The sequence below is a fragment of the Ranitomeya imitator genome, chromosome 7 (genome assembly GCF_032444005.1).
Source record: "Ranitomeya imitator isolate aRanImi1 chromosome 7, aRanImi1.pri, whole genome shotgun sequence".
In the NCBI taxonomy this organism is placed as follows: domain Eukaryota; kingdom Metazoa; phylum Chordata; class Amphibia; order Anura; family Dendrobatidae; genus Ranitomeya; species Ranitomeya imitator.
The window spans coordinates 156,418,903-156,486,053 of record NC_091288.1 but is presented as its reverse complement, the minus strand read 5'-3'; the positions used below and the strand labels follow the sequence as shown (position 1 = coordinate 156,486,053).

The window sequence follows — 67,151 nt, the reverse complement described above, 5'->3', positions numbered from 1 at the left end:
CTGACGCTTTGCCGTTACGGACTGTGGAGTTTTTTCGAGCCTTAGGTCAAGTGTATGATGATCCTGACTACGTCTCCCTCGCTGAGTCCACAATACGCCACCTTATACAGGGAGACCGGCCAGTAGAGGAGTACTGCTCTGAGTTTCGGAGATGGGCTACTGACACAAAGTGGAATGACCCTGCACTCCACAGTAAATTTTATCAAGGACTATCTGATAAGATAAAAGATGCCATTGCCCTACAGGAGACACCAACCACACTGGAGGCAGCTATGTCTCTTGCGATCCGTGTGGACCGCCGCCTGCGCCAGAGACTTTATGAATCGCCACTAATCAAGGGTAACTCAGATTTGGACTCACCAGAACCTGAGTCTCTAGGGGAACCTATGCAGTTAGGTGGCGCTTCTCGTTCTAAAGGGGCTGCAGTAGTACGGTGTAAGGGAGGTGCATGTTTTTTTTTGTGGCAGAAGGGGTCATGTTGTGAATGTGTGTCCTTCTAGAAGACAACCGCTGGAAAACTATTGAGCCCGGGTTGCGGGGAGGTTGGCAACTCGGGTGTACTAGTTTCCTCCATAGGTAAACCACAATTTTTCTTATCAGCCGAGATTCGTTTTGGTGAAAGTAGGCTCAATATCTCTGCCTTCCAGGACTCTAGGGCAGGGTTTAATTTAATTGATGCTGGGTTTGTTCAGGCACAGGGGTTTAAAACTCAAGAGTTGTCTAGACCCATACCTATAATTGCTATTGATTCTGCACCTTTGAGCCAGGGGACTTTCACTCAGATCGTCCGTGGGGTGAGCCTACAAATAGGGGCGTTGCACTCCGAGTCAATAGATTGTTATGTGTTGGGGGGTTTGCCATCACCTGTAGTTCTCGGTTTACCATGGCTCACGTTACACAACCCGGTGTTAGACTGGCAGACTCGGGAGGTTACTAGATGGAGTGAGTTTTGTCAGGATCATTGCCTGGGCACTCAGCTGGCCGGGTTGAGTTCTCAGGTTCTGCCAGAGTTCATCTCAGATTTTGAGGATGCATTCTCTGAGTAGGGGAGTCAAGAGCTACCTCCACACCGTCCTTATGATTGCGCCATACGTCTCATTCCTGGTGCTAAACTGCCTAAGAGTAGGCTATACAACATCTCTGCCCCGGAGAGACAGGCCATGAAGGACTATATCACGGAGAGTCTGGCCAAGGGTCATATCAGACCCTCGTCATCACCCATTGCTGCTGGGTTCTTCTTTGTAAAGAAGAAGGACGGGGGTTTACGCCCATGCTTAGACTTCCGTGAATTAAACCAAATTACGGTCCGGGATTCTTTCCCGCTCCCTCTTATTCCGGACCTCTTTAATCAAATTGTGGGGGCTAAGTGGTTCTCCAAATTAGATCTCAGGCGGGCATATAAACTCATTCGGATGAAGGAGGGGGATGAATGGAAGACGGCGTTTAATACTCCAGAGGGACATTACGAGAACATGGTTATGCCTTTTGGGTTATGCAATGCTCCTGCTGTGTTTCAACACTTTGTCAATGATTTACTTAGTCACCTGATAGGTAGGTTTGTGGTGGTATATCTCGATGACATCTTAATTTATTCCCCTGACCTCGAGTCCCATCAGGTTCACGTACGGCAGGTCCTTCAGATACTCAGGGACAATAAACTATTTGCCAAACTTGAGAAATGCATGTTCGTGGTCAAAGAGATTCCGTTTTTGGGTTATTTCTTATCCACCACAGGATTTCGTATGGGTCCGGCTAAGGTCAAGGCGGTCTTGGAGTGGGAGCGTCCTGAGGACCTTAAGGCCTTACAGAGGTTTTTAGGTTTTGCAAACTACTATCGCAAATTTATTAAAGACTTTTCAGTAGTAGCCAAACCTTTAATAGACATGACCAAGAGAGGCACGGACTTCTCTGTCTGGTCCAGTACGCCCTGCCAGGCTTTCAAGACTTTGAAGAAGTGTTTTTCCACTGCACCCATACTAATACAGCCTGACATCACGCAGCCATTTGTGGTAGAGGTGGATGCCTCTGAGGTTGGGGTGGGAGCTGTATTGTCACAGGGGATTTCTCCGAGTAAGTGGCGTCCATGTGCTTTTTTCTCTAAAAAAATTATCTCCTGCTGAGAGGAATTATGATATTGGTAACAGGGAGCTGTTGGTAATTAAATGGGTATTTTTTGGAGGGAGCACTTCACCCAGTCATGGTGATCACAGATCACAAAAATCTGTTGTATTTAGAATCTGCGAAGCGTCTCACACCTAGGCAAGCTAGGTGGTCTCTGTTCTTCACCAGGTTCAATTTCTACATTACTTATAGGCCAGGAAGCAAAAATGTCAAGGCTGATGCGTTATCCCGTTGTTTTCCAGGGGGTGGGGATAATTGTGAGCCAGGTCCTATACTTCAGAATGGTGTAATTGTCACCGCAATTAATTCGGATCTTAAGCGAGAGGTGCTAGAGGCGCAGAGGGACGCCCCAGCAGCCTGTCCTTTAGGTAAACTTTATGTTCCTGCTAATCTTCGTCTTAGGGTCATTAATGAACATCATGATTCGGTTCTGGCCGGACAACCTGGAAGTAAAGTTACCACGGACCTTCTCACTCGGCGTTTTTGGTGGTCTGGGGTAAATCATGATGTACAGGAATATGTCGCTGCCTGCTGTGTGTGTGCACGTTCCAAGACCCCTCATACTCGCCCGTCTGGGTCTCTCCAACCTCTGGAGATTCCCAATAGACCTTGGACCCATTTGTCAATAGAGTTCATCACCGACTTACCGGTTTCTGAGGGTAATACAGTTATTTTAGTCGTAGTTGACAGATTTAGCAAGATGTCACATTTTATTGCCCTTTCCGTGTTACCTAATGCCAAGACTCTGGCACAGATCTTTTTCAGGCTGCCGTCACACTAGCCGTATTTGGTCAGTATTTTACATCAGTATTTGTAAGCCAAAACCAGGAGAGGGTGATATTTGCAGAAGTGGTGCATATGTTTCTATTATACTTTTGCTCTAATTGTTTCACTCCTGGTTTTGGCTAACAAATACTGATGTAAAATACTGACCAAATACTGCTAGTGTGACGGCAGCCTCAAGGAGGTTGTGAGATTACATGGTGTTCCTTCAGATATTGTGTCAGACCGTGGGGTGCAGTTTATTTCTAAGTTTTGGAGGGCTTTTTGCAGCCGGCTGGGGATTCATTTGTCGTTTTCTTCAGCTTTTCATCCTCAATCCAATGGTCAAACAGAACGTGTAAATCAAAATCTTGAAACTTATCTCAGGTGTTTCATTCAGAGAATCAGGAGGACTGGGTTAAGTACTTACCGTTGGCAGAGTTTGCAATAAACAACCGTACTCATGAGTCCACTGGTAAGTCCCCGATTTTTGGGGCATATGGTTTTCATCCTCAATTCAGTTCATTTAATAGGAAGGATTCCTCGGGGGTGCCTGAAGAGGAGAGGTTTTCTTCGTCCATCACGTCCGTATGGCAAGGGGTTCTTGATAAGTTAAAGAGGATGAGTTGCAGATACAGTTATATGAAAAAGTTTGGGCACCTCTATTAATCTTAAGCTTAATGTTTTATAAAAATTGTTTTTTTTGCAACAGCTATTTCAGTTTCATATATCTAATAACTGTTGGACACAGTAATGTTTCTGCCTTGAAATGAGGTTTATTGTACTAACAGAAAATGTGCAACCTGCATTCAAACAAAATTTGACAGGTGCACAAGTATGGGCACCCTTATCATTTTCTTGTTTTAAATACTCCTACCTACTTTTTACTGACTTACTAAAGCACTTTTTTGGGTTTTCTAACCTCATTGAGCTTTGAACTTCATAGCCAGGTGTATGCAATCATGAGAAAAGCTACTTAAAGTGGCCACTTGCAAGTTGTTCTCCTGTTTGAATCTCCTCTCAAGAGCGGCATCATGGGCTCCTCAAAACAACTGTCTAATGATCTTAAAACAAAGATTATTCAACATAGTTGTTCAGGGGAAGGATACAAAAAGCAGTCTCAGGAATTTAACCTGTCAATTTCCACTGTGAGGAACATAGTAAGGAAATGGAAGAACACAGGTACAGTTCTTGTTAAGGCCAGAAGTAGCAGGCCAAGAAAAACATCAGAAAGGCAGAGAAGAAGAATGGTGAGATCAGTCAAGGACAATCTTCAGACCACCTCCAGAGAGCTGCAGCATCAACTTGCTGCAGATGGTGTCACTGTGCATCGGTCAACTATACAACGCACTTTGCACAAGGAGAAGCTGTATGGGAGAGTGATGCGAAAGAAGCCGTTTCTGCAAGCACGCCACAAACCTCAGTCGGCTGAGGTATGCAAAAGCACATTTGGAGAAGCCAATTTCTTTTTGGAAGAAGGTCCTGTGGACTGATGAAACCAAGATTGAGTTGTTTGGTCATACAAAAAGGCGTTATGCATGGCGGCCAAAAAACACAGCATTCCAAGAAAAACACTTGCTACCCACAGTAAAATTTGGTGGAGGTTCCATCATGCTTTGGGGCTGTGTGGCCAATGTCGGCACCGGGAATCTTGTTAAAGTTGAGGGATGCATGGATTCCTCTCAGTATCAGCAGATTCTTGTCAATAATGTTCATGAATCAGTGACAAAGTTGAAGTTACGCAGGGGGATGGATCTTTCAGCAAGACAATGATCCAAAATACCGCTCCAAATCTACTCAGGCATTCATGCAGAGGAACAATTACACTGTTCTGGAATGGCCATCCCAGTCCCCAGACCTGAATATCATTGAACATCTGTGGGATCATTTGAAGAGGGCTGTCCATGCTTGGCGACCATCAAACTAAACTGAACTGGAATTGTTTTGTAAAGAGGAATGGTCAAAAATACCTTCATCCAGGATCCAGGAACTCATTAAAAGCTACAGGAAGCGACTAGAGGCTGTTATTTTTGCAAAAGGAGGATCTACTAAATATTAATGTCACTTTTCTGGTGGGGTGCTCATACTTATGCACCTGTCAAATTTTGTTTGAATGCAGATTGCACATTTTCTGTTAGTACAATAAACCTCATTTCAAGGCAGACACATTACTGTGTCCAACAGTTATTAGATATATGAAACTGAAATAGCTGTTGCAAAAAAACAATTTTTATAAAACATTAAGCTTAATATTAATAGGGGTGCCCAAACTTTTTCATATAACTGTATAAGAATGCGGCTGATTGGAGACGTATGAAAGGTCCGGACCTATGTGTGGGTGATTGGGTTTGGTTGTCCTCAAAGAATATTAAACTGAGAGTTCCCTTGTGGAAATTGGGCCCTAGGTTTATTTGCCCTTATAGGATTGTGGCTCTCGTCAATCCTGTTGCATTTCAGCTGGCTTTACCTCAGTCATTTAGGATCCATAATGTTTTTCATCGCTCCTTACTCAAGAGGTTTGTGGCGTCACCTAATCCATCACCTTTACCTCCCTCTCCGGTCCTTGTTGATGGAAATCTCGAGTTCCAGATAGCCAGGGTCATGGATTCTTGATTTGTTCGCCGATCTCTACCGTATCTAATACATTGGAAAGGGTACAGTCCTGAGGAGAGGATGTGGGTACCTGCAGCCGATGTCCATGCGGTTAAGTTAGTCCGGGCATTTCATACAGCTCATCCTGAGAAACCTGGTCCTGAGCTTCCGGAGGTCCCTCGTAGAAGGGGGGGTACTGTCACGGAGCTACCGCGACAGAGAGGTCCCAGAGAACCGCAGCGCTCTGGGCCTCGTTCACACACGATGAACAGAAGCTCTTCTCCTGAATTCTGACCTGGCTGTCTTGTGCCAGCAGGGCAGGAGTTAAACCTTGTTACTGAGAGCTTGGTCTCTCAGCTGGTTTGGTTTTTGTAATCTCCGCTCCTATATAGACTCAGCTTTGACTACAACTGTGTTGTCAGTGATCAGTTCTGCTGCCTGGCTTGAAGTGGGAAGGAGCAGAGGTATTTGGAGCTTGGAGGTTTATCTACAGAGATTGTTGTCTGCAGTTTTGGTTGCATGTTAAACCTGTTTTCCTTCCTTGTTTTTTTCCTTCTCTTCCCTTCTCTGTGGTTGTGTGAGCATTTGGTGAGTTTGAGATTTTAGTTACCTTGTCTGCATGCCTTGTTTAATTGTCATATTTATACACTGGGGCAGTCCACCTCCCTTGGGGGGGGGGGGAGAGGGGACCACTGATAGGGCCTGCACAGGAGACATGGATACGCTGGTGGCTCAGGCCTCCTAACCATTATAGGTACCCCTGAGATAAGGGAAAGTCATGGCCCCATTATAGTGGCAGGGACAGGTGCGGGTTCCAGTATGCCGTCCTGCCCCTTTATCATCATGACACTCACATTAACAGAGCAGCTCTTTAACTTCCGGTCTGCTCTGTCAACAGGAGAATCACTGCTGACATCACCCTGATTGGCAGCCGACTCCCCAGGTTAGGCTGACATCTCTGGAAGCAGGAGAATCGCTGTCAAAGCAGTCCGAGAGTGCTCAGAGCCAGCAGAGATAGTCGCAGGGCAGAACAGTTAGCAACTATCTACCTGTAAGCTCTAAACCTCAAAAGGGAAAAAATAGCAAAGTCCCAGACAATTCCTTTAAGCAGTCACATAGGATGTGAAAACCAACTTGACATGTTACATACCACGATGAAGCAAACCATCCTATGTTTTTTTTTTTTTTTTGCACTAAGTATGAATTTATTGCTAGCTACATTTTCATGATATTAATATTGCCTTTACCACAAAGAGTGGTCCTAGTAATGATAGCTGAAGGGTCTTTGCAGCACCTTCTTATTCTACGAGATCTAACCAAACACTGCATATTTACTAATTGTTCCAGCAATAGAAGAAGGTGCTAACGAAGTCTAAAGCTGTAGCTTCTCCTAGTGATCTAGTATTGAACAAAAATGATAAAAGCTGATGCTTTTCCATAAAGCCTAGCTGTGGCCAACCAAAATAAATGATAAGATTTCTGAATTTTATTATACAAGACAGTAATTAATAAAAGATTAGAATAAATAGTCCGATCTGCCAGCAGACATCAGCGGGGTCCATGCTGTGTCATTTATCACGGAATACTTCCACACATGATCGACTCTGTAAAAATAAAGACAGAAGACAATAAGAACCCCCCCCATACAACACGAATATCTCCACCTACAGAAATAAAATGTTTTTTTGGCTCCATTGCAGGTAACATAGAAAACCATATCTGTCTTTTAATATTTTTTTAGTATACATTGTTCATATATAAAAATGACAAATGAAGAATGGATGATTGTATATATCCTCATGTAAACCAGGCTATATACAAATTGTGCTTAATTAGACATTTATTCAAAGATCATGACAGGAATAAGCATACCAGGCGGATCATAGCTGCCTAGAACAAGCATTCAATTTACATACATAGGCATGTTCATGACATCGGCTATAGTCAATGTCCAGGTAGAGACACTGTCCAGTCCGTTTATTCAGTGGCAGGTCTGCAGAGCACTTGCTTCTCTTTGGCTACAAGTAGTGTTGAGCATTCCGATACCGCAAGTATCGGGTATCGGCCGATACTTGCGGTATCGGAATTCCGATACCGAGATCCGATACTTTTGTGATATCGGGTATCGGTATCGGATCAATAGGGATGTGTAAAATAAAGAATTAAAATAAAAAATATTGATATGCTCACCTCTCCGGCGGCCCCTGGACATCACGCTGCAAACCGGGAGGCTTCTTTGTTTAAAATGCGCGCCTTTAGGACCTGCAAATGACGTCCCGGCTTCTGATTGGTCGCGTGCCGCCCATGTGACCGGCACGCGACCAATCAGAAGCCGCGACGTCATTCTCATTCACAAAAACTCCTAATTCTAGGAATTAAGGACCTGCGAATGACGTCGCGGCTTCTGATTGGTCGCGTGCCGGTCACTTGGGCGGCACGCGACCAATCAGAAGCCGGGACGTCATTCGCAGGTCCTAAAGGCGCGCATTTTAAACAAAGAAGCCTCCCGGTTAGCAGCGTGATGTCCAGGGGCCGCCGGAGAGGTGAACATATCAATATTTTTTATTTTAATTCTTTATTTTACACATCCCTATGGATCCCAGGGTCTGAAGGAGAGTTTCCTCTCCTTCAGACCCTGGGAACCATGAGAATACCTTCCGATACTTGATGTCCCATTGACTTGTATTGGTATCGGATATCGGTATCGGCGATATCCGATATTTTTCGGGTATCGGCCGATACTATCCGATACCGATACTTTCAAGTATCGGACGGTATCGCTCAACACTAGCTACAAGTAGTTTCCAGTGACGCAACTGAAGGCTGAAGTCACACTGGCGTATCACATCCGATGTGAGATGCTTATGACCCCCGGCTCCAGCTCTGCTGTGAGCGTGATCCGAGTGTCACTGCTTTGATCTTATTGAATCAGAGCACAGGTGCGGAGGAGATGGAGAAAGTAGTTTTTCCATCACCTCCATGGCCTGACTCCGTGTGTAGCAGACTGTACTCAGATGACATCAGAATGCAGTCCAAGATTTCACACGCACCCATAGTCCTGTATCGGTGCAAGTGATCCAATTCTCGGATGCACCCACTGCATGCTGCCATTGTTCTGTCATGCCAAATAAGCATGAGAAAATAAACGCTGATGTGATCTGCCCCAGAATAACACTGGACCGAGTGCTATGCCACGTTTTATCACATAGCACTCAGCCGTGTTATACCCCAGTGTGACCCCAACCTAAGCTCAGCGAGTCCTGTCGAATCTGTTCCTCGTCTCCATAGGGTTTTCCTATATCTCCTGCAGGCGTTACCACCGGGAAAAAGGCTACCGAAACTGTAATTTACAGATATATCTACTTAATGAAAATCATTCACAAGGGAACTAGACATAATGTCACTGACCCAATCACTACTTCTTTTTCAGTTTCTTAATAAAAACCACTTCGTCCCGATTTTTTATCCCGTACCTAAAAGACATTAAATACTTCAGTTTAACAAAGCCTCATTTCAGTAACGCACCAAACCTCAACAACTGGACATTTAGGGCCCGATTCATCATTCGTGAGATGGTTCTAAAGTCACTTTTTTTGTCTTATAGCATTTGTTGATATTTCTTGTGCCTAATTTTTCAAAAGGACGTCCGTGGTTCATTAAGTCTGTGCCAAATCATAAATGCTTTTTATTTTTGTCTTTAACCTTTTTTTGCAACTAAAAAGTCACTTGTTCCGCTAAAGTTTTGTGAAAATAATCCAAGGGAAAACTGCAGTACATTTACATAATATTGTGACTTTTATGAATTGATGAATCAGATGAAAATATCCAGATACCCCAAACCCCGCTCATAGTGGTGAACATTAAAAACAGGAAAACATAAAATAGATGTAAAAAACAAAAAATATTTGAGCAAAGCAAAAACATGATAAACACACTCAAAACTATCCAAAAAATGGGTGCAAATGTAATAATGAATCAGACCCTTAGTGTCTATCACTCACACACCACGTCTCTGTCTCGGATCTCTGTGGCCCTCAAGACTCTGCCCTGGGGCTCTTAATTTTCCCTAGTCTTACTATTGGCAGAGGACAGATCTCAGAATTGCATGCATTGCCTCTTATACTCCAAATTTACCTTTTAGCCCAAGATCTCACCCCTCTGCTTTGGAAATAAAATTCTTTATTCCTCCCTCCATCCAGATCTATCATTTGTAACAATGACTCCACACACCCTCCAGTCCACCTCTCCCCTTGTGGCTCCTCTGCCCTAAGCGCCTCAGTCCCAACTTACAAACATCCCACTTACATAGGACCTCTAGATAGGAAAGTCAGATGTTGAAAATACCCCACTAACATACTTGCATCGCTGCAGACCTCTCTGGCCGCCGTCAAATCTTCTTTTCACTGTGCTGCATCTTCGTGCTCGTCATTATAGGCCAGACTCCTGGCCGTGTCCAGACAGGAGATAACTGGGAGCCATAAGGTGACATCGTCATCGCAGCCTGAAGCCCGGGCCTATAGTGAAGAGGCCGGAGATGAGGACCGTATGATGGGTGGCCATCAGCGGGGCAGCCAGAACTGGCAGCGGTAAGGTGGTAGTTGGCCTTTTCTGCCCCTACTTACTCACATATCCAGAATATATCTAGTTGGTAACGCAGAGACTGCCTGTATACGGAGAGAGATCTCAGCTCCGCACATAGCAGAATAGACAGGACTTACTCCCGAAGACTCTTCTCATCATTATCCAGCTTCTCTCCAGAAAAGGACAACTGGTACGTTTTCCAGACATATTTCCTAGTAATGGGGAAATGTACGTCAGTCATCACATCACTGATCCACAAAGAACGCACAGACTACACTACAGCGCTCACCAACTGATATGCTGTATTCCTCCTTCCCTCTGGTGCTTTAGCTGCACATAGCGCTGGATTCCTCGCTTTAAATCTAGAACTGTGGCATTCTGGATAACAACTACAGCTGCAAGAAAACATACATAACATGTAAAGGTACTTCTGCATCATTCTACTGTATACATTTTGTACCATATGATGCAAAACTGAAAATAATGATAAATCCACACTGCCAGCAATACACAGGTTCACCAGCAGATGGCGATATAGCACAGTACATGAGAGCATCATTCACACACGTCCTTCTGTGCAGTCACTGCCCTATAGGACAGAATGGGATCAATTACTGACACCACCCAGGTCATCTACAGTTATGAAATAATCTGTTCTCCGAGGGATTACATTATATAGCTGTGTGTTCTTCAAGCCTGTCCAATGCAGGCGTCATGGTGGGCACCCACAGAATGTGTGCAGATATTTCTATTCATTTTGATACCTAATGAGAGGAAATGCTACCTAAGCAGTAGCCTACTATATTCTAAAGTGCAGCAAAGTAACTTACAATTTAGCTTCATTTATATTCTACACATGGCAGAGGCCACCGACGGCCTGCAGAGCGGCGATGTTGTGCCCATACACATCCACTGTGTATACACATCCACTGTTAGCCTTCAGTGCCCTCTAGTGGTGAATCCTTATACTACAAGGTATAGCGGTTTTATAAAACAGCCCTGTGGCAAGAGGGTTATAGCCGTGTCACTGTCACCGGGGGGAGATCACAGACTGAACTCTTTTTAAAACAAACTTGAAAAGACAACAAAAAAAAAAAAAAAAAAGTAGTATATTGTTCTGTGAATCCTGTATGCTTTATTCACAGAAAATAAATGAAGAATACAGGTAACTGTTCTTTATGAATCAGCCAAAATTCGCAACCAATAACAGTGGTACTGGTCTCTCAAACAATTATATATCAAAGTAGCAGGGAGAGAGAATATGAAGAAACTAAAAATGTACTTTTAATAATACGATTAAGAAGAAGCTAAGCTCAAACAGGGATAATAATAAAAAAAAAAAAATGGGACCCTATTGTAGGGGTCATAAAGTAATATAATAGCGCATAATAAAAAATGGTTCAGTCTGACCCAGTAATCACTATGAAGATCTACCCTAGAGGAATGAATCAGGAACATGCTGTCCACTAATTTATCAGTGAGGACCTAGCCTTAGGGCTTTTGCTATGAGGCCCTTAATATTTGGAGGCCAAGCCTTTGTTATGCTGCCCTCACTGTCTGGGGTCACTACCTGGATTACAGAGATACCATTGCTGGACACAATAAAATGAAGACCCGTACTGCATCCGTTCAGTTTGGTGTTTTACAATATCGGACGTTATAAAACTGCCCACATGTACCATTGTGATAGAAGTGTAACACGCGGTCGCTGCCCTGGCTATAACACTTACGCATCACTTCCCCGTCCCCTTTACACACCCGGACTGTCATTGCTTGGCCAAATTCAAGTGCAATTTGGGAATTTATTTCTTCCAATGTAACCTGCAATTAAAAAAGGGAGCGGTCAAACATCAGTAAAGACAATGGAAAATGTAAAGTGATATTATATTGTATCAAGTTTTTTCTAATCATGGAAAACACATTTAAGACTGGCAAACAAAGAAAAAAGTGCACCTGTCAGCTCCGAAACTGCTGCTTACCTGCAGATATAATGCTCATCTGCATGTAAATAGCATTAAACCCATGTCTGCCTGCATTACTGGAGCAGCTGCAGAGAGAAAATGACGTTATTCTCCTTGTCCCTGCTCACCTTCAGCCATTGCCATGTTATTCTCCATCCCTGCTCACCTTCAGCCATTGCCATGTTATTGTCCCTGTCCCTGCTCACCTTCAGCCATTGCCATGTTATTGTCCCTGTCCCTGCTCACCTTCAGCCATTGCCATGTTATTCTCCATCCCTGCTCACCTTCAGCCATTGCCATGTTATTCTCCATCCCTGCTCACCTTCAGCCATTGCCATGTTATTCTCCCTGTCCCTGCTCACCTTCAGCCATTGCCATGTTATTCTCCCTGTCCCTGCTCACCTTCAGCCATTGCCATGTTATTCCCCCTGTCCCTGCTCACCTTCAGCCATTGCCATGTTATTCTCCCTGTCCCTGCTCACCTTCAGCCATTGCCATGTTATTCTCCCTGTCCCTGCTCACATTCAGCCATTGCCATGTTATTCTCCATCCCTGCTCACCTTCAGCCATTGCCATGTTATTCCCCCTGTCCCTGCTCACCTTCAGCCATTGCCATGTTATTCCCCCTGTCCCTGCTCACCTTCAGCCATTGCCATGTTATTCTCCATCCCTGCTCACCTTCAGCCATTGCCATGTTATTCTCCATCCCTGCTCACCTTCAGCCATTGCCATGTTATTCTCCATCCCTGCTCACCTTCAGCCATTGCCATGTTATTCTCCCTGTACCTGCTCACCTTCAGCCATTGCCATGTTATTCTCCCTGTCCCTGCTCACCTTCAGCCATTGCCATGTTATTCCCCCTGTCCCTGCTCACCTTCAGCCATTGCCATGTTATTCTCCCTGTCCCTGCTCACCTTCAGCCATTGCCATGTTATTCTCCCTGTCCCTGCTCACATTCAGCCATTGCCATGTTATTCTCCATCCCTGCTCACCTTCAGCCATTGCCATGTTATTCCCCCTGTCCCTGCTCACCTTCAGCCATTGCCATGTTATTCCCCCTGTCCCTGCTCACCTTCAGCCATTGCCATGTTATTCTCCATCCCTGCTCACCTTCAGCCATTGCCATGTTATTCTCCCTGTCCCTGCTCACCTTCAGCCATTGCCATGTTATTCTCCCTGTCCCTGCTCACCTTCAGCCATTGCCATGTTATTCTCCTTGTCCCTGCTCACCTTCAGCCATTGCCATGTTATTCCCCCTGTCCCTGCTCACCTTCAGCCATTGCCATGTTATTCTCCCTGTCCATGTTCACCTTCAGCCATTGCCATGTTATTCTCCATCCCTGCTCACCTTCAGCCATTGCCATGTTATTCTCCCTGTTCCTGCTCACCTTCAGCCATTGCCATGTTATTCTCCCTGTCCCTGCTCACCTTCAGCAATTGTCATGTTATTCTCCATCCCTGCTCACCATCAGCCATTGCCATGTTATTCTCCCTGTCCATGTTCACCTTCAGCCATTGCCATGTTATTCTCCCTGTCCCTGCTCACCTTCAGCCATTGCCATGTTATTCTCCCTGTCCCTGCTCACCTTCAGCCATTGCCATGTTATTCCCCCTGTCCCTGCTCACCTTCAGCCATTGCCATGTTATTCTCCCTGTCCCTGCTCACCTTCAGCCATTGCCATGTTATTCTCCCTGTCCCTGCTCACATTCAGCCATTGCCATGTTATTCTCCATCCCTGCTCACCTTCAGCCATTGCCATGTTATTCCCCCTGTCCCTGCTCACCTTCAGCCATTGCCATGTTATTCCCCGTCCCTGCTCACCTTCAGCCATTGCCATGTTATTCTCCCTGTCCCTGCTCACCTTCAGCCATTGCCATGTTATTCTCCCTGTCCCTGCTCACCTTCAGCCATTGCCATGTTATTCTCCTTGTCCCTGCTCACCTTCAGCCATTGCCATGTTATTCCCCCTGTCCCTGCTCACCTTCAGCCATTGCCATGTTATTCTCCCTGTCCATGTTCACCTTCAGCCATTGCCATGTTATTCTCCATCCCTGCTCACCTTCAGCCATTGCCATGTTATTCTCCCTGTCCCTGCTCACCTTCAGCAATTGCCATGTTATTCTCCATCCCTGCTCACCATCAGCCATTGCCATGTTATTCCCCCAGTCCCTGCTCACCTTCAGCCATTGCCATGTTATTCTCCCTGTCCCTGCTCACCTTCAGCCATTGCCATGTTATTCTCCATCCCTGCTCACCTTCAGCCATTGCCATGTTATTCTCCCTGTCTCTGCTCACCTTCAGCCATTGCCATGTTATTCTCCCTGTCTCTGCTCACCTTCAGCCATTGCCATGTTATCCTCCCTGTCCCTGCTCACGTTCAGCCATTGCCATGTTATTCTCCCTGTCCATGCTCACCTTCAGCCATTGCCATGTTATTCTCCATCCCTGCTCACCTTCAGCCATTGCCATGTTATCCTCCCTGTCCCTGCTCACCTTCAGCCATTGCCATGTTATTCCCCCTGTCCCTGCTCACCTTCAGCCATTGCCATGTTATCCTCCCTGTCCCTGCTCACCTTCAGCCATTGCCATGTTATTCCCCCTGTCCCTGCTCACCTTCAGCCATTGCCATGTTATTCCCCCTGTCCCTGCTCACCTTCAGCCATTGCCATGTTATTCTCTCTGTCCCTGCTCACCTTCAGACATTGCCATGTTATTCCCCCTGTCCCTGCTCACCTTCAGCCATTGCCATGTTATTCCCCCTGTCCCTGCTCACCTTCAGCCATTGCCATGTTATTCTCCCTGTCCCTGCTCACCTTCAGCCATTGCCATGTTATTCTCCCTGTTCCTGCTCACCTTCAGCCATTGCCATGTTATTCTCCATCCCTGCTCACCTTCAGCCATTGCCATGTTATTCTCCCTGTCCCTGCTCACCTTCAGCCATTGCCATGTTATTCTCCCTGTCTCTGCTCACCTTCAGCCATTGCCATGTTATTCTCCATCCCTGCTCACCTTCAGCCATTGCCATGTTATTCTCCCTGTCCCTGCTCACCTTCAGCCATTGCCATGTTATTCTCCATCCCTGCTCACCATCAGCCATTGCCATGTTATTCCCCCAGTCCCTGCTCACCTTCAGCCATTGCCATGTTATTCTCCCTGTCCCTGCTCACCTTCAGCCATTGCCATGTTATTCTCCATCCCTGCTCACCTTCAGCCATTGCCATGTTATTCTCCCTGTCTCTGCTCACCTTCAGCCATTGCCATGTTATTCTCCCTGTCTCTGCTCACCTTCAGCCATTGCCATGTTATTCTCCCTGTCCCTGCTCACCTTCAGCAATTGTCATGTTATTCTCCATCCCTGCTCACCATCAGCCATTGCCATGTTATTCTCCCTGTCCATGTTCACCTTCAGCCATTGCCATGTTATTCTCCCTGTCCCTGCTCACCTTCAGCCATTGCCATGTTATTCTCCCTGTCCCTGCTCACCTTCAGCCATTGCCATGTTATTCCCCCTGTCCCTGCTCACCTTCAGCCATTGCCATGTTATTCTCCCTGTCCCTGCTCACCTTCAGCCATTGCCATGTTATTCTCCCTGTCCCTGCTCACATTCAGCCATTGCCATGTTATTCTCCATCCCTGCTCACCTTCAGCCATTGCCATGTTATTCCCCCTGTCCCTGCTCACCTTCAGCCATTGCCATGTTATTCCCCCTGTCCCTGCTCACCTTCAGCCATTGCCATGTTATTCTCCATCCCTGCTCACCTTCAGCCATTGCCATGTTATTCTCCCTGTCCCTGCTCACCTTCAGCCATTGCCATGTTATTCTCCCTGTCCCTGCTCACCTTCAGCCATTGCCATGTTATTCTCCTTGTCCCTGCTCACCTTCAGCCATTGCCATGTTATTCCCCCTGTCCCTGCTCACCTTCAGCCATTGCCATGTTATTCTCCCTGTCCATGTTCACCTTCAGCCATTGCCATGTTATTCTCCATCCCTGCTCACCTTCAGCCATTGCCATGTTATTCTCCCTGTCCCTGCTCACCTTCAGCAATTGCCATGTTATTCTCCATCCCTGCTCACCATCAGCCATTGCCATGTTATTCCCCCAGTCCCTGCTCACCTTCAGCCATTGCCATGTTATTCTCCCTGTCCCTGCTCACCTTCAGCCATTGCCATGTTATTCTCCATCCCTGCTCACCTTCAGCCATTGCCATGTTATTCTCCCTGTCTCTGCTCACCTTCAGCCATTGCCATGTTATTCTCCCTGTCTCTGCTCACCTTCAGCCATTGCCATGTTATCCTCCCTGTCCCTGCTCACGTTCAGCCATTGCCATGTTATTCTCCCTGTCCATGCTCACCTTCAGCCATTGCCATGTTATTCTCCCTGTCTCTGCTCACCTTCAGCCATTGCCATGTTATCCTCCCTGTCCCTGCTCACCTTCAGCCATTGCCATGTTATTCTCCCTGTCCCTGCTCACCTTCAGCCATTGCCATGTTATTCTCCATCCCTGCTCACCTTCAGCCATTGCCATGTTATCCTCCCTGTCCCTGCTCACCTTCAGCCATTGCCATGTTATTCCCCCTGTCCCTGCTCACCTTCAGCCATTGCCATGTTATCCTCCCTGTCCCTGCTCACCTTCAGCCATTGCCATGTTATTCCCCCTGTCCCTGCTCACCTTCAGCCATTGCCATGTTATTCCCCCTGTCCCTGCTCACCTTCAGCCATTGCCATGTTATTCTCTCTGTCCCTGCTCACCTTCAGACATTGCCATGTTATTCCCCCTGTCCCTGCTCACCTTCAGCCATTGCCATGTTATTCCCCCTGTCCCTGCTCACCTTCAGCCATTGCCATGTTATTCTCCCTGTCCCTGCTCACCTTCAGCCATTGCCATGTTATTCTCCCTGTTCCTGCTCACCTTCAGCCATTGCCATGTTATTCTCCATCCCTGCTCACCTTCAGCCATTGCCATGTTATTCTCCCTGTCCCTGCTCACCTTCAGCCATTGCCATGTTATTCTCCCTGTCTCTGCTCACCTTCAGCCATTGCCATGTTATTCTCCATCCCTGCTCACCTTCAGCCATTGCCATGTTATTCTCCCTGTCCCTGCTCACCTTCAGCCATTGCCATGTTATTCTCCATCCCTGCTCACCATCAGCCATTGCCATGTTATTCCCCCAGTCCCTGCTCACCTTCAGCCATTGCCATGTTATTCTCCCTGTCCCTGCTCACCTTCAGCCATTGCCATGTTATTCTCCATCCCTGCTCACCTTCAGCCATTGCCATGTTATTCTCCCTGTCTCTGCTCACCTTCAGCCATTGCCATGTTATTCTCCCTGTCTCTGCTCACCTTCAGCCATTGCCATGTTATCCTCCCTGTCCCTGCTCACGTTCAGCCATTGCCATGTTATTCTCCCTGTCCATGCTCACCTTCAGCCATTGCCATGTTATTCTCCATCCCTGCTCACCTTCAGCCATTGCCATGTTATCCTCCCTGTCCCTGCTCACCTTCAGCCATTGCCATGTTATTCCCCCTGTCCCTGCTCACCTTCAGCCATTGCCATGTTATCCTCCCTGTCCCTGCTCACCTTCAGCCATTGCCATGTTATTCCCCCTGTCCCTGCTCACCTTCAGCCATTGCCATGTTATTCCCCCTGTCCCTGCTCACCTTCAGCCATTGCCATGTTATTCTCTCTGTCCCTGCTCACCTTCAGACATTGCCATGTTATTCCCCCTGTCCCTGCTCACCTTCAGCCATTGCCATGTTATTCCCCCTGTCCCTGCTCACCTTCAGCCATTGCCATGTTATTCTCCCTGTTCCTGCTCACCTTCAGCCATTGCCATGTTATTCTCCATCCCTGCTCACCTTCAGCCATTGCCATGTTATTCTCCCTGTCCCTGCTCACCTTCAGCCATTGCCATGTTATTCCCCTGTCTCTGCTCACCTTCAGCCATTGCCATGTTATTCTCCATCCCCGCTCACCTTCAGCCATTGCCATATTATCCTCCCTGTCCCTGCTCACCTTCAGCCATTGCCATGTTATTCTCTCTGTCCCTGCTCACCTTCAGACATTGCCATGTTATTCCCCCTGTCCCTGCTCACCTTCAGCCATTGCCATGTTATTCCCCCTGTCCCTGCTCACCTTCAGCCATTGCCATGTTATTCTCCCTGTCCCTGCTCACCTTCAGCCATTGCCATGTTATTCTCCCTGTTCCTGCTCACCTTCAGCCATTGCCATGTTATTCTCCATCCCTGCTCACCTTCAGCCATTGCCATGTTATTCTCCCTGTCCCTGCTCACCTTCAGCCATTGCCATGTTATTCCCCCTGTCCCTGCTCACCTTCAGCCATTGCCATGTTATTCTCCATCCCCGCTCACCTTCAGCCATTGCCATATTATCCTCCCTGTCCCTGCTCACCTTCAGCCATTGCCATGTTATTCTCCCTGTCTCTGCTCACCTTCAGCCATTGCCATGTTATTCTCCATCCCTGCTCACCTTCAGCCATTGCCATGTTATTCTCCCTGTCCCTGCTCACCTTCAGCCATTGCCATGTTATTCTCCCTGTCCCTGCTCACCTTCAGCCATTGCCATGTTATTCCCCCTGTCCCTGCTCACCTTCAGCCATTGCCATGTTATTCTCCATCCCTGCTCACCTTCAGCCATTGCCATGTTATTCTCCCTGTCCCTGCTCACCTTCAGCCATTGCCATGTTATTCTCCCTGTCCCTGCTCACCTTCAGCCATTGCCATGTTATTCCCCCTGTCCCTGCTCACCTTCAGCCATTGCCATGTTATTCTCCCTGTCCCTGCTCACCTTCAGCCATTGCCATGTTATTCTCCCTGTCCCTGCTCACCTTCAGCCATTGCCATGTTATTCCCCCTGTCCCTGCTCACCTTCAGCCATTGCCATGTTATTCCCCCTGTCCCTGCTCACCTTCAGCCATTGCCATGTTATTCTCCCTGTCCCTGCTCACCTTCAGCCATTGCCATGTTATTCCCCCTGTCCCTGCTCACCTTCAGCCATTGCCATGTTATTCTCCCTGTCCCTGCTCACCTTCAGCCATTGCCATGTTATTCCCCCTGTCCCTGCTCACCTTCAGCCATTGCCATGTTATTCTCCATCCCTGCTCACCTTCAGCCATTGCCATGTTATTCTCCCTGTCCCTGCTCACCTTCAGCCATTGCCATGTTATTCTCCCTGTCCCTGCTCACCTTCAGCCATTGCCATGTTATTCCCCCTGTCCCTGCTCACCTTCAGCCATTGCCATGTTATTCCCCCAGTCCCTGCTCACCTTCAGCCATTGCCATGTTATTCTCCCTGTCCATGCTCACCTTCAGCCATTGCCATGTTATTCCCCCTGTCCCTGCTCACCTTCAGCCATTGCCATGTTATTCTCCCTGTCCCTGCTCACCTTCAGCCATTGCCATGTTATTCCCCGTCCCTGCTCACCTTCAGCCATTGCCATGTTATTCTCCATCCCTGCTCACCTTCAGCCATTGCCATGTTATTCTCCCTGTCCCTGCTCACCTTCAGCCATTGCCATGTTATTCCCCCAGTCCCTGCTCACCTTCAGCCATTGCCATGTTATTCCCCCTGTCCCTGCTCACCTTCAGCCATTGCCATGTTATTCTCCCTGTCCCTGCTCACCTTCAGCCATTGCCATGTTTTTCCCCCTGTCCCTGCTCACCTTCAGCCATTGCCATGTTATTCTCCATCCCTGCTCACCTTCAGCCATTGCCATGTTATTCTACATCCCTGCTCACCTTCAGCCATTGCCATGTTATTCCCCCTGTCCCTGCTCACCTTCAGCAATTGCCATGTCATTCCCCCTGTCCCTGCTCACCTTCAGCCATTGCCATGTTATTCTCCATCCCTGCTCACCTTCAGCCATTGCCATGTTATCCTCCCTGTCCCTGCTCACCTTCAGCCATTGCCATGTTATTCCACCTGTTCCTGCTCACCTTCAGCCATTGTCATGTTATTCTCCCTGTCCCTGCTCACCTTCAGCCATTGCCATGTTATTCCCCCTGTCCCTGCTCACCTTCAGCCATTGCCATGTTATTCTCGCTGTCCCTGCTCACCTTCAGCCATTGCCATGTTATTCTCCCTATCCCTGCTCACCTTCAGCCGTTGCCATGTTATTCTCCCTGTCCCTGCTCACCTTCAGCCGTTGCCATGTTATTCTCCCTGTCCCTGCTCACCTTCAGCAATTGCCATGTCATTCCCCCTGTCCCTGCTCACCTTCAGCCATTGCCATGTTATTCTCCATCCCTGCTCACCTTCAGCCATTGCCATGTTATCCTCCCTGTCCCTGCTCACCTTCAGCCATTGCCATGTTATTCCACCTGTTCCTGCTCACCTTCAGCCATTGTCATGTTATTCTCCCTGTCCCTGCTCACCTTCAGCCATTGCCATGTTATTCCCCCTGTCCCTGCTCACCTTCAGCCATTGCCATGTTATTCTCGCTGTCCCTGCTCACCTTCAGCCATTGCCATGTTATTCTCCCTATCCCTGCTCACCTTCAGCCATTGCCATGTTATTCTCCCTATCCCTGCTCACCTTCAGCCGTTGCCATGTTATTCTCCCTGTCCCTGCTCACCTTCAGCCATTGCCATGTTATTCCCCCTGTCCCTGCTCACCTTCAGCCATTGCCATGTTATTCCCCCAGTCCCTGCTCACCTTCAGCCATTGCCATGTTATTCTCCCTGTCCATGCTCACCTTCAGCCATTGCCATGTTATTCTCCCTGTCCCTGCTCACCTTCAGCCATTGCCATGTTATTCTCCCTGTCCCTGCTCACCTTCAGCCATTGCCATGTTATTCCCCGTCCCTGCTCACCTTCAGCCATTGCCATGTTATTCTCCATCCCCGCTCACCTTCAGCCATTGCCATGTTATTCTCCCTGTCCCTGCTCACCTTCAGCCATTGCCATGTTATTCTCCCTGTCCCTGCTCACCTTCAGCCATTGCCATGTTATTCTCCATCCCTGCTCACCTTCAGCCATTGCCATGTTATTCTCCCTGTCCCTGCTCACCTTCAGCCATTGCCATGTTATTCCCCCAGTCCCTGCTCACCTTCAGCCATTGCCATGTTATTCCCCCTGTCCCTGCTCACCTTCAGCCATTGCCATGTTATTCTCCCTGTCCCTGCTCACCTTCAGCCATTGCCATGTTTTTCCCCCTGTCCCTGCTCACCTTCAGCCATTGCCATGTTATTCTCCATCCCTGCTCACCTTCAGCCATTGCCATGTTATTCTACATCCCTGCTCACCTTCAGCCATTGCCATGTTATTCCCCCTGTCCCTGCTCACCTTCAGCAATTGCCATGTCATTCCCCCTGTCCCTGCTCACCTTCAGCCATTGCCATGTTATTCTCCATCCCTGCTCACCTTCAGCCATTGCCATGTTATCCTCCCTGTCCCTGCTCACCTTCAGCCATTGCCATGTTATTCCACCTGTTCCTGCTCACCTTCAGCCATTGTCATGTTATTCTCCCTGTCCCTGCTCACCTTCAGCCATTGCCATGTTATTCCCCCTGTCCCTGCTCACCTTCAGCCATTGCCATGTTATTCTCCATCCCTGCTCATCTTCAGCCATTGCCATGTTATTCCCCCTGTCCCTGCTCACCTTCAGCCATTGCCATGTTATTCTCCCTGTCCCTGCTCACCTTCAGCCATTGACATGTTCTTCTCCCTGTCCCTGCTCACATTCAGCCATTGCCATGTTATTCTCCCTGTCCCTGCTCACCTTCAGCCATTGCCATGTTATTCCCCCTGTCCCTGCTCACATTCAGCCATTGCCATGTTATTCTCCCTGTCCCTGCTCACCTTCAGCCATTGCCATGTTATTCTCCATCCCTGCTCACCTTCAGCCATTGCCATGTTATTCTCCCTGTCCCCGCTCACCTTCAGCCATTGACATGTTCTTCTCCCTGTCCCCGCTCACCTTCAGCCATTGTCATGTTATTCTCCCTGTCCCTGCTCACATTCAGCCATTGCCATGTTATTCTCCCTGTCCCTGCTCACCTTCAGCCATTGCCATGTTATTCCCCCTGTCCCTGCTCACCTTCAGCCATTGTCATGTTATTCTCCCTGTCCCTGCTCACCTTCAGCCATTGCCATGTTATTCCCCCTGTCCCTGCTCACATTCAGCCATTGCCATGTTATTCTCCCTGTCCCTGCTCACCTTCAGCCATTGCCATGTTATTCTCCATCCCTGCTCACCTTCAGCCATTGCCATGTTATTCTCCCTGTCCCTGCTCACCTTCAGCCATTGACATGTTCTTCTCCCTGTCCCCGCTCACCTTCAGCCATTGTCATGTTATTCTCCCTGTCCCCGCTCACCTTCAGCCATTGCCATGTTATTCCCCCTGTCCCTGCTCACATTCAGCCATTGCCATGTTATTCTCCCTGTCCCTGCTCACCTTCAGCCATTGCCATGTTATTCTCCATCCCTGCTCACCTTCAGCCATTGCCATGTTATTCTCCCTGTCCCTGCTCACCTTCAGCCATTGACATGTTCTTCTCCCTGTCCCCGCTCACATTCAGCCATTGCCATGTTATTCTCCCTGTCCCTGCTCACCTTCAGCCATTGCCATGTTATTCCCCCTGTCCCTGCTCACATTCAGCCATTGCCATGTTATTCTCCATCCCTGCTCACTTTCAGCCATTGCCATGTTATTCCCCCTGTCCCTGCTCACCTTCAGCCATTGCCATGTTATTCCCCCTGTCCCTGCTCACCTTCAGCCGTTGCCATGTTATTCTCCCTGTCCCTGCTCACATTCAGCCATTGCCATGTTATTCTCCCTGTCCCTGCTCACCTTCAGCCATTGCCATGTTATTCTCCCTGTCCCTGCTCACCTTCAGCCATTGCCATGTTATTCTCCATCCCTGCTCACCTTCAGCCATTGCCATGTTATTCCCCCTGTCCCTGCTCACCTTCAGCCATTGCCATGTTATTCTCCATCCATGCTCACCTTCAGCCATTGCCATGTTATTCTCGCTGTCCCTGCTCACCTTCAGCCATTGCCATGTTATTCTCCCTGTCCCTGCTCACCTTCAGCCATTGCCATGTTATTCTCCATCCCTGCTCACCTTCAGCCATTGCCATGTTATTCTCCATCCCTGCTCACCTTCAGCCATTGCCATGTTATTCCCCCTGTCCCTGCTCACCTTCAGCCATTGCCATGTTATTCTCCATCCATGCTCACCTTCAGCCATTGCCATGTTATTCTCGCTGTCCCTGCTCACCTTCAGCCATTGCCATGTTATTCCCCCTGTCCCTGCTCACCTTCAGCCATTGCCATGTTATTCCCCCTGTCCCTGCTCACCTTCAGCCATTGCCATGTTATTCTCCATCCCTGCTCACCTTCAGCCATTGCCATGTTATTCCCCCTGTTCCTGCTCACCTTCAGCCATTGCCATGTTATTCCCCCTGTCTCTGCTCACCTTCAGCCATTGCCATGTTATTCCCCCTGTCCCTGCTCACCTTCAGCCATTGCCATGTTATTCTCCATCCCTGCTCACCTTCAGCCATTGCCATGTTATTCCCCCTGTCCCTGCTCACCTTCAGCCATTGCCATGTTATTCCCCCTGTCCCTGCTCACCTTCAGCCATTGCCATGTTATTCTCCATCCCTGCTCACCTTCAGCCATTGCCATGTTATTCCCCTAGTCCCTGCTCACCTTCAGCCATTGACATGTTATTCCCCCTGTCCCTGCTCACCTTCAGCCATTGCCATGTTATTCCCCCTGTCCCTGCTCACCTTCAGCCATTGACATGTTATTCCCCCTGTCCCTGCTCACCTTCAGCCATTGCCATGTTATTCCCCCTGTCCCTGCTCACCTTCAGCCATTGCCATGTTATTCCCCTTGTCCCTGCTCACCTTCAGCCATTGACATGTTATTCCCCCTGTCCCTGCTCACCTTCAGCCATTGCCATGTTATTCCCCCTGTCCCTGCTCACCTTCAGCCATTGCCATGTTATTCCCCCTGTTCCTGCTCACCTTCAGCCATTGCCATGTTATTCTCCCTGTCTCTGCTCACCTTCAGCCATTGCCATGTTATTCCCCCTGTCCCTGCTCACCTTCAGCCATTGCCATGTTATTCTCCATCCCTGCTCACCTTCAGCCATTGACATGTTATTCTCCCTGTCTCTGCTCACCTTCAGCCATTGCCATGTTATTCCCCCTGTCCCTGCTCACCATCAGCCATTGCCATGTTATTCTCCATCCCTGCTCACCTTCAGCCATTGCCATGTTATTCTCCCTGTCCCTGCTCACCTTCAGCCATTGCCATGTTATTCCCCCTGTCCCTGCTCACCTTCAGCCATTGACATGTTATTCCCCCTGTCCCTGCTCACCTTCAGCCATTGCCATGTTATTCTCCATCCCTGCTCACCTTCAGCCATTGCCATGTTATTGTCCCTGTCCCTGCTCACCTTCAGCCATTGCCATGTTATTGTCCCTGTTCCTGCTCACCTTCAGCCATTGCCATGTTATTCCCCCTGTCCCTGCTCACCTTCAGCCATTGCCATGTTATTGTCCCTGTTCCTGCTCACCTTCAGCCATTGCCATGTTATTCCCCCTGTCCCTGCTCACCTTCAGCCATTGCCATGTTATTCCCCCTGTCCCTGCTCACCTTCAGCCATTGCCATGTTATTGTCCCTGTCCCTGCTCACCTTCAGCCATTGCCATGTTATTCTCCCTGTCCCTGCTCACCTTCAGCCATTGCCATGTTATTCCCCCTGTCCCTGCTCACCTTCAGCCATTGCCATGTTATTCCCCCTGTCCCTGCTCACCTTCAGCCATTGCCATGTTATTCCCCCTGTCCCTGCTCACCTTCAGCCATTGCCATGTTATTCTCCCTGTCCCTGCTCACCTTCAGCCATTGCCATGTTATTCCCCCTGTCCCTGCTCACCTTCAGCCATTGCCATGTTATTCTCCCTGTCCCTGCTCACCTTCAGCCATTGCCATGTTATTCCCCCTGTCCCTGCTCACCTTCAGCCATTGTCATGTTATTCTCCCTGTCCCTGCTCACATTCAGCCATTGCCATGTTATTCTCCCTGTTCCTGCTCACCTTCAGCCATTGCCATGTTATTCTCCCTGTTCCTGCTCACCTTCAGCCATTGCCATGTTATTCTCCCTGTCCCTGCTCACCTTCAGCCATTGCCATGTTATTCCCCCTGTCCCTGCTCACCTTCAGCCATTGCCATGTTATTCCCCCTGTCCCTGCTCACCTTCAGCCATTGCCATGTTATTCCCCCTGTCCCTGCTCACCTTCAGCCATTGCCATGTTATTCTCCCTGTCCCTGCTCACCTTCAGCCATTGCCATGTTATTCCTCCTGTCCCTGCTCACCTTCAGCCATTGCCATGTTATTCCTCCTGTCCCTGCTCACCTTCAGCCATTGATTGGTTACAGTGAGTGCGGCACAGACCAGCACAATCCAGCGCTGCCCGGCCGGCTCCTCCCAGGTCCCTCACAAGGCTGTGATCCGTGTGGCTCGCAGTGGACAGATCCCTCTGAGCACAGTATGGACGCCCCATGTAGAATGGCGAGAAGGCGGCTCCTCAGCTTCCTGATATGTGGGAGTCTGGTAACATCTGACATTTGTGGCATTCGGTAAATGTCCCAGATCAGAATTTCACTTTTATTGAGACCTTTGGAATTGATCCAGCCTGACAATGTGACCCTGGGATTAGAAACGGTTGTGCGCCCGGCCTTGATCACAGGAGACCACAAGCCGCGCCGTACCTGTATGGGCAGGTCACACAGCAGGGGGTCCTGGACCAACATTGCGAGACCCTCCTGGAATATGTCTACGACTTCCGCATGTGGCAGCTCCTCCTCCGCATCTTCTTCTTTGATTTCACCTCCTGAAAGGTTGGGATCATACTCGTACCCCGAATTCACATTTACCTCCATTTCCTAAAAGAGACAAGATCTTTATTGGTGCGGCTCAGACACAGACTGCACCGATGGGCCGGAGGAGCCATCAGAGACGCCATTATGGGAGAGGCAGACGTGGCGACGTCGATCACCGCCAGCACAGCGATCAGCAGACCATAGTCACTAGTCTCGTGCTTTCAGAGCAGACTCATGTGACATCCTAAGTACACGCAGAGTCCTGGGAGGCCGGTGTGGGGGTGATGGCCGCTGTGCTCCATCCAGCTGCTGGCCACTGTCAGGACAACGAATGACAATTCCTCATGTCAGAAGGGGAGAGATCAGCGGCAATGTCACCCACAATGCAATGGCTGATAACAGCGAACACTAAATGTCAGGCTTATCCAGCTGAGCGCCCTCTACAGGGCAAGGATCAGTAATGCATCTGCATAACACGACCATGGCGCCCTCTACAGCGCAAGGAGCAGTAATGCACCTGTATAACACGACCATGGCGCCCTCTACAGCGCAAGGATCAGTAATGCACCTGTATAACACGACCATGGCGCCCTCTACAGCGCAAGGAGCAGTAATGAACCTGTATAACACGACCATGGCGCCCTCTACAGCACAAGGAGCAATAATGCACCTGTAGAACACGACCATGGCGCCCTCTACAGCACAAGGAGCAGTAATGCACCTGTATAACGCGACCATGGCGCCCTCTACAGCACAAGGAACAGTAATGCACCTGTATAACACGACCATGGCGCCCTCTATAACACAAGGAGCAGTAATGCACCTGTATAACGCGACCAACACGACCATGGCGCCCTCTACAGCGCAAGGAGCAGTAATGCACCAGTATAACCCGACCATGGCGCCCTCTACAGCACAAGGAACAGTAATGAACCTGTATAACGCGACCATGGCGCCCTCTACAGCGCAAGGAGCAGTAATGCACCTGTATAACGCGACCATGGCGCCCTCTACAGCACAAGGAACAGTAATGAACCTGTATAACACGACCATGGCGCCCTCTACAGCGCAAGGAGCAGTAATGCACCTGTAGAACACGACCATGGCGCCCTCTACAGCGCAAGGAGCAGTAATGCACCTGTATAACACGACCATGGCGCCCTCTACAGCGCAAGGAGCAGTAATGCACCAGTATGACGACCATGGCGCCCTCTACAGCACAAGGAGCAGTAATGCACCTGTATAACACGACCATGGCGCCCTCTACAGCGCAAGGAGCAGTAATGCACCAGTATAACACGACCATGGCGCCCTCTACAGCGCAAGGAGCAGTAATGCACCAGTATAACACGACCATGGCGCCCTCTACAGCGCAAGGAGCAGTAATGCACCAGTATAACACGACCATGGCGCCCTCTACAGCGCAAGGAGCAGTAATGCACCTGTATAACACGACCATGGCGCCCTCTACAGCGCAAGGAGCAGTAATGCACCAGTATAACACGACCATGGCGCCCTCTACAGCGCAAGGAGCAGTAATGCACCTGTATAACACGACCATGGCGCCCTCTACAGCGCAAGGAACAGTAATGCACCTGTATAACACGGCCATGGCGCCCTCTACAGCGCAAGGAGCAGTAATGCACCTGTATAACACGACCATGGCGCCCTCTACAGCGCAAGGAGCAGTAATGAACCTGTATAACACGGCCATGGCGCCCTCTACAGCGCAAGGAGCAGTAATGCACCAGTATAACACGACCATGGCGCCCTCTACAGCGCAAGGAGCAGTAATGCACCTGTATAACACGACCATGGCGCCCTCTACAGCGCAAGGAGCAGTAATGCACCTGTATAACACGACCATGGCGCCCTCTACAGCGCAAGGAGCAGTAATGAACCTGTATAACACGGCCATGGCGCCCTCTACAGCGCAAGGAGCAGTAATGCACCTGTATAACACGACCATGGCGCCCTCTACAGCACAAGGAGCAGTAATGCACCTGTATAACACGACCATGGCGCCCTCTACAGCGCAAGGAGCAGTAATGCACCTGTATAACACGGCCATGGCACCCTCTACAGCGCAAGGAGCAGTAATGCACCAGTATAACACGACCATGGCGCCCTCTACAGCGCAAGGAGCAGTAATGCACCTGTATAACACGACCATGGCGCCCTCTACAGCACAAGGAACAGTAATGCACCTGTATAACACGACCATGGCGCTCTCTACAGCACAAGGAGCAGTAATGCACCTGTATAACGCGACCATGGCGCCCTCTACAGCACAAGGAGCAGTAATGCACCAGTATAACACGGCCATGGCGCCACTCACCTGCTACACAGCACGGGAAGCTTCCTGTCACTAAGCATCATGCTTCATTATAGACCAGAACAGTGACCAGCGGAAGCACACTGCAACACGTGACCTGTGGGCGGAAACACGTCATACTGCTGGCGGACGCAGAATATGCACGGAGGGCGGAAATACGTCACCACGGCCGAAGTATTGGCGGAAGTACTGCGGTGTGCCGGTCCGGTCCTGGCGTGTTGGCGGTATGCTGCTGTTCTGCCCAACTTGTGGGAATGTGCTGATTGTAGAAGAGGGGCAGAAGTGCTACAGGTTCGCCTGCAATACCTGCCCCTACGTGCACAATATCAACCGCAAGGTCAGTGCGTGATACGGAGGGTCTGGGCCGTATGTGGAGGCTGCGGTGTCGGCTCTCGCCGGGGTTCCCGCGCAGGCGCCGTCTGTCTGCACAGTGAATGTTTAATAGTATCTCCGGGGCAGGTTTGTTGCCTAGCAACAGTCTGTAGAGGTGACCAGAGACCACCGGGCCCCCTGTCTGCGGCTCTGTGCTTCCTAGTATCAGGGCGTTGGTGCCGTGGTAACAGCCTTACACAATGGCCGCCCTCGCCGTACAGTCCGGGCTATGCAGTCAGGGAATGACGGTGCGTGCACAACACATCAGGCGGGGGACAAGCGATGTGCCGGCCAATAATTGCAGCAGGGTGGCTCAATTACAGCGCTCGGGTCCTGGGCTCATACCCCGCCTTCCACCGAGGACCACATCTGCAAGTAGTTTGTATGTTTTACGATCTACACCTCCCCAAATAACTTAATCCATTCCACCAAATGATAATTTAAAATAACCAATGTTTATTTCAACAATTAAAACAATGTTAAAAATTCAAGCAGGAATAACAAAAGTGACAAGTGCAAGTCTATATATTCATAGTCAAATCAATCCAAGTGGCTATAAGCTCATAGGCATAACCATTATATATCAAGTATAATACAAACTATCACCAACGGTCCATTTTTTCTATAATGCATTAATATAGGTACAGCCAATGATCCCCATGTAAAGTGCATGTGCCAAACAATCGCAGGGCTTAGTGTGCCTAAAGCTATGACAATATTATAAAAAAACTCCGGCACACTGTTGGAAACTCAGAAAGTCTCTTATTACTGATTTATTTCAAAAATAACGGTGAATTTCCATCAAAAATATCATATTTCAAAATTACGGTAAACCGTCAGCGGTTTTCCTCGCGGTCGCAGCAGCACCTATTTGGCAGCTAGCATGTACTAAGTGGGTTTTTCCTATCCGGCTCTCTGCATATTGCAAAAGGACACTGTTTCTCTTGAAAAAGGCTTCACAGCCGAAACGTTGAGACTAAAAGGATTGGTTATTGTGTCCATACAGAATGTAAGAGATGCATTCATAAAAAAAACCCAGCTTTTCTTCGAAATATGGAAATTTACCGTAATTTTGAAATATGATGATATTTTTGATGGAAATTCACCGTTATTTTTGAAATAATTATTTTTGAAATAAATCAGTAATAAGAGACTTTCTGAGTGTCCAACAGTGTGCCGGAGTTTTTTATAATATTATTTGGTCCTGAGCACCTCTTATCTTAGTGAGCACCTTTTCTACCGTTATTTTTAAAGCTATGATAAGACAGAAATTACTCTCAAATTGGTGGGACAAAAGTGAAAATAAGGTTCCCTTGAAGTACTCACATGAAGTGCCTAGAGCTTGAGTAGGGTACACTTAGCTAGATGCCACCACCCTAGTTGGTTTCCTGTCTTTGAGGGGAACCTGATGCTGATGCAGGGCGGTTGAGGCTATATGCACACGTTGCAGATTTGACAGTGGAATTTTCTGTGCAGATTCTGCATTTCTTGGCAGAAAACGCAGGTCAGGATCTGCGCCTTTTTTGGCATGTGCACAAGTTACAGATTTTTGTGCGGATTTCTTCCTTTTTTTTTTTTTTTACCCCTGCAGATTTCTATTACGGAATGGGTGCAGAAACGCAGCAGATCTGCTAAAATAATTGACATGGTCCTTGTTTGAATCTGCTGCGTTTTCCGTGCAGATTTTTCTGCACGATTAGCACAGCATTTTTTTTGTGTCATAACAAACTTACGTGAGCCCCCAGGAACGTGAGTGCTGACATTGCCAGAACTGCGCTGGCACAGAAGGGGAGTATGTGTTTTTATTTTCACAGGGGCAAACATTCAGTTTGAGAAGGGGTTGTCCTAATAGTGGGCAACCCCTTTAACAATGAGTTAACTCTATCCCGTCACCATCGCCTTTATCTTATTTCTCTATCTGTTTAATTGACTTATGTTTTTTAGTGGTCTACACTTGGGAATTTTGCATAAATAATAATCTCACCAGTCATATTTGGCATCTTTCTTCCCTTTAGGTAACTAGCCGAAAATACCCCAAATTGAAGGAGGTGGATGATGTGCTGGGAGGCTCTGCAGCATGGGAAAACGTGGACTCGACTGCTGGTAAGAGTTACCCATAGTACTAAGTGTAGGCTTGGCACCTAAAAATAATAGTCCGACTTTCATCCTCAAGTGGATGTTTTTGCAGCCATTTTTATACATCAGCAGTTATGAAATTTACAAGACTAAATACAGTTTCCTATGTTAAATAATTGCAATGTATCACAAAAATTCTGATTCAGATGCCATGTAGTGGCTCCTGAGGCTGGCCACCTTGGTGACACACATCTCCCATGCAGGACTTTACCACCTGCTTTCCTGCACCATGTAAATGCCTTATAGCCAGGCTGGGTGGATTAGCCACGTAAAAGCCACGTAGCCAGGCTGGGTGGATTAGCTACGTAAATGCCACGTAGCCAGGCTGGGTGGATTAGCCACGTAGCCAGGCTGGGTGGATTAGCCACGTAGCCAGGCTGGGTGGATTAGCCACGTAGCCAGGCTGGGTGGATTAGCTACATAAATGCCATGAAGCCAGGCTGGGTGGATTAGCCACGTAGCCAGGCTGGGTGGATTAGCTACGTAAATGCCATGAAGCCAGGCTGGGTGGATTAGCCACGTAGCCAGGCTGGGTGGATTAGCCACGTAGCCAGGCTGGGTGGATTAGCCACGTAGCCAGGCTGGGTGGATTAGCCACGTAGCCAGGCTGGGTGGATTGGCCACGTAGCCAGGCTGGGTGGATTAGCCACGTAGCCAGGCTGGGTGGATTGGCCACGTAGCCAGGCTGGGTGGATTGGCCACGTAGCCAGGCTGGGTGGATTGGCCAAGTAGCCAGGCTGGGTGGATTGGCCAAGTAGCCAGGCTGGGTGGATTGGCCACGTAGCCAGGCTGGGTGGATTGGCCACGTAGCCAGGCTGGGTGGATTGGCCACGTAGCCAGGCTGGGTGGATTGGCCACGTAGCCAGGCTGGGTGGATTGGCCACGTAGCCAGGCTGGGTGGATTGGCCACGTAGCCAGGCTGGGTGGATTGGCCACGTAGCCAGGCTGGGTGGATTGGCCACGTAGCCAGGCTGGGTGGATTGGCCACGTAGCCAGGCTGGGTGGATTGGCCACGTAGCCAGGCTGGGTGGATTGGCCACGTAGCCAGGCTGGGTGGATTGGCCACGTAGCCAGGCTGGGTGGATTGGCCACGTAGCCAGGCTGGGTGGATTGGCCACGTAGCCAGGCTGGGTGGATTGGCCACGTAGCCAGGCTGGGTGGATTGGCCACGTAGCCAGGCTGGGTGGATTGGCCACGTAGCCAGGCTGGGTGGACTGGCCATGTAGCCAGGCTGGGTGGATTGGCCATGTAGCCAGGCTGGGTGGATTAGCTACGTAAATGCCATGAAGCCAGGCTGGGTGGATTAGCCACGTAGCCAGGCTGGGTGGATTAGCTACGTAAATGCCACGAAGCCAGGCTGGGTGGATTAGCTACGTAAATGCCACGTAGCCAGGCTGGGTGGATTAGCTACGTAGCCAGGCTGGGTGGATTGGCCACGTAGCCAGGCTGGGTGGATTGGCCACGTAGCCAGGCTGGGTGGATTGGCCACGTAGCCAGGCTGGGTGGATTGGCCACGTAGCCAGGCTGGGTGGATTGGCCACGTAGCCAGGCTGGGTGGATTGGCCACGTAGCCAGGCTGGGTGGATTGGCCACGTAGCCAGGCTGGGTGGATTGGCCACGTAGCCAGGCTGGGTGGATTGGCCACGTAGCCAGGCTGGGTGAAGCACACTTGTAGGTACGATACACAGAACACCAGCCATGTTACATTAGGATTGATGCATCTTCATTGTGTAACTCGGTTATGTTCTTGTCCTTCCAGAAACGTGCCCTAAGTGCGAGCATCCAAGAGCTTTTTTCATGCAGATTCAGACCAGATCAGCTGATGAGCCAATGACTACATTTTACAAGTGTTGCAATCTACAGTGTGGCCACCGTTGGAGGGATTGATCCTTTACCCTTTGTGCTGTCATTGGACATTGCTTATGTATATTAATGTCTGGGGGAAAATTCTCTATTAATTTTTTTTATTTAAACTTGATGAAATGGTGAAAAAATAACTTCTGTTCTCATTTTGAACCTTAACCAAGCCCTCCTTTCATGTGACCTGTATTCTTTTTGTTACCCGAATCCTGAAGGGTCTCATTACGTACCCCTCTTGGAACCAAAGTGGAGGAGCCATGTCAGTGGCTCTCAGGGTGACAGACCTTCCCCATCCATATAGTACATAAACGGCTGCTCATTTGACTGTTATGTAGCACACAAATTCAGCTGATTGTCACCTTGATTAATTTAAAGAAATAGTGAAACAGCCTTGTTTCATAATGTGTAGAAAGCCTTGGTGTAAGGCATTATAGGCACCATGGCACACTTACAGAAGAGAACATCTCAAGGACTTGTATTTAAATGGGATATTGTTCTTTCTTAAAGGGGAACAAGGCTTTTGATATGTATTTATCTGAGGGTAGATCCTCAAAATTACATCAGTTTGGGGCTGACACTTGGTACCCCACCCCAAATTGCTGTTTTCCACGCCGGTGGGGACTGCATGTGAACAGTGTAAAAGGCTGTAACCGCACACTTGCGCACTTTTGTAGTTGCCACTGCTTGGAGCTGAAGCTCAACTATTACTCAGTTGAATTGGAACTGCCCTACAGTACCTGGGAACGGCCACTACACAGTTTTGCTGTTCTGCCTTCATGCATTGCTTATGTCTGACCAGAGGTGAAGTAGATATGTTTACACCGCACACTCTGATGACAACGTGTGGATTGCTTTGCTTAAACATTTATTATTAAATAAATTCAAATAAGGGAGCGAAACAGAAATATAGTGCTGGAAGCGATATATACAACAGACGTTTCAACTCACCCAGAGCCTTATTCATTGAATCGCTTTTCCACAATAAGAAGTGAGTTGAGACGAATAGGGTAGAGATCTCTACCCTATTCGCCTCAACTCACTTCTTATTGTGGAAAAGCGATTCAATGAATAAGGCTCTGGGTGAGTTGAAACGTCTGTTGTATATATCGCTTCCAGCACTATATTTCTGTTTCGCTCCCTTATTTGAATTTATTTAATAATAAATGTTTAAGCAAAGCAATCCACATGTTTACACCGCACACTCTGATGACCACGTATCTACTAGGATCACTTGATCCATTACACCAGCACCTCACAACTTTGACCGAGTGCACGCCATTTATATATTTGTGACCAAAGGTGAAGACAGCTGATCAGTGGGGGTTCGAGGTACAAGACCTTCACTATCTGGTACTGATGACAAATGATAGCTCATGAAAATCAGAAGTCTGGACAGCCCCTGAAAGCAAGAAAATGGTATGAATGAAGAATAAAATGTGAAGGGGCTTGTTTAAGTGTCCCAGCATTCACTGAGCAGCTGTTTGCATCTCCTGAAACCTGAGCAAGGACACCACCGTTCCTTACACTGTACAGTGGATGTTCTCCGTTACTGCAGCTCAGATTTTATTGAGATAATTGGGAGCTGAGCTCCAGTAGCGGGGAACGGCTACTACACAGTGTACGGAGCTGTGATGTCCTAGTACCATACACTCACCTTTCAGTATCTGCAGGGCTTGTAAACAGCTTTAAATATTTTTTATATGTATTTACATTTAAGTCAGAAGTATAATGATATACAGTCATAAAATGGTTTCCTTAATGCTTTTTTTGTATGTTCTCATTACAAAAAATAAACTTTTTTTTTTAAGATTTACTTTCAAAGGTGCCTTATAGTTGTGCGACATAAGATGTCACGCTTCCACATTGCGACTAATTTTTATATAGAGAGAGTCAGTGACATCCACTGGTTGCTGAGTTTGGGACCAGAGTTGGAAGCAATTCTATCTCGCTGGGTTTCTGCAGGACAATATTCTTCAGTAACTACTAATGTGGCATTTGCAATCTTTGTCTTTTTTTGCGACAAGATCCCCTGGAACCCTAGTCTAGTGAACATGTTATGCACAGAACCATCATTGACTGTTTTCTGCCACATTTTGCGTCACCTGTTGGTCGCAGCACAATTGCATTTTTATCAAAACTTCATCTTACAATCTTATGTTGCATATCTCCATGTCGCTGTATAGCTGCAGCCTAAATCAGTAACTTGAGCATTTTTTTCTATATTCAGAAAAGCAAAACAAAAAAGCCAATGTTTAGTGTTGTACAGATTATTTCTTTATTTTGTCATTCATGGATCTGCTTCACATGTCACCTGATGCTTGAACTTAGACTATGAGAAAAAATAGGTTTGAGAAAGAGAACCAAGATCAAGAATGTGTGTTGTCTGTACAGGATTTAAAATGTGTGAGTCACAAATAATTGGGATTCTGAAGGGCCAGTATTGGCAGATTAATTTGAAAAAGGTTCAATGGTCACCAGTGTGTGTTACTGTGAGATGCTCAATGAAGAGCTGAAGGCTAAAATGTGCACAAAAAGCAGAAGAGAGCTATCCAGAAGCGTTTGGTTGGTGCATGAGAAGGCACGCCTGCACACTGCTGCTTGTACTTGTCTTGTGCCAGAGCGCCTGCCTTGTTATCCTGATCTTGACCTTTCAGACTGTCATCTGTTTGATCTCCTAAAAGAAGCCCTATGAAGAGGAAGATTCATGTCTCAAGAAGAGCCCTGGTGTGAATAATTTTTTGCTCTCCCTCAAAGATGCTTCCTTTTACTGCTTGGAATGCAAATAACACCATGAAATTAACAGTAAAAATTGGTTCCTCCTATTAAGCTCAACCCATTTGCCAAAATTGTGATAGAAGTGGCGAATGTCTGTCCATGGTAGGCTTTCAGTGTGTTCGTAAAGCGGTCCTCCAGTCCAAGGTCTCCATAAAATGTCAGTAGCTGAATACTTACATTCAGTATTCCTTTACAATAGTTAGACCACCGATCCCCTCCATTGGGGGCTGCAGTAGTCTAAAAACTCCTCCATAGGCTATGATCGTTCCTATTACGTTAGTACGGACAATTCTAAACATGTAAAATCTGACAAGGAAAGTTCTGAAATAAACAATGGTAAAAGCCTATATATTTTTGCTTTCAAGTAAACTATTCTACACTGTTAGTATGGACGGCTTAGTTCACATGAAATGTAATGTTCCAAAACAATGTTACCGTAGATGTACATAAGGGAGGTGCGGATTTATGCTTCCACAGGAGAGAAGAGCCCCCATGACGGCACCACGGAGAGAGGGGATCCGCCCACCAAGGACAGGAAACCTATAGCTAAATAGGCAGTACCTCTCTCCCACATCAGTTTGGTTTCCTGTCCTTGATGGGAGACCTACAGAAGCCTACCTCGTTCTTTGTGGGATTCCGGGTCAATCAGTCCGATCCAGGCAGCAGGGGTCCCCCTGGCTCGGCTGGTGTGGTGAGCCGAGGCGCCACCGCTGGGGTTAGCAGGCCTCTAGGGTGTGCGGGGAGAGGCAGCAAGGAGAGGACCGCGGCCGCCTCTCCGGGTAAGAAACTCCGCAGCAGCAGTATCCCGGCATGGGGGTCCCTGTGGGGGCGAAGGGGGCAGTATATGGGCTGCCTCCCCAAGCGTAAGTCTACCATGGCTGGGGGTTCCGGGAATCAGTATCCATGCGCGTTGATGGGCGGTACCACTGTAATGGCGTTCCCGGTGACATTGCGCATGCGCGAGAGCTGGATGCGATTTGGTGCAATGCATCCAGTCATTGCGCATGCGCGGGCATTAATATCGCACGGGTGCAAGGCAGGACTGGGTAATCCAGGCAGGGCTGGGTAATCCAGTCACTACTACTTAAAAGGGGCAGCCCTCTGAGACATGAGTTAGATCGAAACGTCTACACTCTCTGTCTGCATTCACCTATATGTAAGGACGTTCTATATTTTATATTTTGGATGTACTAATAAAGCCTTTCAAGTTTTAAGAAGCTGGAATCTATACCTACTTTCTTCATGCGGCCTGGTCAGACAACCTGAAGGGTGTATCTTCCACCATGAAAGAACTACTTTCAGTCAAGTTTGCACTCTTAGAATTCGGGTCTTTTTAAACCAAGGTCAGTCGAGCGGCTGGTAATGCATCACTCCATATCGAGACACCTGACTGAGGATCGGGCCTCCTGATGAGCCAGAGGGGCGAAACGCGTTGAGGCGAGAGAGGGCGGGCGGCATGGCATACAGTGCTTTGATAAGTATCACTGATAAATGCACAATGTGATATGACAAGCTGCATACCCTGCACCATAAGCAAGTAATATGGGTAAATCCCTGTAAATCAACAAAGGGATTGTAGGTGCTGGGGTGCATTAAGGTTATCAGACCAATCAGTAATAACTTGTATTAAAGAAGCCATAATCAAAGAGTATGCATAATCTATGTGTAATGCCGACCATAGCCAAAATACATGTTCTCTGATGTTTTTAAATAGGTCTGGGGGACAGGTTTTCCCTAGCTATAGGATCGATCTCTGTATAGACGAAAGGGGACCCTTTAGAACCGCATCTTGGGTAGAAGGGTACGATCCACTGCAGGGTGTATCTAGGGATCCTAGGGCAAGCCATCGTTGAGCGGGGGCGCCACAACGCTCCCCCTAGGGTGCCAACCCCCACAGATAGGCAGGCACGAGTATAGAAATGTGAATAGGATCTAGAAAACCTCCCCCCTACCTAGGGATTTTTTTCATCGGATATTGTTTAGATATTTTTTCACTTTTTGGTTTGCACGTTTTTGTTGTGTTTATGGTGATTTGAAGTGTCAGGTGCCACAGGTTGGTGGCATTTTAAGAGTTATATAATTAAAATTGAGTTTTATGGGGAATTGTATGATTTATACACTCTTAGAATTCCTAAATCCCCTTCACTCTCATCATGTCAGAATTATGTCAGACAACAGAGTAGTGGTAGCGTACCTAAATCACCAATCAGTACCCATTCCCAGTCTCTAATGGAAGTAACAAAATCAATCTTACAGATAGCCGAGAACAACCTACAGTCCTTGTCAGGCCTTCACATAAAGGGGGTGGACAATTACAGAGCAGACTTTGAGTCGATCCCGTCTGAAACGGGCAATGGGAATTGAACCAAGCAGTGTTCAACCAAATCTTGGAAAGGTGGGGAGTACAAGATATAGACCTCTTTGCGAACAATCTGAACAAGAAGGTAGACACCTTTTGCTCTATAACACTATTGGGGAACCCCGCAGCATTAAACGCATTCCTGATTCCTTGGAACCACCAGCTGGCATATGCCTTTCCCCCAATCGCTCTAATACCAGCAGTTCTGAGGAAAATAAGGAAGACCGAGCACGTGTAGTCCTGATAGCTCCATTCTGGCCAAAGAGAGTATGGTTTTCCTGGATGAGAAGTATATCTCTGACCCCTGGGTACTCCCGGACCTTCCTGATCTCTCCCAGGGACCAGTACAACAGCCGCAGGTTGCAAGTTTACACTTGACAGCCTGGAATTTGAAAGGGAGCTGTTAGAAAATAGAGGCTTTTCACCGGGGCTGGTGTCTACCCTGCTGCAAAGTAGGAAACCAATTGCGACTAAACAGTATGGGAAAAAACTGAAAAATTCATGTGTCCTCAGGCGCCAAGCTACGTGAAAAAGTTCCTCTAAAAGCCATACTAGAGTTCCTGCAAAAGGGGTTAGAGATAGGTCTTGCCACAAGTACCCTAAAAGTCCATATAGCAGCTTTGGGGGCGCTATTCAATTGCGATCTGGCTGGGAATCGTTGGGTTTCCAGGTTCATTAAAGCAGCAGGGTCGTCAAGACCTCTACCCTCACGGAGTACACCTCAGTGGGATTTAAATCTAGTCCTTTCGGCCCTGACTAAACCTCCCTTTGAACCCTTGGCAGATGCCCATTGAGAATCCTATCTCTTAAAACATCCATATTGGTTGCCCTCGCATCTGCGCGTAGGGTTAGTGACATACAAGCCTTGTCAGCCAACCCCCCTTTCACTCAATTCCTGGATGATAGGGTTGTTCTCAAACTGATCCGGCCCAACTCCCAAAAGTAGCTTCTCGTTTCCATAGAGCACGGGAGATATCTCTTTACTCCTTTTGTCCTAACCCCAAAAACAAGGAGGAAGAGTCCTTACACACATTGGATGTTAGGAGATGCTTGATCCACTACATAGAAGCCACTAGGGAGTGTAGGGAGGATGGATCTCTTTTTGTCTGTTTCCAGGGTCCTGAAAGGGAAAAAAAAGCCTCCGAAAGCACCCTAGCAAGATGGATCAGAGACACCATCAGCCTGTCATACTCATCAAGTGGGGTACCTGTCCCGGGAGAAATCAGCACACTCAACGAGAGCAGTAGCAACCTCCTGGGTGGAAAGGGCCAGTGCTTCAAATGATCAGATATGTAGAGCTGCTACCTGGTCTTCACCCTCTACATTCTATAAGCACTATAGATTGGACCTTATCTCTTCCTCGGACCTCACCTTTGGGAAAAGAGTGCTGGAAGCGGTGGTCCCTCCCTAATGTACAGTCTCTGCAATTCTCTCCGTGGTGCTGTCATGGGGGACAGAGAAAAATATAGTTACTTACCGATAACGGTATTTCTCTGAGCCCATGACTGCACCCGTACATTCCCTCCCTTCACGTATGGGTGTGCACACTAATAACTCGTCCCTATGCTAATACCTAAGTACCTAAGTAAATAGCCACGCGGTATCTTGGTTAAGACTTCGAGTAATGTTGAAATTAGATTCTGTTACTAACCTAAGCTCCCTTCAGGCTCTGTAAACAACTGATGTGGGAGAGAGGTACCGCCTTTTTATCTGTAGGTTTCCCGTCCTTGGTGGGCAAGGATCCCCTCTCTCCGTGGTGCTGTCATGGGCTTAGAGAAATACCGTTACCGGTAAGTAACTATATTTTTTTTCTGCGTGCATGTTCATACAAGCAGTAATGATAGGTAAGTAGATTCCCCCATCTACCACAGCTCTATACTAGTTTGAGCATTTCAGGTTATAATTAGTGATGAGCGAACGTGCTCTGATAATGTGTTATCCCGAGGATGCTCGACTGTTATAAGAATATCTTGTTGTGCTAGGATAATATGTTCGTGTCTTTGCAGGTGCATGCATTGCGGCTGTTGAACAAGCACAGCACATGCGGGGACATGTTAGGAGATTGTTCGGAGACCTTTCGTAGAGGGCAAAAGTTGAAGGAGTTCTTGACACAAAATAATTTTAGTGTTGAGAAAATAGTGAGACCACTTAATTGGTTAGAAGAACTTTGGAGTGTCTCAAATCCATGTAGCACCATGTTTACTTGCCTGCAAAAAAAGATTTTGTCAATCCTGTAGATAATCATCATTATTACATCAGACTGGATAGATTGCCAAACTAGGGGGGTCCTATACGATACGATACACTTTATTGATCCCGTGGGAAATTATGGTATCACAGCAGCACAACTTAAATCATAAAAATCATAAAGGAATTACATAGTTGACATGACAGTGTAGTTGACAGAAGAACATTATACATTATACAATAGAATAGGATATACACAACAAGTGAACTGAAATGTAGAGAAGTAAGTAGACATTCACCTTGGTGGTTTAACCCTAATGTTATTATTGTACATTCCCATGGCAGTTGGCACAAACGATTTCCTATATTTTTCCTTCTTACACCTCAGAAGTATTAGCCGGTTACTGAAGGTGCTCTTCTGTCTCATGAATAGCTCATATAATGGATGTGCATTATTGTTCATAATTGCCATACACTTTTTCAGAGTTCTTTTCTCCACTACCTCCCCAAAAGAGTCCAGATTACAGCACACAGCAGAACTTGCCTTCTTAATAATCTTATTCAGCTTATTAGCATCAGAGGCCTGCACACTACTACCCCAGCACGTGATTGCAAAAAAGATGGCACTTGCCACTACAGATTGGTAGAACATTTCTAACATTTTGCTACACACATTAAAAGACCTCAGTTTCCTTAGGAAATACAATCTGCTCATCCCCTTCTTGTAGACAAACTCTGAGTGGCATCTCCAGTCCAGTTTGCTATCCAAATGGACCCCCAAATATTTGTAACTCTCCACCTGCTCTACCTCCTGACCAGCAATAGTGATCGGTAAGCATTCCAACTTAATCCTGCTATAGTTGGCCACCAACTCCTTAGTTTTCTTAACATTTAGTTGTAGATAGTTACCATTGCACCAATCCATGAAATTCGACACCACCCTTCTGTATTCCTCATCCCCCTGATCTCCCCTAATGCATCCCACAACCACAGAGTCATCCGAAAATTTTTAAAGGTGGCAAAGTTCAGATTTATACTGAAAGTCTGAAGTATACAGTGTGAATAGAAAGGGCGCAAGCACCGTTCCCTGGGGGGCACCTACACTGCTCAGTAATCTGCTTGACACCACTGCTCCCATCTGTACAAACTGTGGCCGATCTGATAGGTAGTCAGTTATCCAATTTCTCATCCCCTCCTCAACCTTCATATCAGTCATCTTTTTGTGTAGTAAAAGTGGCTGCAGGGAGTTAAATGCACTCGAGAAATCGAACATCGCTCGCACCATGGTTCCGTCAGTCTCCAGAAATGAATGTACCCTATGTAACAGAGAAAGAATAGCATCATCCACCCCCAATCTATGTCGGTAGGCAAACTGAAGGGGATCGATAAAAGCATTGACCCTTGGTCTTAAGTGAGCAAGCACTAATCTTTCCAAGGCCTTCATAGCGTGAGATGTTAAGGCTACAGGACGATAGTCATTTAGGGTTGCAGGAGAAGAAGTCTTGGGTACCGGCACCAGACAGGAAGTTTTCCATAACACAGGTACCCTCTGTGTATACTTCCATTAAATAGGCGTGTAAAGACAGTACACAGATGGTCTGCACAAACTTTAAGGATACGTGAGCTGAGTCCATCAGGTCCTGCAGCTTTACCAATGTTAAGTGACTTAAACTGCCTCCTCACATCATTTTCGGATACTCTAAATTTAGTCTGCTCATCCTCCAATATCGATGTTGCAGAATTTGCACCCAATTCCCATCCACTATCAGTTGGCAGTGCACATGTACTGCTAAACCTGTTGAAATACTCATTCATCTCATTAGCCTTGTCTAGATTTCCACCATCATTTTCAGGCCTCAGCTTAAGCCCAGTTAGTAATTTCATTCCTGACCAAACCTCCCTGGTATTATTGTGGGACAGTTTCTTTTCAAGTTTAATTCTGAAGGCTTCCTGGGCCTCCTTTATTTTATGCTTCAATTCATGCTGTATCATTTTAATTTCCTCTTTGTCACCTAGTTTAAATGCCTTTTTTTTCCTGTTGAGCAAATGCTTCAATTCCTTTGTTATCCATGGCTTGTTGTTTGCAAAACACCTAATCTTTTTAGTCAGCACCAACATATCAGTGCAGAAGTTAATGTAGTCAGTCACTCTACCAACCACTTCATTAACATTTGTATACTCGTCCATTGTCCCAAGCAACACATCCCAGTCTGTAAGATGAAAGCAATCCTGCAAAGCCTGTTCATTTGCTGGACTCCACATTCTAACTGATTTAATTGTAGCAGGCTGTTTTCTAACAACAGGTTGGTAGACTGGTGACAATAGTATAAGATTGTGATCAGACTTCCCCAAGGGCGGCAGGGTAGACGATGAATAAGCATTCTTGACATTCGCATAGAGTAAGTCTAAAGTAATTTTGTCACGTGTTGTACATTTAACGAATTGATAGAATTTAGGTAAGGCAGTAGAAATTTTGGCCCGGTTAAAATCCCCAGAGATTACAGTAAGGAAAATAAGTATTTGATACAATAGAAAAATGTTTGTCTCTAGCAATGACGCGATGAAAAAGGAGATTTGTTTATTCAATAGCACCCAATCCTAGTTGACAGGGTAAATAAAACAAGCTCCTGGTTTTCTCCTGAGAAGTTAGTCCCATTGGTTACATTGTAGAGGATATCCGATTGGTACTGTGGAGTCTATGATGTCAGAGCATATGCTTTATCCTGTCCCTCCTTCCATTTGACTACCTATTATACCCTTAGTCCCCTGGGGAAGCCTGTCAAGGTGAAACTTGTTGGGAAGGTTGAGTCAATTTTAGTTCAGCTTCAGTGCTCGTGTGTGTGTATGTATGTACACTACGGTTCCAAAGTTTAGGGTCACCCAGACAATTGTTTTCCATGAAAACTTATACTTTTATTAATCAAATGAATTGAAAATCTAGTCCAGACATTGACAAAGTTCGAAAAAAATATTTTTATTTGAAATAATAATTTTCTCCTTCCAACTTTTGCTTTCGTCAAAGAATGCTCCCTTTGCAGCAATTACAGCATTGCAGACCTTTGGCATTCTAGCAGTTAATTTGCTGAGGTAATCTGGAGAAATTTCACCCCATGCTTCCAGAAGCCCCTCCCACAAGTTGGTTTGGCTTCATGGGCACTTTTTGCGTACCATGCGGTCAAGCTGCTCCCACAATAGCTCAATGGGGTTGAGATCTGGCGACTGCGCTGGCCACTCCATTACAGATAGAATACCAGCTGCCTGCTTTTTCTTTAAATAGTTCTTGCAAAATTTGGAGGTGTGCTTTGGGTCATTGTCCTGTTGTAGGATGAAATTGGCTCCAATCAAGCGCTGTCCACAGGGTATGGTATGGCGTTGCTAAATGGAGTGATAGCCTTCCTTATTCAAAATCCCTTTTACTTTGTACAAATCTCCCACTTTACCAGCACCAAAGCAACCCCAGACCATCACATTACCTCCACTATGCTTGACATATGGCGTCAAACACTCTTCTAGCATCTTTTCAGTTGTTCTGCGTTTCACAAATGTTCTTCGGTGTGATTCAAACACCTCAAACCTGGATTTGTCAATCCATAATACTTTTTTCAATCTTCCTCTGTCCAATGTCTGTTTTCTTTTGCCCATATTAATCTTTTCCTTTTATTAGCCAGTCTCAGATATGGCTTTTTCTTTGCCACTCGCCCTGAAGGCTAGCATCCCGGAGTCGCACCTTCACTGTAAACGTTGACACTGGCATTTTGCATGTACTATTTAATGAAGCTGCCAGTTGAGAAACTGTGAGGCGTCGATTTCTTAAACTACACACTCTAATGTACTTGTCTTGTTGCTTAGTTGTGCAGCGGGGCCTCCCACTTCTCTTTTTACTCTGGTTAGAGCCTGTTTGTGCTCTCCTCTGAAGGGAGAAGTACACACTGTTGTAGGAAATCCTCAGTTTCTTGGCAAATTCTCGCATAGAATAGCCTTCATTTCTAAGAACAAGAATAGACTGTCAAGTTTCACATGAAAGTTCTTTTTTTCTGGCCATTTTGAGAGTTTAATGGAACCAACAAATGTAATGCTCCAGTTTCTCAACTAGCTCAAAGGAAGGTCAGGTTTATAGGTTCTCTAATCAGCCAAACTGTTTTCAGCTGTGCTAGCATACACTGCGTGCAGGATTATTAGGCAAGGTTTTTTTTGGATCACATGATACTTTTTATACATGTTGTCCTACTCCAAGCTGTTCAGGCTTGAGAGCCAACTACAAATTAAGTAAATCAGGTGATGTGCATCTCTGTAATGAGGAGGGGTGTTGTCTAATGACATCAAAACTCTATATAAGGTGTGCTTAATTATTATGCAACTTTCTTTCCTTTGGCAAAATGGGTCAGAAGAGAGATTTGACGGGCTCTGAAAAGTCCAAAATTGTGAGATGTCTTGCAGAGGGATGCAGCAGTCTTGAAATTGCCAAACTTTTGAAGCGTGATCACCGAACAATCAAGCGTTTCATGGCAAATAGCCAACAGGGTCGCAAGAAGCGTGTTGGGCAAAAAAGGCACAAAATAACTGCCCATGAATTGTGGAAAATCAAGCGTGAAGATGCCATTTGCCACCAGTTTTGCCATATTTCAGAGCTGCAATGTTACTGTAGTAACAAAAAGCACAAGGTGTGCGATACTCAGGGACATGGCCAAGGTAAAGAAGGCTGAAAAATGACCACCTTTGAACAAGAAACATAAGATAAAACGTCAAGACTGGGCCAAAAAATATCTTAAGACTGACTTTTCAAAGGTTTTATGGACTGATGAAATGAGAGTGACTCTTGATGGACCAGATGGATGGGCCAGAGGCTGAATCAGTAAAGGGCAGAGAGCTCCACTCCGACTCAGAAACCAGCATGGTGGAGGTGGGGTACTGGTATGGGCTGGTATCATCAAAAATGAACTTGTGTGACCTTTTCAGGTTGAGGATGGAATGAAGCTCAACTCCCAGACCTACTGCCAGTTTCTGGAAGACAACTTCTTCAAGCAGTGGTACAGGAAGAAGTCGGTATCGTTCAAGAAAAACATGATTTTCATGCAGGACAATGCTCCATCACATGCCTCCAACTACTCCACAGCGTGGCTGGCCAGTAAAGGTCTCAAAGAAGAAAAAATAATGACATGGCCCCCGTGTTCACCTGATCTGAACCCCATAGAGAACCTGTGGTCCCTCATAAAATGTGAGATCTACATTGAGGGAAAACAGTACACCTCTCGGAACAGTGTCTGGGAGGCTGTGGTGGCTGGTACACGCAATGTTGGTTGTAAACAGATCAAGAAACTGACAGAATCTATGGATGGAAGGCTGTTGAGTGCCATCATAAAGAAAGGTGGCTATATTGGTCACTAATTTTTTTTTGTTTTGTTTTTGCATGTCAGAAATGTTTATTTCTAAATTTTGTGCAGTTATATTGGTTTACCTGGTGAAAATAAACAAGTGAGATGGGATTGTATTTGGTTTTTATTAAGTTGCCTAATAAGTCTGCACAGTGAGGCCGGCGTCACACACAGCGTAAAACAATACGGTCCGTATATTACGGCCGTAATACGCTGAAAAGTCCCGAAAAAAGTGGTCCGTAGCTCCTCCGTAGGCAGGGTGTGTCAGCGTTTTTTGCGCATGGCATCCTCCGTATGTAATCCGTATGGCATCCGTACTGCGTGGTTTTCTCGCAGGCTAGCAAAACCAACATACCGCTATAGAAGTGATCCATGTGTCCCAAAAAGAAAAGAAAATATATATATATACTGTCTATATATATATATATATATATATATATATATATATATATATGTCAGTAGACACATATATTAGAGAGAAAAGCCGGTAATTCAGTGCGGTGTACAGTAAAATCACACTGACAGCTTACAGTAGAATAGGTAGAATAAATGTGTACACGTAGAATAGGTATATATATATATATATATATATATGTCAGTGAGACACATATATGTATATATATTAATATTTTTTCCAGCGCTATACAGCTTGAAAGCCGGTAATTCAATTACCGGCTTTTTCTTTCTCCTTCCTAAAACCCGACATGATTTGAGACATGGTTTACATACAGTAAACCATGTCTTCTCTCCATTTTTTTTGCAGATTCCACACTACTAATGTCAGTAGTGTGTATCTGCAAAATTTGGCCGTTCTAGCTCTTAAAATAAAGGGTTAAATGGCGGAAAAAATTGGCGTGGGCTCCCGCGCAATTTTCTCCGCCAGAGTAGTAAAGCCAGTGACTGAGGGCAGATATTAATAGCCTGGAGAGGGTCCACGGTTATTGGCCCCCCCCTGGCTAAAAATATCTGCCCCCAGCCACCCCAGAAAAGGCACATCTGGAAGATGCGCCTATTCTGGCACTTGGCCACTCTCTTCCCATTCCCGTGTAGCGGTGGGATATGGGGTAATGAAGGGTTAATGCCACCTTGCTATTGTAAGGTGACATTAAGCCTAATTAATAATGGAGAGGCGTCAATTATGACACCTATCCATTATTAATCCAATTGTAGTGAAGGGTTAAATAAAACACAAACACATTATTTAAAATTATTTTAATGAAATAAAAACAATGGTTGTTGCAGTATTTTATTCAACGCCCAATCCAGTCACTGAAGACCCTCGTTCTGTGAGTAAAAAAACATAATAAACCAACAATATACTTACCCTCCGCAGATCTGTAACGTCCAACGATGTAAATCCTTCTGAAGGGGTTAAAACATTTTGCAGCAAGGAGCTGTGCTAATGCAGGCTGCTCCTCCTCGCTGCAAAACCCCAGGGAATGAGGCTAAAAATAGATCAATGATCTATATTTAGCTTCATTTGCGGTGAGGCGCCCTCTGCTGGCTGTTCATAGATCGTGGGAAATTACCTAGAAAGCCAGGGAGCTGGCTAATCTATATTTAGCTTCATTTGCGGTGAGGCGCCCTCTGCTGGCTGTTCATAGATCGTGGGAAATTACCTAGAAAGCCAGGGAGCTTTCTAGGTAATTTCCCACGATCTATGAACAGCCAGCAGAGGGCGCCTCACCGCAAATGAAGCTAAATATAGATCATTGATCTATTTTTAGCCTCATTCCCTGGGGTTTTGCAGCGAGGAGCAGCCTGCATTAGCACAGCTCCTTGCTGCAAAATGTTTTAACCCCTTCAGAAGGATTTACATCGTTGGACGTTACAGATCTGCGGAGGGTAAGTATATTGTTGGTTTATTATGTTTTTTTACTCACAGAACGAGGGTCTTCAGTGACTGGATTGGGCGTTGAATAAAATACTGCAACAACCATTGTTTTTATTTCATTAAAATAATTTTAAATAATGTGTTTGTGTTTTATTTAACCCTTCACTACAATTGGATTAATAATGGATAGGTGTCATAATTGACGCCTCTCCATTATTAATTAGGCTTAATGTCACCTTACAATAGCAAGGTGGCATTAACCCTTCATTACCCCATATCCCACCGCTACACGGGAATGGGAAGAGAGTGGCCAAGTGCCAGAATAGGCGCATCTTCCAGATGTGCCTTTTCTGGGGTGGCTGGGGGCAGATATTTTTAGCCAGGGGGGGGCCAATAACCGTGGACCCTCTCCAGGCTATTAATATCTGCCCTCAGTCACTGGCTTTACTACTCTGGCGGAGAAAATTGCGCGGGAGCCCACGCCAATTTTTTCCGCCATTTAACCCTTTATTTTAAGAGCTAGAACGGCCAAATTTTGCAGATACACACTACTGACATTAGTAGTGTGGAATCTGCAAAAAAAATGGAGAGAAGACATGGTTTACTGTATGTAAACCATGTCTCAAATCATGTCGGGTTTTAGGAAGGAGAAAGAAAAAGCCGGTAATTGAATTACCGGCTTTCAAGCTGTATAGCGCTGGAAAAAATATTAATATATATACATATATGTGTCTCACTGACATACACATATATATATATATACCTATTCTATGTGTACACATTTATTCTACCTATTGGACTGTAAGCTGTCAGTGTGATTTTACTGTACACCGCACTGAATTGCCGGCTTTTCTCTCTAACAGCGCTGCGTATTTCTCGCAAGTCACACTGCTTGTCCGTGTGTAATCCGTATTTTTCACGCTTCCATAGACTTTCATTGGCGTATTTCTTGCGCAGTACGGTGACAAACGCAGCATGCTGCGATTTTGTACGGCCGTAGAAAGCCGTATAATACTGATCAGTAAAATACGGCAAATAGGAGCAGGGGCATAGAGAATAATTGTGCCGTATTTTTTGCGAGTTTTACGGATGTAGATTCTGCGCTCTTACGTCCGTAAAACTCGCAAGTGTGACGCCGGCCTAATAGTTACCTGCACAAACAGATATCCTCCTAAAATGGCCAATTCTAAAAAAAAAAACACTCCAACATCCAAAAATATTACGCTTTGATATTTCTGAGTCTTTTGGGTTTGATTGAGAACATAGTTGTTGATCAATAATAAAAATAATCCTCTGATATACAACTTGCCTAATAATTATGCACGCAGTGTAGTTGCACAAGGGTTTTCAAGGGTATTCTAACCTTCCATTAGCCTTCTTACACAGTTAACAAACACAAAGTACCATAAGAACACTGGCGTTATGGTTGTTGGAAATTGGCCTCTATACACCTATGAAGATATTGCATTACAAACAAGACGTTTGCAGCTAGAATAGTCATTTACCACATTAACAATGTATAGAGCGTATTTCTGAATCATTTAGGCTATGTGCAAACATTCTGGATTTTTCGCTTTTTTTGGCGGTTTTCCGCTGCAAAAACACATTAAGCATCCCATCAATTTAATGCATTCCTCAATTTTTGTGCCCATGCTGCGTTTTTTTCCCGCAAAAAAAATGCATCGCGGAAAAAAACGCAGCATGTTAATTAACTTTGCGGATTTTTTGCGGATTTGCTGCTATATTATTGCATTGGGAACCTCCGGAAAAATCCGCCAAAAAAAGCAAGCGGATTTTCTGGGAAAGCAGTCTAGATTTGCTCAGGAAAATTCTGCAAACTTTCCTGAACGTGTGCACATAGCCTTAATGTTAGCTTTATTGGAAAAAACTGTGCCTTTAAAAAATAAGGACATTTCTAAGTGACCCTAAACTTTGGAACAGTAGTGTGTGTGTGTGTATGTATGTATGTATGTATATATACAGTACAGACCAAAAGTTTGGACACACCTTCTCATTTAAAGATTTTTCTGTATTTTCATGACTATGAAAATTGTACATTCACACTGAAGGCATCAAAACTATGAATTAACACATGTGGAATTATATACTTAATTTCAGTTGTTTCACACTTTTTTGTTATGTCTTATATTCTAGGTTCTTCAAAGTAGCCACCTTTTGCTTTGATGACTGCTTTGCACACTGTTGGCATTCTCTTGATGAGTTTCAAGAGGTAGTCACCTGGAATGGTTTTCACTTCACAGGTGTGCCCTGTCAGGTTTCATAAGTGGGATTTCTTGCCTTATAAATAGGGTTGGGACCATCAGTTGTGTTGTGCAGAAGTCTGGTGGATACACAGCTGATAGTCCTACTGAATAGACTGTTAGCTGCTTTTTTTCTTGCCATAATACAAATTCTAAGAAGAACGAGTGGCCATCATTACTTTAAGAAATGAAGATCAGTCAGTCTGAAAAATTGGGAAAACTTTGAAAGTGTCCCCAAGTGCAGTGGCATCAAGCGCTACAAAGAAACTGGCTCACATGAGGACCGCCCCAGGAAAGGAAGACCAAGAGTCACCTCTGCTTCTGAGGATAAGTTTATCTGAGTCATCAGCCTCAGATATTGCAGGTTAGCAGCAGCTCAGATTAGAGACCAGGTCAATGCCACACATAGTTCTAGCAGCAGACACGTCTCTACAACAACTGTTAAGAGGAGACTTTGTGCAGCAGGCCTTCATGGTAAAATAGCTGCTAGGAAACCACTGCTAAGGACAGGCAACAAGCAGAAGCGACTTGTTTGGCCTAAAGAACACAAGGAATGGACATTAGACCAGTGGAAATCTGTGCTTTGGTCTGATGAGTCCAAATTTGAGATCTTTGGTTCCAACCACCGTGTCTTTGTGTGACGCAGAAAAGGTGACCGGATAGACTCCACATGCCTGGTTCCCACCGTGAAGCAGGGAGGAGGAGGTGTGATGGTGTGGGGGTGCTTTGCTGGTGACCCTGTTGAGGATTTATTAAAAACTAGCTGAAGAGCCCGGCGTTGCCTGGGCATAGTAAATATCTGTGGTTAGTTATAGCACGTCACTTCTCTTATTTTCCCATCACGCCTCTCATTTTCCCAATCACATCTTTAATTTCCCCCCTCACATCTCTCATTTTCTCCCTCACACCTCTCATTTTCTCCCTCACTCCTCTCATTCCCGCCTAACACTTGTCATTTCGACCTCACATCTGTCATTTTCCGATCACTACACTATTTTCCCTCACTCCTCTCATTTTGCACTCACACCTTTTCATTTTCACCTCACACCTCTCATTTTCACCTCAGTATATACATGTTTGTCATCTCCCTTATATATAGTATACACCTGTATGTCATCTCCTGTATATAGTATATATTTGTATGTCATCTCCCCTGTATATAGTATATACCTGCTGTGTGTCATCTCCCCTGTATATAGTATATACCTGTATGTCATCTCCTCCTATATATATAGTATATACCTGTATGTCATCTCCTCCTATATATAGTATATACCTGTATGTCATCTCCTCCTATATATAGTATATACCTGTATGTCATCTCCTTCTCTATATAGCATATACCTGTATGTCATCTCCTGTATATAGTATATACCTGTGTGTCATCTACCCTGTATATAGTATATATCTGTGTGTCATCTCCTCCTGTATATAGTATATACCTGTAGGTAATCTGCTCCTGTTTATAGTATATACCTGTGTGTCATCTCCTCCTGTATATAGTATATACCTGTATGTCATCTCCTCCTGTATATAGTATGTACCTGTATGTCATCTCCTCCTCTATATAGTATATACCTGTGTGTCATCTCTCCTGTATATAGTATATATCTGTGTGTCATCTCCCCTGTATATAGTATATACCTGTGTGATCTCCTGTATTAGACCTCGTTAACACGTTATTTGCTCAGTATTTTTACCTCAGTATTTGTAAGATAAATTGGCAGCCTGATAAATCCCCAGCCAACAGGAAGCCCTCCCCCTGGCAGTATATATTAGCTCACACATACACATAATAGACAGGTCATGTGACTGACAGCTGCTGTATTTCCTATATGGTACATTTGTTGCTCTTGTAGTTTGTCTGCTTATTAATCAGATTTTTATTTTTGAAGGCTAATACCAGACTTGTGTGTGTTTTTGGGGGAGTTTCGTTTGTCAAGTTGTGTGTGTTGAGTTGCGTGTGGCGACATGCATGTAGCGACTTTTGTGAGATGAGTTTTGTGTGGCAACATGCGTGTAGCAACTTTTTGTGTGTCGAGTTGCATGTGACAGGTTAGTGTAGCAAGTTGTGTGAAGCAAGTTTTGGCGAGTTTTGCACGTGGCGAGTTTTATGTGTGGTGCCTTTTGAGTATGTGCAAGTTTTGTGTGAGGCAACTTTTGCATGTGTTGCAACTTTTGTGCATGTGGCAATTTTTCCACGTGTGCAAGTTTTGCGTGTGGCGAGTTTTCCATGAGGTGAGTTTTGCACTCGTGGCGAGTTTTGCGTGAGCCTAGTTTTTGCATGTGGCGAGTTTTGCGCATGGCGAGTTTTGAGCGGCGACTTTTGTGTTTCGACTTTTATGTGGCGAGGTTGGTGTATGTGTGGTGAAATGTGTGCTGAGGGTAATATGTGTTCAAGCACGTGGTAGTGTGTGGCGCATTTTGTGTGTGTGTTCATATCCCCATGTGTGGTGAGTATCTCATGTCGGGGCCCCACCTTAGCAACTGATCGGTATATACTCTTTGGCGCCATCGCTCTCATTCTTTAAGTCCCCCTTGTTCACATCTGGCAGCTGTCAATTTGCCTCCAACACTTTTCCTTTCACTTTTCCCCATTATGTAGATAGGGGAAAAATAGTTTGGTGAATTGGAAAGCGCGGAGTTAAAATTTCACCTCACAACATAGCCTATGACGCTCTCAGGGTCCAGACGTGTGACTGTGCAAAATTTTGTTTCTGTAGCTGCGACGCCTCCAACACTTTTCCTTTCACTTTTTTCCCCATTATGTAGATAGGGGCAAAATTGTTTGGTGAATTGGAACGCGCGGGGTTAAAATTTCACCTCACAACATAGCCTATGACGCTCTCGGGGTCCGGACGTGTGACTGTGCAAAATTTTGTGGCTGTAGCTGCGACGGTGCAGATGCCAATCCCGGACATACACACACACACACATACACACACACACACATTCAGCTTTATATAGTAGATTGAAGGCATACTGAACCAGCATGGCTACCACAGCATCTTGTAGCGGCATTCTATTCCATCCGCTTTGCGTTTAGTTGGACCATCATTTATTTTTCAACAGGACAATGACCCCAAACACACCTCCAGGCTGTGTAAGGGCTATTTGACCAAGAAGGAGAGTGATGGGGTGCTACGCCAGATGACATGGCCTCCACAGTGACCAGACCTGAACCCAATCGAGATGGTTTGGGGTGAGCTGGACCGCAGAGTGAAGGCAAAAGGGCCAACAAGTGCTAAGCATCTCTGGGAACTTCTTCAAGATTGTTGGAAGACCATTCCCAGTGACTACCTCTTGAAGCTCATCAAGAGAATGCCAAGAGTGTGCAAAGCAGTCATCAAAGCAAAAGGTGGCTACTTTGAAGAACCTAGAATATAAGACATATTTTCAGTTGTTTCACACTTTTTTGTTAAGTATATAATTCCACATGTGTTAATTCATAGTTTTGATGCCTTCAGTGTGAATGTACAATTTTCATAGTCATGAAAATACAGAAAAATCTTTAAATGAGAAGGTGTGTCCAAACTTTTGGTCTGTACTGTACACACATGCATATGTACAAATTGGTATGGAAAGTATTCAGACCCCTTAGAATTTTTCACTCTTTGTCTTATTGCATCCATTTGGTAAATTCAAAAAAGTTCTTTTTTTTCTCATTAATGTACACTCTGCACCTCATCTTGACCAAAAAAAAAACCAGAAATGTAGAAATTTTTGCATATTTATTAAAGAAAGACTGAAATATCACATCGTCATAAGTATTTAGACCCTTTGCTCAAACACTCATATTTAAGTCACATGATGTCCATTTCCTTGTGATCCTCCTTGAGATGGTTCTACTACTTCATTGGAGTCCAGCTGTATTTAATTATACTGATAGTACTTGATTTGGAAGGCAAACACCTGTCTATATAAAACCTCACAGTGCATGTCAGACCAAATGAGAATCAGGAGGTAAAAGGAAGTGGCCAAGGAGCTCAGAGATAGAATTGTGGCAAGGCACAGATCTGGTCAAGGTTACAAAAGAATTTCTGCAGTACTCAAGGTTCCTAAGAGAACAGTGGCCTCCATATTCCTTAAATGGAAGAAGTTTGGGACCACCAGAAGTCTTCCAAGACCTGGCCGTCCAGCCAAACTGAGCAATTGTGGGAGAAGAGCATTGGTGAGAGAGGTAAAGAAGAACCCCAAGATCACTGTGGCTGAGCTCCAGAGATGCAGTAGGGAGATGGGAGAAAGTTCCACATAGTTAACTTTCACTGCAACCCTCCACCAGTTGGACCTTTATGGCAGAGTGGCCCGATGGAAGCCTCTCCTCAGTGCAAGACATGAAAGCCTGCATAGAGTTTGGGAGTCTTCCATGCGTTTTTTAGCAGACTATGAGAAATAAGATTCCTTAGTCTGATGAGACGAAGATAGACCTTTTTGGTGATAATTCTAAGCAGTATGTGTGGAGAAAACCAGGCAGTGTTCATCACCTGCCCAATACAATCCCTACAGTGAAACATGGTGGTGGCAGCATCGTGCTATGGGGGTGCTTTTCAGCTGCGGAGACAGGACGACTGGTTGTCATTGAAGAAAACATGAATGCGGCCAAGTACAATATGGAGGACTATGGGGATTGCATTATACTATATGGAGGACTATGGGGTGCATTATAGTATATGGAGGACTATGGGGAGTTAATTATACTATATGGAGGGCTATGGCTTGCATTATTGTATATAGAGGACTATGAGGTGCATTATTTTATATGGAGGACTATGGAGTGTGAATTATACTATATGGAGGGCTATGGAGAGTGTATTATACTATATGGAGGACTATGGAGAGTGTATTATACTATATGGAGGGCTATGGAGAGTATGTTATACTATGTGGAGGACTCTGGGGGTGCATTATACAATATGGAGGACTAAGGCATTATACTATTTGTAGGACTATGGGCGATGGAGGACTATGGGGTGTATTATAGTATATGGAGGACTATTGGGAGTGCATCATACTATATGGATGACTGTTGGGTACATTATTGTATATTGAGGACTTTGAAGTGCATTATTTTTTATGGAGGACTATGAAGAGTACATTATACTATATGGAGGACTATGAAGTATGCATTATGCTGTATGGAGGACTATTGGTTGCATTATTCTATGTGGAGGACCATGGGGTGCATTATACTAAACAAGAAAAATACTGCCTATTCATTGAGTGATATGATTGTTTATGCCAGAACAAAAAATATTGTTTTCAGCAGCACATTGCTCAGTAAAAACTGCATATGTGCTGCTGATAACATGATACTGTATGGGGACAGATTGATCTACTAGTGATTGTTGTGTGCCCTTCATTATTCCTTGGCCGATGCAAAGAGGCCGGGAAACAAGCGCTGAATGACTTCAATATTGTCTATCACATTAGTTTATCGACCTGAAGTCAGTGCATGTAAATGGTACAGAAATGTTTCTGTGTGACTGTGCAATATGTTAGCATTTGTGTCCCCACTTTAAACTTTTGCCTAGGGCAGACTACCCACTCCCGTCCTCACTCTCCCAGCCAACATGCTTTTTTACTACAAATAAAGAGCGGAATTTCTACAAAAGACCGGTGAGTGCTATCTGCTTTTCTTTGGAGGATTTATGTATTTTTGCTTTTATGTAAAATACTCTACAGTATGGACGGCATAGTTCACATGAAATGTAACATTCCAAAACAATGTTGCAGTAGATGTACATAAGGGAGGGGCGGGTTTATGATTCCACATAAGATGACAGGAGAGAAGAACCCCTTGTAGAGGACAGGAAAGATGCGTCTTGTGACTTTCTGGACCCCCATTTATCTGCTTGTAAGTAAAGCAATGAAATAGGAAAAGACCTTGCAAAGTTTTACCTACTCTTTAAGCACCACTCCAGCGTGTGTTTGTACGTTTGTTTTTTCAGCGCTGGAGTGGCGCTTTTAATGTAAGGTCACTGCACCCTGTCTTAGGGCCCATACTCACTTGCGAGAAACTCGGATGAGTCTCGCCCGTCAATACCCAGCCCTGCACCCGGCACTCAGATCGGAGTGTGCGGCCGTATAGCAATACATGCAGCTGCACGCTCCGCTCCTGGGTGCCGGGTGCAGGGCTGGGTATTGACTCGCGAGACTCATCCGAGTTTCTTGCAAGTGAGTATGAGCCCTTATACTCATTCTCCTGTGTCTTCACATTTTTTCTGCGCCACTCTGGTTCCATGGCGCCATTTTCTGACCGTAACTTCTCATTGGACTGAAGTTACATCACAAACTCTTAATGTAAGTCTATGAGAGACAAAATAAGGCTTTTATAGACTAATATTGAGTTATGAGTGACCTCTGGCTCCTCCAGCAAACACTGGAGTGATCTGGCAGGTCGCACACTGCTGGAGACCAACGGAGCCGGCAGCGATAGAATGTAAAGACGGCGACAGGTGAGTATGACAGTAGGGTCAGACACCTTAGATTAGAAGCACCACTCCAGCGGTAAAAAAAAACACTCTGTAGATGCAGCCCTATAGGATTGTTTGCTTATTAAAGGGGCATTCCCATCTCCAAGATCCTATCCCAATATGTAGCAATTATAATAATAATATTAGCAAATACCTTCAATTAGAAATGTAGTATAGTTCTTCAGATTTGCTATGTCACTTACTTCATGTAGGGCATTTTAGTAGCTTAGGTGTCCATGGTTACGGCCACTGATATGACAGGTAATTCAACAGCACTTGGTCGTAACCATGGATACCTAAGCTATTGCAATGCCCTGCATGACGTAAGTGACATAGCGAATCTGAAGAACTATACTACATTTCTACTAATTTTATTAATGCACCCACTACATATTTGGATAGGACCTTGGCGATGGGCATAAACCTTTATCTGTAAACTGTTTATCAGAGGTCTCTAACCCATCGCTCTCCAGCCGTGGATTTGGAGGTAGCAGCGAGAGAGTAGCAGGTTAGAAAGCGCTGATCTGTACTCACGTATATGTTATGTGCATTACTTTTGTGTAAGTGATGTGATAATGACTTGAAACCACCTACGCAGGTTATAATCTAAGACTGTAAGCTTCTATGACTAAACAGAAGATACACAGGCACCAGGTATGGGAATAATAATACTGACTTTATTTGGAGCTAGTTGTAATATCTACTTTGTAAAACTCAAAACTACATTTGCAATATTGTTGGATGACCCAGTGCCCGATGGTTTTCTTGTAGCTTGAGACTCCTTGGAAGTAATAGAGATGTTTGTTCAGTGGTAACCCTTGCCAAGAGCGTCTGCCACACCACAGAATGCTTTCTCAAAGGCTGCCTGTACTTCTGGGGTGAATTCTCCATGGAAGTTCTTAGCCAAGACAATCACCACCACATCTCCAAAACGCTGCAGAGGAGACACGTGAATTAAAATGGGCGCAAATGGCATTATCTGGTAGTTTGTCATCTTTCATTATGTACAAAACAGGTCTACCACAATGGAACAATCGTATGGTTCGTGTTAGCAGGTAAGCCAAGGCTACTGGTAATATAATGCTTCTAATAATTACCTGGAAGTTGGCGGAGTCCACATGCAGCTTCTCAGAGTGGTACTGGCTCAGTTTGGCATAGTGTCCCTTCAGATTGTCCAGGTGTTTCAGTGCTTCCCCAATGGAGCGCAGTACCTTTTCACCATGAGCTATGACCTTGGCATTGTGGCAGATGGCATCAGAGGAGCCAAGGTTGCCAAAGCTACCGAAGTATCTTTGGGTCCAGGGGTAGGCAATGAGAAGCCTGGTGAGAAACGCATATAAAACAAGTGTTAAAGCCGGTCAATAGGATATTACATGTAATCTACATAGAAAGATTCTTTCATTTCTGTTGCTTATTGCTGTTATTTACCTGGCAAGAGATTCTCCTCCAATTGCCTTGGGGTCTACCTTGCCCCAGATGGTGTTGATAGACTTGATCTCTTGGTCTGTCAGGTGGACCATGGTGAAAGTTTAGGATTTCTGGTTTGTGCTTCTGAGGAAAAGAGCCTGGTGCTTTAGCTGCCTTACACCCTGACTTTAAATAGGATTCACACCGTCCGTCCCTCATCTACACTATTCAGCTATTGGCTGCCATGGACCACACTTATCTGCTCGCCCTCCTCCTCTACGGCTGCGCCCGGCCCAACCCATATGTTTAGTTAACCCAAATTTAGATGATTGAAAAATGTTTTATATATTTTAAAATATAAAAAACAATATATCCCATCATACCTGTAAGCTTACATTTATACATATATATATATATATATATATATATATATATATATATCCACATATGTGTATATTTATATGTATTTATATATGTGTATATATGTGTATATATATATATATATATGTATGTGTGCGTGTGTATATATATATATATATATATATATATATATATACGTGTATGTGCATATGTGTGTTAACATTAATATTTCTGTAAATGTTTCTCTAGTTTCTGGGTAATACTATAGATAATTTATTTTTTAGGCGGACAAGAACAATCAAAAAGAAATTATTTAAAGATCAGAATCTTACATTACTCTCTGTCTCTAACTGTTCAGTAATCTCTTTTTTTAAACACTTGCTATTATTCCCTGTCCAAAAATAACATAAAAATTCCTTGAGGGCCCCAGTCTTTGAAGAGTTAACAATGCTAAATTCTGCAGGCTATTACGGCAGTCAAAGAAATTTATTATATAACTTTGTGGTAGATTTCCAGCACAGATATAGTTGACTTTTGCTATTATTAATCCTGTACTGTCCTAATTTTGAACAGTGGAGTAATTTATTAAGAAGGATTATTTTTAGGGATGTGATTATATTTGGTTATTTAGTGTGTTTTTCTTTTTATAGTGTTTTAAATTGCAAAATAAATGAATAAACATTTTTTTGAAAATTTTGGGGGGACTGATGTTACACAAAGGCACACTGAATATGTCACAATAAATGTCTGACACAATTCAGTGTATTGATTCTAGGGAGGAATGTAGCACTGTCATAAAAGTACATTTCCATGTAGCAATGCAGCAGATTTACCCCTGTGCATTTGTCTCTTACAGCAGCAGCGGGACATTCTCCAATTGAAATGACCCGGTCGCAGATTAAGGGTATGTACACACGTTGCGGATTCTCTGCGGATCCGCAACGTTTTTTGCGGTGCAGAAACGCTGCAGATCCGCAATTGATTTACAGTACAATGTAAATCAATGAGAAAAAAAAAAAGCTGTGCTGATGGTGCGGAAAATCCGCTGCGGAAACGCTGCGGTTTAAAAGAAGTAGCATATCACTTCTTTTTTGCGGATCTGCAGTGTTTTTGTCCCATTCCATTACAGAAATCCTCAGGGGTAAAAAATTTAGCAAATCCACAAAAAAATGCAGCAAAAACGCACAAAAAACGCTGCGGATCCGCACAAAAAACACGACAAATCCGCAGCTGTATTTTCTGCCACAAGAGGCAGAATCCGCACCAGAAATTCCTAAGGCTAATCCGCAACGTTTGCACATGGCCTTAAGTCTCTAAATATCTCTAAAAAATATAGGAAGAAATTTAATAAAAATGAATAAATTAAAATAATAACCACATCTAGTATTGTCGTGTCTAAAACATTCCGACTTGTCAAAAGAAAAAGATTATTTAATCCACGTTTTATATGCTGAAAAGAAAATCGAAAGACCAGAACTGCTGTTGCCACACTTACAATATTTTGATTATTACTTTTTTATGTGCTTCATCATGGTATAAATAAAAAGTAGAGCTCAGCACGCAAAGTATAAAGCCCTCACATAGATGTATTCATGAAAAAAAAAAAAATCTATGGGTCTCAGAAAAGGGCAGCACAAACTTTTTTTTCTCTCTAAAGGTTCTAATTTTGTAACTACTGACACATGCTGGCATAAATATACATACTTGACATGTAAATTTATGCCGCAAATCTCTTCACCCTGTGTATCAATACCGCTGTGAAGATCACTGTGCCACCTCTGCTGCAGGAGGTTTCAATAAAATGCACCATAAGGGACCAGTGTGCTTCTGGGGTCGTGGGCATGTTACTACTGGGCAGTACTGGGTGGCAGAAGAGCCTATGAACCCACTCAGGTTTCAGTGGTGTCGTTTTGCTCTGCTTTGACCCCTTTGTTTATGTGCAAGAGGCCTTTATACACTTTTTTACTTTATGCCTCAATGCCTTCCGCTGCTGACGATCCTACCATTTCTGCCTCCTTCACACGTCCGTGTTTCCAGTATGAGTGGTATCCGTTTTTTTCTCAGATACCACAAATACCCATTATAACCTATTGTGCTGTGCACATGTCCTTGTTTTTAGATAGACCCTGTGTCCGTACAAAACACAGGGAGACGTGTACATTTTTCCATGCTGCATCAATGACAAGGTTCAGCACAAGACTATAGGTCCGTGAAAAACATGTACCGCACACGGTGGCATCCACGTACCATCCATGTGCTGTCTGTGTGTCACATTGCAAAATGTAGGAGAAGCTTTGTCATTTAGTTATTTTCTTATCAATAATGGAAAAACACTGATGACTGATGGTAAAAACGGACACAGGAATGAAAAAACTGATGGAAAATACTGATGACATTAGTATCGTTTTTTATGTACGTGTTTTATAATGGGGCCTAACACAGTATAAGGCCTCATTCATACATTAATAGTTATATATACATATATATGTGAAAAAATTGTATGACTGTTAGAAGAAAGCTGCATTTGTGGCAGCACAACGTGCGTCGGGGCTGACATCCGTCCTTGGGGTGACCACCGCTCTATCTCACAGACCTGATTAAGCTTGTCCCGTGGCACTTTTTAGGTATTATCCTACAGGTTGTGTGTTTATTAATACGGGGGCATCCTTTTTCCGTTATCTTGTTTTTGCATCATCATGACTATAATATAACGCCTGATACCTTGCACTGCTGAGGTGGTTACCTCTCTTCCTGTCTGTACCTCCGCGTTACTTTATTTAATGTGGTTTATTTATTATTTTTGATATTAAGTAAAGGTTTACACTGTTTTTTAGTAAAACTATCGCCTGATACTCCTTTTTCTCCTATTTGCAGTGTCATCAGTGTTGTGTATCCGTGCGTCTGTTTTTACCATCGGTGTGTCATCAGTGTGTCCATATTTACCATCAATTGTCATCAGTGCTTCTTTTTTTGCCATCAGTGTTTTTTTTTTACATAGCTTCTCCTATACTATGCCATCCATGTGCTGTGTGTATTTTTCACAGACCCATAGGCACAAAGAAAACATGGACATGTGACCAGCCCCATAGATTATAATATATACGTGATCAATCAATGAAAAAGATGGATATACGTGCAACACATATGTCCAGCATTTTTTAATTGCACTGCTGGAGCGGTGCTTTAAATGTAAGTCCCCTGCCCTCTTTCTCATACTCACCTTATGGCACTTTGATCCGTTTTCGCCATCAGTCTCGGGTGAAAAGTGACCTGCCGGCAGCTCCACTGTGTCATCGAGTGGTGCGGAGGCCACTTTACAATACATCTCTATGGGAGTTTCGTTCTGGCCTAGTTCTGGCTCTCCTAGACTTGCATTGCTCTCTTGTGACGTAGCGTCCTACTTCCAGCCAGTCAGAAGCTGCGCTCACAAGATGGCGCAGGGAGACTAGTGCGGCACCGAAAAAACTGTGAAGACGCCGGAGGGTGAGTAATGTGACCTGGGCAGGAGGCTTAGATTAAAAGCGCCACTCCATCACTAAAAAAAGAACAACACAGGAGGGGATGCAGCTATTCTATTGTGTACGATCTTGGACATATTTTAGTTTTATTAAGCAAATGACAATTATGGTCATGTGATAAGGTTTTTAGAGCGTTAAGTCTATACCGTCTTATGTCTTATAAGTAAATGAATGAATAATAACTGTATAACTAAACCACAAAGCCGCTGTACATCTTACTTTTTTGGCTTGCGGCCATTTAGTTCTGGAAGTGCACTTGAGGTTACCCACACCCAAAAACCTGGAAATGCGAGATCACGTACGCCTCGTTCGTCAGTAGTGATAACATTTTAATGTGTCTAGCTGATAATTTATTTGAGAGGGCGCCCGTCACTGCACTCCCCTGATGAAATCGTGCCTGTCATGCTAAAGACGTGTATGTGCCAGGAAAAAACACATGGAGCCACCAAATAAAAAATGTTAAGTCATGCTATATTACATTCATGTGGCGACAGACGAGGTATTCTATTCTCACTTGTAATGTATTAATAATGATATAACAAACAGGTAACATAAGGTACAAAAATACAAGAAAGACAGCTTTATAAGTGACAGGTTAGTACATTTGGATGGAGGATCCTGTCTGAGGGAATCCTTATCTACAAGAGAAGGGGAATAAGACATTAGAACTATGTCTATATGTTGTTTTTTGCTCTTTTTTCTGCTGACAAAACCTGATCTTTTGCAGTAAAAAAGCTGCACACAAAAAACATGTTTTGCTTGCTTCTTTGCTGCTTTTCTTGCTGCGTTTTTCAGGATGCCAGAGTTCAGCTGTGCTTCCACCATGCAAGCATGAACAATACAAGAAATTAGGCCACCAATGCAAAAACATATGGGAAACCATAAAACATTTTTGGAATAAAGGATAATTTGATCAAATTATTTAGTAGAAAAAAACTGTCTTAAAAAATAGTGACAATTCCGAGGAAAAAAATTCAGAAAAAAAAAATACACATTTGCAAATGTAAAAACAGCAGGGGGAGTTGAGTTGGTCAGACAGAGTTTACCTAAGGGCGGTTTCACACGTCCAGATATTTCCAGTACCGGAAAAATCGGTATCGGAGATATGTGTGTCCATGTACTCATGTGGTACATCCGTGTGGCACAAGTGTGGTAGCCGTGTGCCACCTGTGTGCCGCATCAGGACCACACGGACGGCCGCTGGGAAGCAGCGCTATACTAAGCGCTGTTCCCCTGTGTGTGGTGCTGAAGCCGGCTGTCATCCGCTCTCCCCTGCTCAGCCGAAAGCAGTGCAAGAAGGGGAGAAGGAATGAAAGAAAACCCAACGTGCGTTCCCCCTATATTTTCTAACCAACCCGGCAAAACTCACAGGTGCAGGCTGCTATTCTCAGGGTGGTAGGGGGCCATGGATATGAGCCCCCCAGCTTTAAAAAAGCCGCCTGCAGCTACCCAGAAAAGGCGCATCTATTAGATGCGCAAAATATGATGGTTTTTAATTTTATATTTGCATGCATGTATTATGCAAAAGTGGTTTTAATTTTTGCTTATTATCCGTTGTTTTTTCTTCTGTTTGTTTGGAGGAGGGATCTATTTGGAAACCTATGATACTATCCATTGGTCGTTTTCCTCATTTAAATGGATCCATCGTCACTTTCCCCAAACACAGGACCCGTTGAAGTGCAGTTAGCGTGAAACGGCCGTCGTCCACAGAAGTTATCACTATTCTCCCACTGTAACTGTCTTAAAGACCTGAATAAAGCACCAAAACCACACAGTTCCCCGCAGTCAGTGCCCGCTCCATACTCCCCTCCAGTCAGTCCTCACACAGGGTTAATGACAGCGTTAACGAACCGCATTATGCCGTGGTGTAACGCACTCCGTTAACGCTGCTATTAACCCCGTGTGACCAACTTTTTGCTATTGATGCTGTGCATGCAGCAACAATAGTAAAAAGATCTAATGCTACCAATAATAATAATAATAAAAAAAAAGGTTATTCTCACCTTCCAACATCGCGCGCTGTCCTCGGCAGTGCAAGAGGCAGGTTCCGGTGCCAAGGATGCTATGGCACAGGAACCTGTGACGTCATCACAGGTCCTGCGCTCATACCAACCCTGGGACCAGAAGCTGCCGCGTGCACCGCACACAGGCGCCAGGACTTCAAGGGGTCTTCGGAAGGTGAGTATATGTTTATTTTTTATTTTAAGTCTTTTTTAACCACGCATATAGTGCCCACATTGCTATATACTACGTGGGCTGTGTTACATACTGCGTGGGCTCTGTTATATACTACATCTCTGAGCTATATACTATGTAGCTGGGCAACATACAACGTGACTGTGTAATATACAACGTGACTGTCCAATATACTACGTGGCTGTGCAATATACTACGTGGCTGTGCAATATACTACGTGCTCTGTGTTATATACTACGTAGCTGTGCAATATACTATGCGGCTGTGTCGGTTCTGTTATATACTACGTCGACTGTGCAATATACTACGTGGCTCTGTTATATACTACGTGGCTGTGCAATATACTACGTAGCTATGCAATATACTACGTGGCTATGTTATATACTACGTGGCTCTGCTATATACTACGTCGCTGACCAATATACTACATAGCTGTGCAATACACTACGTAGCTGTGCAATACACTACGTGACTGTGTTATATACTACGTGGCTGTGCAATATACTACGTGGCTCTACAATATACTACGTGGCTATGTTATATACTACGTGGCTCTGCTATATACAACGTGACTGACCAATATACTACGTAGCTCTGCTATATACTACGTATGCTGTGTTACATACTATGTAGCTCTGTTATATACTACGTAACTGTGTTATATACTACGTCGGTTGTGTTATATACTACATCACTGTGCAATATAGTACGTAGCCTGTGCTATATACTACCTACATATTCAAGAATACCCGATATGTTAGAATCGGGCCACCATCTAGTAAAGAATAAACATAGATAACAATTAAAGCATATGCTGAAAAGAAATAAAGACCACAATAAATAACCTGCAGGTGGAGCATACTGTAAATGAATATATGCAATTAATAAGTAAATTATGTCATAATTGCTAAACAATGATTCATGTGTGCGGCTTCATCACAGAGGTATAGCTGAAGGAACTACATAGCATGCACAGAACCATGAACTGAAATAGTGTTTCACAGTCATGCATAAGTGTAAAAAATGAAGACTTGACACTATTTGCCAAAATGTTAGCACACGGGTCTGGAATAGCATAAGACAACTATAGTAATGTACTGTATATACACTGCTCAAAAAAATAAAGGGAACACTTAAACAACAGAATATAACTCCTAGTAAATCAAACTTCTGTGAAATCAAACTGTCCACTTAGGAAGCAACACTGTTTGACAATCAATTTCACATGCTGTTGTGCAAATGGAATAGACAACAGATGGAAATTATTGGCATTTATCAAGACACACTCAATAAAGGAGTGGTTCTGCAGGTGGGGACCACAGACCACATCTCAGTACTAATGCTTTCTGGCTGATATTTTGGTCACTTTTGAATGTTGATTGTGCTTTCACACTCGTGGTAGCATGGGACGGACTCTACAACCCACACAAGTGGCTCAGATAGTGCAGCTCATCCAGGATGGCACATCAATGCAAGCTGTGGCAAGGAGGTTTACTGTGCCTGTCAGCGTTGTTTCGATAGGCTGGAGGCGCTACCAGGAGACAGGCCAGTACACCAGGAGACATGGAGGGGGTCGTAGGAGGGCAACAACCCAGCAGCAAGACCGCTACCTCAGCCTTTGTGCAAGGAGGAACAGGAGGAGCACTGCCAGAGCCCTGCAAAATGGCATCCAGCAGGCCACAAATGTGCATGTGTCTGCACAAACGGTTAGAAACCAACTCCATGACAATGGGCTGAGTGCCCAACATCCACAGATATGGGTTGTGCTGACAGCCCAACACCGTGCAGGACGCTTGGCATTTGCCACAGAACACCAGGATTGGCAAATTCACTACTGGCACCCTGTGCTCTTCACAGATGAAAGCAGGTTCACACTGAGCACATGTGACAGACGTGACAGTCTGGAGATGCCGTGGAGAGCAATATGCCTGCAACATCCTGACCGCTTTGGCAGTGGGTCAGTAATGGTGTGGGGTGGCATTTCTTTGGAGGGCCCCACTGCCCTCCATGTGCTCGCCAGAGGTAGCCTGACTGCCATTAGGTTCTGAGATGAGATCCTCAGACCCCTTGTGAGGCCATATGCTGGTGCAGTTGGCCCTGGGTTCCTCCTAATGCAGGACAATGCCAGATCTCATGTGGCTGGAGTGTGTCAGCAGTTCCTGCAAGATGAAAGCATTGCCCTGCCCGTTCACCAGACCTGAATCCGATTGAACACATCTGGGACATCATGTCTCGCACCATCCACCAATGTCACGTTGCACCACAAACGGTCCAGGAGTTAATGGATGCTTTTGTCCAGGTCTGGGAGGAGATCCCTCAGAAGGCCATATGCGCCTCTTTAGGAGCATGCCCAGGAATTGTAGGAAGGTCATATAGGCACGTGGAGGCCACACACACTACTGAGCATCATTTCCTTGTCTTGAGGCATTTCCACTGAAGTTGGATCACCTGTAACTTCATTTTTCACTTTGATTTTGGGCATCATTCCAACTCCAGACCTCCGTGGGATATTAGTTGTGATTTACGTTGATAATTTTTAGGTTTTATTGTTCTCAACATATTCCACTGTGTAATGAATAAAGATTTACAACTGCAATATTTCATTCAGTGATATCTAGGATGTGGAATTGTAGTGTTCCCTTTATTATTTTGAGCTGTGTATATATATATATATATATATATATATATATATAAAAATGAGTGTATGTGTGTGTGCGTATCAGCCACACCTAGTCCACTTAGCCCCAACCAATCACTAAGCATCTTTCATTTCAGCAGAGATGTTTAAAAGAAGGTGAGCTGTGATTGGCTGCTATGAGCAACAGTTTTCCTTGTAGACAGTGTGGTAACTGAGGCCTATTATTCTTATCATTTCTATGGTGTTATCGTCCTTCTTTAAAGCTGAAAATAACACAATTTATTACTGTGCCGACACAGACCACCCTCTGACACAGACTGCAGGGGGAGCCCAGAATCAGGAACTTCTCTTTGTCTGGCATGAAGCATCTCATTAATTTAAAAATTAAAAATTGAAATACAGATAAAAGAAACACAAGACAGATTTCTCCAACCCAGGTGTCATTTTAATTGGTGTAACAGCGCCAACCTGACAATGTTGGCTCTGACGGGATGATGTGGGATATTAGTGGTAGTAATCCGGTGGCTCTGGCTGACAGGATGATTGGGATATTAGGGGTAATAGTCTGGTGGCTCTGCCTGACGGGATGATGTGGGATATTAGGGGTAGTAATCCGGTGGCTCTGACGGGATCATGTGGGATATTAGGGGTAGTAATCTGATGGCTCTGACGAGATTATGTGGGATATTAGGGGTAGTAGTCCAGTGGCTCTGGCTAATGGGATGATGTGGGAAACCTGTTCATCTTTGCACCGGAAGGAAAAACCAAAAATGTTGTTAACCAAAGGCTCTTGATTGAGTTGAAAATAATAATAATAAAAGTAAAATACTATCAATATTTGGGTAATCAGTTAGTTAATTTTTGTTGCAAATCTGTAGTGTTGAATAGATTATGTGAAATGTTTTTATGTGCAATATAATCATTATAATTTGTTATAACTAACCACAGTTTGTTACTATGCCTGGGCAACGCCGGGCTCTGCAGCTAGTAGGTGGTATAAAGTGAAAATGACTATGTCAGCACAGAATGACTGTTCACACCAAAAACAGGAGCTCGGTGACTAAACATTTTTTTTTTTTATAATTTTAGAGTGATCAAATAATTTTACTTTTTCAATTGCAGATGTTTGAATAAACCACTGTAACTTACTCACATTCTGGGAGCCGGCCCACATCCCTGTCCGTTCACCGCAA

The 67,151-nt window shown here is 45.3% G+C and overlaps 3 protein-coding genes across 4 annotated transcripts; 1 reads left to right on the top strand and 2 right to left on the bottom strand.

Moving 5' to 3' along the window:
- Positions 1-6,946: 6,946 nt before the first annotated feature.
- On the bottom strand, positions 6,947-28,334 carry SNRNP25 (small nuclear ribonucleoprotein U11/U12 subunit 25). Its single transcript, XM_069733952.1, has 7 exons — positions 28,214-28,334; positions 25,765-25,938; positions 11,787-11,877; positions 10,346-10,451; positions 10,194-10,268; positions 8,884-8,948; positions 6,947-7,079 (listed from the first exon to the last, which is right to left on the bottom strand). Exons 2-6 carry the CDS (start codon positions 25,933-25,935, stop codon positions 8,891-8,893), a joined length of 501 nt encoding a protein of 166 aa, XP_069590053.1. The 5' UTR covers positions 25,936-25,938; positions 28,214-28,334; the 3' UTR covers positions 6,947-7,079; positions 8,884-8,890.
- A 21-nt stretch (positions 28,335-28,355) lies between these two features.
- Positions 28,356-34,399, top strand: POLR3K (RNA polymerase III subunit K). Of its 2 annotated transcripts, none has more exons than XM_069733953.1 (3): positions 28,356-28,547; positions 30,598-30,685; positions 32,478-34,399. In XM_069733953.1, the coding sequence occupies exons 1-3, from the start codon at positions 28,437-28,439 to the stop codon at positions 32,603-32,605; spliced, it is 327 nt and encodes a 108-aa protein (XP_069590054.1). In that variant the 5' UTR covers positions 28,356-28,436; the 3' UTR covers positions 32,606-34,399. The 2 variants fall into 2 exon arrangements, with proteins under 2 accessions (XP_069590054.1, XP_069590055.1); XM_069733954.1 differs by lacking the exon at positions 28,356-28,547 and adding an exon at positions 28,662-28,830.
- Positions 34,400-56,494: 22,095 nt separating this feature from the next.
- LOC138644991 (hemoglobin subunit beta-2-like) lies at positions 56,495-57,425 on the bottom strand. The gene is made up of 3 exons (XM_069733951.1): positions 57,268-57,425; positions 56,937-57,159; positions 56,495-56,773 (listed from the first exon to the last, which is right to left on the bottom strand). The coding sequence occupies exons 1-3, from the start codon at positions 57,357-57,359 to the stop codon at positions 56,645-56,647; spliced, it is 444 nt and encodes a 147-aa protein (XP_069590052.1). The 5' UTR covers positions 57,360-57,425; the 3' UTR covers positions 56,495-56,644.
- Positions 57,426-67,151: the final 9,726 nt, after the last annotated feature.

Excerpts from the sequence above, each read along its gene's own strand:
- LOC138644991 (XM_069733951.1), bottom strand. The coding sequence starts at position 57,359 with ATGGTCCACCTGACAGACCAAGAGATCAAGTCTATCAACACCATCTGG. Across the intron at positions 57,160-57,267 it reads GGAGGAGAATCTCTTGCCAG|GCTTCTCATTGCCTACCCCT; the intron begins GTAAATAACAGC and ends GTTTCTCACCAG. Across the intron at positions 56,774-56,936 it reads TGGACTCCGCCAACTTCCAG|CGTTTTGGAGATGTGGTGGT; the intron begins GTAATTATTAGA and ends TCTCCTCTGCAG.
- SNRNP25 (XM_069733952.1), bottom strand. The coding sequence starts at position 25,935 with ATGGAGGTAAATGTGAATTCGGGGTACGAGTATGATCCCAACCTTTCA. Across the intron at positions 10,452-11,786 it reads AGGGGACGGGGAAGTGATGC|CTGTAGTTGTTATCCAGAAT; the intron begins GTAAGTGTTATA and ends GTTTTCTTGCAG. Across the intron at positions 8,949-10,193 it reads GATGAGAAGAGTCTTCGGGA|GTACGGGATAAAAAATCGGG; the intron begins GTAAGTCCTGTC and ends AATGTCTTTTAG.
- POLR3K (XM_069733953.1), top strand. The coding sequence starts at position 28,437 with ATGCTGCTGTTCTGCCCAACTTGTGGGAATGTGCTGATTGTAGAAGAG. Across the intron at positions 28,548-30,597 it reads TGCACAATATCAACCGCAAG|GTAACTAGCCGAAAATACCC; the intron begins GTCAGTGCGTGA and ends TCTTCCCTTTAG. Across the intron at positions 30,686-32,477 it reads AAACGTGGACTCGACTGCTG|AAACGTGCCCTAAGTGCGAG; the intron begins GTAAGAGTTACC and ends TTGTCCTTCCAG.